Raw genomic sequence first — 68,871 nt, 5'->3', positions numbered from 1 at the left:
ACTATTACTCAGCTGTGGAGATTTAAATCAGAGGAGACAATATGGGAAAACTGAAAAATACATGTGTATGAATTGTGGAAATTCTTATCTCGCCTCTGGGGTCCACGGAGGCCACTTGTGTGGAAATACATGGGAGGGTGTGTGTTGGGCAACCGCTAACTGGGGCTAGGAATATCATTGTCACCATCTGAAGACCAAATTGGAAAAGATCAAGGCAAACTCAAGTTGTGGACTTTATAACTGTACTCTGGTCAATTGGACAATTATAGATCCCTTGTCTTGGAGAGTAACAAAAAAGGTAACAGATTTCGGAATCAAGATTTGGGCCTCTGGTTATGATCCAGGAGCCATAATCCGAATAATTTATCATCAAGAAGTAAGGCAAACCATACAACACCATTTGTTATTCAACTCATTTTATCATGAAATGGAAACAGGAGTCCAGTGTGAAATTCCCACAGTTGCTAAAAATCTGTTTGTGAACCTTGCTGAAAATATAGCAAAAGCACTAAAAGTAACTAATTGTTATGTGTGTGGAGGGACAAATCAGGGAGAACACTGGCCTTGGGAAGCCTTGGAGAGTAATATAACTGACCCTAAGATATGGAAGGTGAATAAACAGGATAGAAAACAACAGTGGATTTTACAAACTAATATAATAGGGAGAAGCTGTTTCCAACATTTAGCTAAGGAAGGGGAACCGGTGGGAAATTTAATTTGTGAAGGAGGCTATATATGGAATAGAACAAGAAAGGATTGGGATAAATAGGGAAATCCAATGGCAATAAATCCACAAGTGGCCAACTGGACCAGTGGTAAAAAAATACCTAATGGTTGGCCTGCACCAGAGGGACACTATTGGATTTGTGGAAAATTAGCCTTCGCATCTTTACCAAAGAATTGGGTTGGGTCATGTATAGTAGGTACCATAAGACCTAGCTTCTTCTTGTTGCCCATAGGTAAAGGAGAACGATTGGGGGTTCCTGTATGTACAGATTCTGATCAATTGAGAGGATACAAGAGAGATTTACAAATTGGGAATTGGAAAGATAATGATTGGCCTCCAGAGAGAATAATAGCCTATTATGATCCTGCAACATGGGCAGAGGATGGATCTTGGGGCTACCGAACTCCGATATATATATGTTAAACAGGATGATACGGCTACAAGCAGTAGTTGAAACAGTAGTGACCAAAACCGGAGATGCATTAAGCCTACTTGCAAAACAAAATACAAAAATGAGAACTGCAATATGCCAAAATCGTTTAGCATTGGACTACCTGTTGGCACAAGAAGGGGGAGTTTGTGGGAAATTTAACCTCACCAATTGTTGTATACAAATAGATGACGAAGGAAGGGCTATAGATGAACTGGTTAGAGAAATTAAGAAAGTAGCCCATGTCCCAGTGCAAACGTGGAATGGATTTGACGTTGGGAATTTGGGATCATGGAGGTCATTCTTTAATGGCGATTGGTTTACTAAAGTGGGTATTGTACTCCTAGGAATATTTGGAGGGTTGTTAATTATCCCTTGTATAATTCCATGTTTTATTCGATTGATACAATCAGTGGTGCAGAGTATGCAATTGGAGATGAAAGGTGACAAAATGCCATTAATGATGCTGGAAACTAAAACAACCCCAAATTTGACAGCAGCACGGAAAGCTGTTATCGAATTGGAAACCAAGACACGAATCAATGAAATGGACAAAAGCAGAGGGGGGAGTTGTGGGAAACATAGGCATGATTCGTGTCAAGAGAGAGTGTGGTGTGATAAGTGTAATTGTTGTAGCCTGTGTGGATCTGGGGTGAGCTGTGATCAGTATGACATGTATAGCAGTTGTAGTGAATGTTGGAATCAAACTGAGAACGTGTGAGACCAAGAAGAAAATGTACCTTTAACCTGAAACACTGTAAGCACTGCTGCCTTTTAGAAACACTCCTTAACACCCCCCCTAGAGCTGAGACAGCAGCCGTTTAGAAAAAGCCTGCCGAAAGCTGAGACCCTGGGACTTTTAAAGGACCCGATGAGAAGAAAGCACGCCAAGAGGTGGAAACCTTCAAACTTCCAAAAGATCCCCTGGGAGGAGGACACTACCCCAGCGCTTCAAAGGACCCCATGGAAGAAGAGCAGGACGACTGTGATGTGACGGAAAGAGTCTAAGAGACACTGCTTTTAGAACTCGGGGTGCGTCGTGGCAGAGCTGAGGCTCTCCGCGCCCCCAGCGCTGCTTTGCCTATTGCTTCTCACCCCGAATTGACCGAACCCAAATGAAATGATGTATTTTCATACAGACCGGCTTCACTCCTTCCTAAGGCCCGGACGGGGCGGCTCTCCTCCTCCTCGGGGGAAGGCCCCGGGCGCGGGGCTCAGCGCGGGCGCTGGCAGCGGGGCACAGCCCTGTCTCCGGCCGCGCCGCAGCCGGCAGCTCCCGCCACGCGGCTCCTCCCGCCCAGCGCTCGGCTGCAGCACGGGCAGAGCCGCGTTCCCAGGCAGCCTGGCCGACCGGCGCGAACCCCGCCTGCCTCGACCCTCCCTCCCTGAGCAGCCCGGGCCCCAGGAGAGCCCTTGGGGCCGGCCGAGCTGGGCGCGCAGCTCCCGCTGCGGGGAGCGCAGCCCCGGCTGACGCGGCCCGTCCCGCAGCCCGCCGCTCCGCAAGCGCCACGGCCCGGCCGGCCCCCGGGGCTGCTCTGCCCGGCAACAGCCGCGCCATTGGCCCCGGCCCGGCCAATCGGCGGAGCCGGAGGCGGCCTGTCAGTCTCAGCCGGCCGGGGCCGGGCCGGGGCCGGAGGGGGCGGAGCCCGCGGGGCCTGAGGGGAAGCGGGGGCGAGAGCGGCGGGGTGCGGAGTGAGGTCGGCACCGGGATCGGGACCGGGATCCGGGACTGGGATCGGGATCGGGATCGGGATCGGGATCGGGATCGGGGATCGGGTGCTGCGGGAGCAGGAGCGGGGTGAGGGGTGGGGCAGGAGCGGGAGCAGGTTCCTCCCAGTGCGGACGGGCCTGTGCGGGGGCACCTGGAGACCTCATCCCCCACGGGCCCTGCCACGGCCCAGCTCAGCAGCCCTGGCCCCGAGTGCTCAGCCCCAGGGACAGCCCCACAAGCAGGGGCCGAGCGGCTCCTGCTGCTGCCCCGAGGGTCGCCAGCCCCATCCCCTGACAGCGGGAGCTCGGTGTGTCATGGCCACAGGCCAGGGGAAAGTGGAGCGGCCTCCTCTCGTCCAGGAGGCTGCAGGCTCTGGAGCAGGCCTGCTCTGGGGGCACAGCCCGGGTGCCTTTGCTGTCCCCAGGCCTCCATGTGCGTCCTGTGCTTGTGGACAGCCCCAGCTCTGGCAGCCTGCACGAAAGGGGGATTTCCAGACACGGAGGTTGTTTCTCCCTCTTGGTGAGAGCACGCGCCGGGGCTGTGTTGCCAGAGAAGCAAGTGGGAAGCGCTCCTGCTTGGACGCAGCTGCCTTGGCAGATGCTTGTGCCCCTCTCTTGGCCCCGTGCTCTGATTCGTGCCTTTCCTCCCACCCCAGCAGTGCTGCTGGCTCCTGGGGAATGGGGGTACAGAGGGGGGATGGTTTTACCACAGCTGGGAAGCTCCAGTCCGCCTGTCAGGGACTTGAAGCTTCCTGGTTCTTGCAGTATCAGGGGACTTTCTTTTGGCTGTTTTTTAAATGTAATTTTTTCCAGGGAAAGTGCAGCGTTTCTCTCTGATTGCTCCCTGTGTGGATTGTATCTCTCCTCGGCCAGGTGCGCAGTAGCTTTTGGACGAGGAGTGGGATTATTCCAGGGTGACGTGAGCGGTTGGGATCATAAGGCTGTTTTGTTTCAGGCAGGCAGGTGGAAATGTGTGCTTAGATCTGCCTGTGCTGCCTACCCTTTTGATTGCAGTGCTCCCCTCTAGTTCTCCGTAATACTCACTTCTCCTACTTGGCTCCAGCAGGCTTCAGTTTCTGTAAATTGATGCTAGACTTTGCAACTGTTTATACTTGACTCATCACAAATTTGGAAATTCCCTGTTCAGGTCTCTCTACTTTCTTCCCCCCACCCTTGTCCTGCAGAACCGTGTTTGACTGCAGGGCCCGCAGAGGCTGTGTTTCCTCCCCGTGGTGCAGAAAATACGGACGTGAAAAAGCGGTAGATCGTGATTCCGAAAAGACCCCTTTCTTTGTGCTCATTACCACATTCGGTTGCCTGTTGTGGGTTCTTAAATGATGTGAGTTACTCTTAAATGGTCTTAAATGATGAGAGTTTCTTAAATGAGGTGAGCTTTCAATGATGTGAGCCATAGCGATCCCTTGTTGGCATTCCTGTGCTCAGGAGGTGCATCAGAAACTCTGTTGGCATTGCTTCTGCCAGACAAGTAACCGGTGTCAGCTGATGCTCTAGTCCCAGCCCAAATAAGCCATCTGGAAACTCAGGGGACTGGGAAGTTTGGCACGTTAACAGCCGGGAGGTCTGCAGAAGGCAGCGAAAAGCCAGTAGAGCCCCGTCAAGTTGTCAGTGCTTAAACCTCCCAAGGTTTCCTTTGCGCTGTGCTTCCCTGCAGAACAGCAGCAAATCTCATGCCACCTACCGCTGGGGCAAGCCTTGATGTTTTCATGATCATGCTGCCATCCATTTTCTGTAGTGGTCGCCAGAGCAGGGTTCCCAGGAGGGACAAGGATCGGGAGGACGTGGTCATCTTGCCGATTTCCTTGAAACGGGGGAGTTTTATAAGCAGTGGAGATCTGACCGAAGGCCCAAACCGGTGGCCGGAGATGAGGAAAGGGGCAATGCAGAGAGGGCAGAACAGGCGAGAGGAGCACAGCGTGCTGTGGGAGCATCTCTGTATCATCACCGACCGGAGATGCCAGAGTGGGTCCAGAATATGCTTCCCTGGGACTGTGTAGTGGCCTGTAGCAGAGTGGGCAGAAGGAGCCTGCTGGGGAAGAGCCTGAGAAGCCAGGGGATGTGCAATACTGCAGTCAGCCCCGTGGCAGGAGGGAGGTCGTTCAGTCCTTCGGGCTGGGCTGCACAATCTAAAGCCTGCAGTGTAACATCCTGTACTGGATTTTGGCAGTTAGCGTTGGTCACCCATCTGATCAAAACCAGACCTGTTCTCCAGAGGTTGGCAGCAGCTGGAAAAGAGAGGTTCAGAAGACCTTGCTTTTTAAAACCTAACCCAGAGCAGAAGGCTTGTCATGGAACCTGTGGTGCCTTTAAGTGCAGTTTTCACGTCTTTGAGGGAAGAGGCATTTGGCTGCCAGTTTGTAGTGCTGACTGTTTTGCAGACTAAGCGTACTTTGTAAGCACGGGAGAGAACTGGACAGGGGCAAGTAAACGCTTCGGGCAACTGCAAAGAAGGGACGGGGTCAGCCTGTAACATTTCTGTCAGGGTCAAAAGTTAAAGGGTGTTTCCATTCAAAGAGGCGAGTCTGTCGGGAGCTGCAGTCTCCAGAATTGCAAACCCTGTGTGTCCAACAGTGATGAACCCTTCTGTTTCTTTCTGCTGCTCTCTAACACAGTTTCTCTGGGCTTTTTCTTCGCTTGGTTTTTAATCTCTAGTAGGCGTACCAGCTCAGTTCCATCCAGCCACTTGCAAACCTGCCAGTTGCCCACCTTCTGCTGGGGCCAAGCCAAAGGGATGAAGCCTCGAGCTCTTGCCAAGCCTGCAGCAAGGTTAAAGCACCAAGAAGTTCCCCCAGCCAGCCATGAGCCAGAGCGCAGGTATCTTAGCTGCAGTGAGATGGAAGAAGAGCCTGGAAAACAATTGCTCGTCAGGAGGCGATGGGAGCAGGTAGAGTGTGTGTGTGTCACCTGGGATTAACTGCCACCCCCAGCCTCCTGTCGGGGTCAGTACTGTACTTGCACACGGACTGAGCCCCAGTTCAGAGCAGCAATTCTTGTTCCTACTCCTGGGGGCCAGAGGGCTGCTCCTGCTCTCTCCTCCCCGGCGCATTCATCTTTTGTGTATGTGCAGGGCCTCGGTACGTGTGTGACTGGCAGGTTTTCTGCATTTTTGTGATTGGTCTCTCTTGTGTCTCTTAAACAGAAAAACTCGAGAAGTACTCCAGAGGAAAGAAAGAAGTGCAAAGAACTGGTGAAGAAAGAGGTGCCAGTCAAGGAGGGCATGTAGGTGAGTTCTGGTTTTAAATTATCTGGACGGTGTTGCAGCCAAAAGCCTCGTCTTAAACAATTGAAAGGAGCTGAACTCCTGGGTATTTTCCATTCTCGCACAGTTCTCTACTGCTCTGGACTTTACCGGCCACAGTCCTGGACTCTGGGCCTGTGCTGTAGTGAGGTCAGAGCAGGTATTCAGGAAAACAAAAGTGTGCTTTTCCAAAATGCTTACGAGACAGAAGGCAATAGCTGGCTGTAGACATGTGGGAATACACAGAAGTGGGCAGTGTCGCTCGGCATGAGAACAGTGATGTGGGTACAGCCATAGTGTGAGAGTTTTCACGGCCCGGAGCAGCACAGGAGGAATTTTCAGGCTGCAAGGGTGGCTGCCAGGGGTATGTGAACGCCTTCTCCCGAGTGTGGAGCTGGGCAGGGGAGAGGACAGTGCTGTTGCTGTTGGTGTGCAGCAGGTGACAGTGGGAAGCTACTCTCAGGACATGGAATTAGGAGCTGACGTCTTGGTACTACCAGAGGGTGATGATGCCCAGTGAGCAGAGCTGCCGGGCAGCGACCCCAGCTGCCAGCGTGTCATGGGCTGAAGGACTCCAGCTGCCGGCATGCCACAGGGATGGCCAAGCTCTGATCAAGCTGTCGGCTGGAAGAGTGCAAGCCTGCCCGAGGAGTCACGCCGTGCTTCATCTGCAGCCATCAATCTGCAGAGGAATGTGGGGAGGGGAATGCCAGGGCCAGGACCGGCAGGTGGGAATCGCTCTTCTCGGGAGCGGTTGGCTCAAGGTCCATAACCAGTACCCGTTGTTTTAATTCGAAGTCCGTAACGATTCCTGTAGTGATCAAGGCAAACATCACGCTAGTTACCTGTTCCTGAGGGCCTTAACATACCTTATATTCTCATAGCAGCTATAACTCCATATTAAAATCAAAATCATACTCTAAACTAAAATCAGAATGATCTTCTAGGATCCAAGCTATTTTATTAGGGTGTCTGTAACACAACTGGTGGAGTTGCTGGCTGGGTGTGAACAAGCTGCTGCCCGCCTGCCTGCCGCAAGCAGGGCTGCTCCCTGCGTGCTTTGAATGCAAACTGCATCTACGCCACGAAAACGGATTGCCTTTCCCCGGCACGTGAAGGGGGGCAGGGGCTTGGCACAAGCGCTGGCCGGGGAGACGCAGCCCGTTCCCATCTACCCTTCACACGGGGGGAGTCTTAGACAGCACAAACAGGATGGGTCCAGACCTTCCCTTTGCAGCAGGGTCAGTGTGGGGTGAAGGGTTTTGAAAGCGGATTGCCTTTCCCCGGCCCGTGACTACAGCAACCAGGCAAACACAGGCGGTACAGTCGGGGCAGCAGGTTTCTTGCCCTGCTGCAGGCTGCACAGGGCAGCAGGCACGGGGCTGCTGGACTGGGACCCCCCGGCGTCCCCGGCTCCTTTTCAGCTGCACCTCCTTGTCCCTCTTTCCCCCTGACGCTGTCCTTTCCAGTCTTTTGCCTGGTAGGTTTTCCCTTTCTGCTGTCACCAGTTTCACTCCGGGCCGACGAGTGTTCTCCTTTCGTGGTCTGCCATCTCCAACAGTTTCTTCCTTTCTAAAGTGGTTGTTTGCACCTCAAGCCAGGGTTGATGACCACAGAAGTCAGTGACAGCTTCCGTAGGTAATGAGAGGGCAGACACACCATCCGGAAGCGTCTATCCTCCCCACTGCCCACCTTGGAAATGGCAAGAAATCTCTATAAGGCCAAAAGAAGGAGCAGCCTGGAAGTTGTTCAAAGCAGTCGGCTGTGGTTTGGATCCCAGTGAGATCCGTGTGCTTAGAGAAGACTTTTCTGAAAGGCTCCTCACGTTCTGTGTCTCTTAGGCTGTAGAGGAGGACACGGATTAAAGATGTTAAAGCGGCAGTGGAGAGAAGAGAACATTTCTTTGGGGTTTCCTGTTCTGACAGCATCTGGTAAGTGATACTGGAACGGTCCCATCGACAGGCGCGTCCCCAGAGAGTGGAGGAGAGGAGCAGGCGTAAACCTCTTTTGCTTCCTGGTGCCGGGAGAGATTTTCAGCGTGGGAGAAAGGAGCTGACTGTGAGGTGCCAGAAGGTGCCGAGGCGCAAAGAGAGCACTCCACGGAGGGGGAGAAGCAGGGGTGTCCCAGATGGGTCCCGGGGCCGTGGCAGGCATGTGAACACGGGGCTCTGGGCTGAGCCGGAGGGTCCCGGAGCGTTCTGAGGGGGCCAGAAGGAGAGCTGGGGGCCTGGGGCACCCTGAGAGGAGGGCCTGTGGGCCAATGCTGAGCTGGGTGCCTACCCCCCGCGGTGCAGCCCCTGCCCCTCCCGGCCTGGGTGGCGGGTCACAATGGGCCCCTGTGACACCCCACGACACCATCTCGAGCCCGCGCGGCTGCAGCCCCGCAGTGTCTGACCAGACAGCGATGGGACAGGGCAGGAGCGCGGAGCTGGCGAGGCGCAGCCCAAGTCTTTCCCCGCCCCCGCCGGCAGTTTCCCTTAAGCTGCACCCCCCCTCCGCCCCCAGCCCCTTTCCTCCATTTTGCAGGACGGCGGAGGGACCCCCCCTCCACCCCAGGGTGGCCTGGGAGGAGGTGGGGGCTCCCCAGGAGAGCAGCTCTCTGCTGGAGCCCCACGAGGTGTCCATGGTGCAGCCGCTGCAGGCCGGTGAGTGAGGGGCCCCCGGGGCTGGGCAGGCTTGGGGCCAGTGAGCACCACCGGCTCAATGCCAGCATCCCATTGCCTCGGCACCTTGGCAGCTGGGGGGCCGCTGGTCCCAGGGGTGCGAGAGTGCCGGGGCTGCTCGGGGCTGGCAGCTGGCCCCAGCACAGCCTCCCCCCTCGGCTCTGCTGAATTCCGTGCTCTTTGCACTGCTTGGGAGGCTTCTTGGCAAAGATCCCTGCTGCCTCCCCAGCGACGACTCTTCTGTGTTTCCCAACCTCCGTGCAGGCGACCCATGGTCAGAGGAGCCTCCCCAGCCAGGACGGGATTCTGAGAGCACCTGGTCGCTGTCTTCGTTCGACAGCAGCGACATGACGACGGTGAGGAGCTCCCCCCTCGCTGGGACTCTTGTCCGTGTCATCGGCAGGAGCCTCGGCTTGTGTGAGCAAAGGGATGCGGAGCTGTTGGCACCACTCAGCCAAGCTGCACTGTCGGTGTGCTCGGCGTGACACGTCTTCCCTCCCTCCCTCCCTGCCTCCCTTCCTGGAGCAGGTGTTTGGAGAACACCTCCAGCCTTCGCAGATGACAGAAGTTCTCCTGGTGGCCATTGAGGCCTTGGCATCAGACGACGCCTCCGACAGGCAGATGGGCAGCAGCGTCGTGGACATGGCCGTGAGAGACCCTGCCGGCTGGCTGACGGATGTAAGTGCCCCGGGGCTGGATGGCCCTGCCCGTGAGCCCTGCCAGGCCTTGTTCTTCCCTCCTTCCCGAAGGCAGCTCTCGCGGGCCCCCTGAAGCCATTGGAAGGCATGCAGAGAGCGAGGCGAAGGGCAGCAGTTTCAGCAGCAGCCGGGGCGATGGCTGCACTCCAGCGGCAGCACCGCCTGCCCCTGTGTCCCCTCCAGGTGCCAAAGGTGACGAGGTCCATCCACAGAACCGTGGAGCGCATCCAGAGCGAGCCAGCCCGGCACAGCCTGGACTCGCTCCTTCTCCTGCTGATCAAGTGGTGCTCCGAAGAAGTGGTGGGGAGCCTGCTGAAGATCTCTCCGGCCTGTGACAGGTCCTGGTCTGGGCAGCCCGGGGTGGGGGGGCTTGTTTCCCCATGGGGAGAGGGGCCTGGGCAATGTGAGGACCCCCCCGAGGAGCAGGGCCCTCCATCCCCCTGCACTTCCCAGTGCCTGTGGGTCAGCCAGGCCTGCGGCAGGCCAAGCTGGCGAAGCGAGCTCGCTCCTCCCTGCCTCCTGGGGCAGCCCAGCTCAGCCCCCTGTGCCTGCCCGGGCAGGGCCCCCGGGCACCCCAAGGGAGGGGGGTGGGCAGGGCCGGGGCTGCAGCCCCGCCTGGCTCCGGAGGAGCTGGCTCGGGCACGGCGCAGTGGCCGAGGCAGCCCTGCTGAGCGAGCGCTCTGGGTCTGCAGCGCTGCCCTGGCCATGTGGGAGGTGATGCTCTCCGTGCCTTGGGCTTTGTGGAACGTCTTGATGGAGCTGCTCAACGTGCTCCAGGACCAGAAGCTGCGCAAGGTGTTCAGCTCTGCCACGGAGGATGCCTGCATCTACCCCTTGTTTGTGAGTGAGCGTGCACCCACCTCCCCTTCGGGGCTGTGCCTGCCACCCCCGGGAAACAGGCCCGGCCCCCTCCCGCTCTGCCTGCCTCCAAACGGCCCCTTCCTCCAGTCCAGACGGACACAGCCCCCGAGCCAGGGGCAGCAGGGACCTGCCCAGCACCCGCCAGAGCCCGGGCCAGAGCCCTGGGGCCACCCCGTGCTGCTTTGGCCCTGCTGAAAACGCCCGAAGCCTGCCCCTGCCCGGGCGCTGCTCTGCTTCCCCCCTGCCTGCTCATCCCCCTGCCCGGCTCTGCAGCCTGGAGCTCTGGGGCAGGGGCAGAGAAAGGGGCACGAGCCAGAGCCAGGCCAGTTGCTGGGCCCGGGGCAGAGGCATGGGCCCTCTGCGGGGGCTTCGAGGGGAGAGGAGGCCCCCCCTGCGTGTCGTGCTCCTCTGTGCCAGCGTGGGGGAGGCAGCCCTGCAGGCTCTGCCGGGCTCTCACCGCTGTCTCCTTTGTAGCTGCTGGTCTGTCCTGGCGTTGACCCCGAGGAGTTTGCTGCCCTCTACAAAGCCCAGCGGTACCTGAGGCATCCGAGCCCGCTGATGCTCTCGCTGGTGCTCAGGGTCCTCCTGACGCTTTCCGAGAGCCCGGAGATGGTGAGCCAGGGTGGAGTCAAGCGGAGCCGTGTTGTAGCAGCTGGGGCCTGGGGCAGTGGGCAACGGGGCGGCTTGGCCTTGCAAGGCTGGGAGTCAGAATGTGGGCTGCCAGCTCCGAGCACCCTCCCTGCCTGCTCTGGAGGAGGGGCCTGGTGGGTGCCCGGGGAGCCCTCCAGGCCCAGGGGGTTCCCGATCCCTCTGGCTCTTCGGGCCGGTGGGAAAAAGGGGTGGCTGAGCAGGGGCTGCTGCTCTCCCGCCCTTCCTCGTGCTTGCTCTGCATCCTCGTCAGTGGCCACTGCCTGCCAGGAGGCTGCTGCGGTGGCTCCCGTGGTACCTGCTGGGGAGTCGGCTGGGAGCCTGGTGCTCAGCGACCGGTGAATTTTGGCCAGGGCAGGCTTTCGCCGTGTCACGGTAAGGAAACTGGTGTGTTTCGCCCAGGCCAGAAGAATGCCCGTGCTGGTGCCAGACCTCGTGGAGACCCTGCAGGACGCCAGTGCTGACGTCCAGACGAAGGCCCTGCTGTTCTTCAGGAACGTGCTGGTCCACCTGAAGCAGGAGGAGGCCAGCCTCATCGCTCTGCAGCTGGCGGAGAAGCTCCTGCCCCTCTTCGATGACGTAAGGCTGCCGTGGGAGCCTCAGCTCTCCAGATGGGCCCTCGGCAAAGACAGCTGCCCTTCAGCCCGAGCCAGCATCCTCAGGGCTCCTCAGCCCCGGTCCTCACTCCCCTGGCACAGCCTCTCGGGGCTCTGGGGCCGTGGAGCCTGCAGATCTGGCCCGCAGCTCCTGTGTTGAGGATCCGACCCCAGAGCATCTCCCCTCCCGTCAGCCACGCTAACGGCCCTGCTCGCTGCGGGCAGGGAGCGGCTGGTGCTGAAGGCCCTCTGTCCTCCTCCCTGCCAGGAGTGCAGCCAGCTGCGGGAGCTCTCCATCAGCCTCTTCCGAGAGGTGGTGAAGGCTGTGGCGAAGCAGGGGAGAAACAAGAAGAAGATGGTGCTGCAAGTGCGGAGGGTGCTGCTCCCGCTGCTGCTCCACGTGGCCGACCGGAGCGAGAGCGTGGCCCAGGTGCAGTGAGCAGTGTCTCGGGGAAGGAGGTGCCGGCACCGCGGGGGTGTCTGGGGCCTGAGGGGCAAGGGCTGCTGGATGTCAGAGCCTGGGAACGTGTGTCACCTCGGGGTGCCACCTGCTCCCCTCCTTCCCTGCACGGGTCCCCCCACTGCCCGCCGTCTCCTCCCGCGCTGCTGCCTGCTGCAGAGGTGGATGGGGAGGTGGGGTTCCCCGCCAGCCCTGCTCTCCCCATTCAGCCCTCCTCCAGCACATCCCAGAGGGAGGGTCCCTGCAGCCCCAGCCCCAGCAGGGCCGGAGAGCCCCGCATAGACATTTCCCCAAATGCCCTGCCCTGCCCTGCCTGCTCCTCTCCTCCCGAGGGGCTGGGAACGGCCCGCAGCCTGGCCGCGAGGAGGAGGAGGCGGCGGAGGAGGAGGAGGCCGCCGGGTCTCCTTCCGCAGGCTGTGGTGCCATCTGGCAGCCTCTGCTTCTCTGCAGGCCTCCAGGGACACCCTCGCAAGCTGTGCAGAGTTCCTGGGGTGGACGAGGCTCAGCTCCCTGGCCGAGACATGTGAGACACGCCTGATTGGGGAGTGCTTGGTGAGGACGACCCCCAAATCCCCGGGCCTGGGCTGGACGAGGGCTGCCTGCCGCGCCTGGGGTGCAGGCTGCGCAGCTCTGCCCCGCCTGCCCTGCTCCAGCCCGCAGCCCAGAGCCGGGAGCTGCCCCCTCCTCCCCTTCCCTCCAGCACGGAGGCCCCAGGGGCTCTCCTCCAGGCCCCTCTCGCCTCCCAGCCCTGGGCGCTGAAGGAGAGCCCGGCCCCTCTGGGCCCTGGCAGCAGGACGGAGAGGGTCTCCCCAGCCCTGGGCCCCCTCTGCCCTGCGGCTCTCCCTGAAGCTCAGCCCCCCCCCGGGCTCTGGATGGCAGCTGGGAATCGCCGGGGGGAGGAGGGACTGGTCTGGCTGGCCGGGGAGGGGCTGCAGCATCCCCCGCACCCTTTTGCTCTCTCCAGTTAGCGCACAACAGGAGCAGGGCGGAAGAATATCTGCGCCAGAGCCTGCCGTACCTGAAGGACAGTCAGGCCAGCTTGCGAGAGGCGGCCGCCAGCTTCCTCGGTGAGCCAGCGCCCCTGGGGACCCTCTTGTGGCAGCCCGGCCCCAGCCCCCGCCGCTGCGCTGGCAGCGAGGGGCAGCCCTGGGGCTGCCAGAGCCCCAGCTGCCCCGAGGACGGCCCCGCACGCAGGTGGGCTCGCTGGGAGCCTCAGCCTCAGCTCCCTCGGGTCCTGTCCTGCCCTGGGGACAGCCCTGCGGAGGGGGAGGAGGGCGTGCAGCCGAGCGAGGGCCGGGGGCCGTGCTGCGGGGAGTGGGCTGGGGAGCAGAGGTCTGAGGGGAGCTCTGTGCCTAGGGCTGGCTGCACAGCGCCTGCGGAACCTCAGCCAGGAGAAGCGCTGGGAGATCTGTAACGGTGAGGAAGGGCAGTGCTGTGCTGGCTGGGGCTGCTGGGGCAGGGGCCAGAGCCCGGGCAGGCTGCTGCCGTGCCTGGCCGCGCTGCAGGGAGAGCTTTGCTCCGGGGGCAGAGGAACGAGTCAGGGGCCCTCGGAGCGGTCTGAGCAGCAGCTGCCAGCTCGGCTGTTTGGCTGTTTGTCTCGCCTGCTCCTCCTGGCCAGGGGCAGGGGATGCCTGGCTCTGGCACGCTCTGGAGGGGGCTCCTGGAGGGGGGGCGGGGGATTGACGTCTGCTCTGCTTCCTTCCCTGGCAGCCCTCCTGCCCTTGGCGAAAGACCCCGAACTCTCGGTCAGGTCCTGTGGCAGCTCACACCGTCTCAGTCCTGACCCGGACAGAGTGGAGCCCAACATGGAGATGGCGCCTGCGGTCGCTGGGCTGCTGGCTCTGCTGAGCACTGCAGGGATGAAACTCTTCGGAACGCGGCCCTGCCGACTTCTTTTCCACCAAGGCTGGAGCAACAAGCCCAGTCCCGCGGGGTCCTTCCCGTGGGGACCGCCCTGGGTGTGCTGAGCAGTGTCATTCCTGGGCGCTGCCTGGAGGACAGCACGCTGGGAGCCAGGGTGTCCTTGTGACGCAGCCCCAGCTGCCCCGCCAGAGCCCAAAGCGCGGAGGGGAGGAGGAGAGAGGCTTTAGCCCAGGCTGCCCCTCCCGAGACAGCTGGGGGCGTGAAAAGGCCCCTGCGCTCTGCCCAGCTGGCGCGTTGTTTGTCCCAGCACCCAAATCCTGGCTTGTGCTGGGGAGCCGTGCTGGTTGGGACGGGGTTATGCTGTTCCATAGCGTAGGATGTCCCACTCAGCAGGGAAACTGGGCGGGTGGTTGGCAGGGGGCCGCTGCTCGGGGGGGGACTGGCTCGGCATCGGTCAGTTGGTGCTGAGCAGTTGTTTTCATTTGCATCACTTGTCTGTCCTGGGTTCTATTTCCCTGTCTTTGTCATTCTCCTTTTCGTTGCAATTTGATATTGGTTTATTTCAGTTATTAAACTGTTCTTACCTCAACCCTGTGACTTTTCTCACTTTCACCCTTCCTGCTGTGGCGGGAGTGAGCGAGCAGCTGCGCGGTGCTCACTTGCCGGCTGGGGTTAAACCACGACACTGAATGGCAATTTTGCCTTCTCGGGGGGGAAAAGAAAAAGAAAAAAAAAAAAATTAAAAAAATCGCCTTAGGTACCTGCTGTAGCGTTGCCTTGTCGGGTGCCCTCGGTGCATCTTTTGCCACGTGCAGAGGCTTTGCCAGCAGGGTGTGTGCAATTTCAGCAGGAAAGCTGCTGTACACCAAAGCTGGCACAGGGCAGCAAGGCAGGCGGGGGGGGTTGGCGTGCTCCCTGCAGGTGAGGACACTGCAGAACCTTTGCTGGCCAGGCAGGCTTCAGCCGGGGCGGGGAAGGCTGGGGGTCCGCTGCTCCGTGACGGGGCTGATCTAGTCTCGCTGCGTCACTCTCTTCCAGCTCACTGATTTTTTTCCATTCAGATTTTTACATCTTTTGTTGTTGGTTTTCTGCTCTTGAAGTCTTGAGTTCCTCACTCTGCAGGTTCCAACCATCCGCCCTCTCTGCAGCTTCCCTTTCCCACCAGGCAAGGTTTGTCTCTGTTCTTTCTCCCAGCTCTGCAAATTCCCAGGAAGCTTGAGCACAGGTTGTGCAGCTTTCCTGTGTCAGAGCTTGGCCTTGGATGACAGACAGCCCGACCCGCTGAGTAGAGGGGAGGTGAGAAGAGCATGGAACAGGAGGAAGAAGAGGAGGAGCAAGACAGCACTAGAGAACGAACAGAATCAGAATCATCTAGGCTGGAAAAGATCATCAAGTCTAAACTGTAAATCAAACACTTCCATGTCCACCACTAAAACATTTCCCTAAAACGCCTCCTGGGAGCGCACTGATCCAGCCCAAATTCCCAATAAGCTTAGACTAAAAGTATTGCTGCGGGCCTAATGAGAACCCCAGGAGACTGGGGCGAGGCTGGTACTTGGGCCATCTGGCTGTGCCGCCTCCTCTGCAGGCCCTGATCCCTCCGGGGGATCTGTGCTTTTCGTGGCACACAGAGCCACCCACTTCCACTGAGCTCTTGGACAAAACCAGGGATTAGCTGGATCACTGCACCTCATTGCCTGAAGATGCACCAACCGTGACGTGGGCATTTATTGCAGTGCCCTGGTTTTGGCTGGGAGAGAGTTAATTTTCCTCCTTCACAGCTAGAGTAGTGCTGGGGTTTGGGTACGGTATGGGATTTGGTAGCAGAAGGACGCTGATAATACACTGATGTTTTCAGCTGTTGCTGAGATATCAAGGACTCTCCACCTCCCCGTGTCCTGCCCGTGCGCAGGTGCACAAGAAGCGGGGAGGGAGCACGGCCAGAGCACAGGAGCCAAACTGGCCCAGGAAATATTTCATAACATGGAACGTCATGCTGGGTACATAGAGGAGCTTTGGCTGGGAAGGAGGGGGTTCTCTCTCGCTCCTGGGATTGTGGTTTTGGGATCTTGGCTTTTCCGGGATCACGAGCCAGGACTAGTCTAGGCCTCGGTCAGCAGGTGGTGAGCAATCACATGGTCCATTACCCGTTTATTCCCTGAGAAGGAGACTCGTAGTTATTCCTGTTTTCTTTTCTTTCCGTCATTCAACTGTTCTTATCTCAACTTATGCATCTCCCTTTGCCCCTCCAGTTCTCTCCCCCGTCCTCTGGGCAGGGGAGGGTGAGCGAGCGGCTGCGTGGTGTTGGGCTGCTGGCTGGCTTTAAACCACGACACAGCAGAAAACCAGGACACATGCTCCGTGCTGTCCCCAACTCCATGCCCAGTGAGGTCCCCACCTCTGTTCTTGGTGCCACCCCTGTCACATGCTTGCCACAGGCCCCAGAGCCCACACCTTTCAGGGTCCCTGCTCCTTTGCTTGGTGCATCCTAGTCCCCATCTTCGTCACCCCACATCCCCATGCAGCTGGCCCCGTTCCCATTTCTGTGCTCATCACTTTAGGCGTGCCTCTGATCAACAAAGTCCCTCTCAACACAGGCAAGTCTGCCTTTCACAGAATCCCAGAACGGTTGAGGTTGGAGGGCACCTGTGGCAGGTTCACCCGCCCGATGAAAATCGGGCTGCCTGGCGGTTGAACCTCTCCTGTGCCCTTGTTCTCAGGGCTTTGTGGTATTTGGGGCCCTCGGCCAGAACGGGCTGGTACTGACCCCAGGTCACATTCGGCTCGGGTAGAAATGGAGTCCCTGGGGAGCCAGTTTGAGCTCGTCCCACCCGGAGCAGCGTGCTGCAGGTAAGGACTCTGCCCTTGGGCTGGGACACTGCCCAAAGCTGTTCCTCGAGGTTGAGAGCCCTTATCATTCATTAGGTGACTGATTGAGCATTTGGGGTTTTCCGTTAAAAACCTGGTTAGAGTTTTGTGTGTTCGTTAACCCCCTAGAGATCGTTTTGTGTTGTCTCTAAACTTCTAGAGATTGTTTTGGGTTGCCAGTTAAACCCCTGGTTACCATTTCGGCTTGTCAGTAAACCCCTGGAGGGCCTTTTCGGTTGCCAGTGAAACCCCTGGTCACCATTTCGGGCTGTCGTTAGGCCCCCAGAGAAGTTTCTCTGGTGACGGCTTGTTCTCCTCTCACGGACACTGGAACCTGCTGGCTGTGTGGTTGCGGAGCGTTGGTTCATTGTCTATCCCAATCCCTGCTGTTTTTCCTGGTTTCTGTGTTTCTCCGGGGGTTCCCGCCACAGCCCCTCTGGACACCCCCCAGTGCAAGCGCCTGCTGAAGCGGCGGCCCCTGGAGCAGGCTGCCCAGGCCCGTACCCGGCCGGGTTGGGCCTGCCTCCAAGGCTGGACACTCCGCAGCCCCAAGAAAGGAACCCCGGCCCTTTCCCCAGCCCGGGGACAAATGCCTGCTCCCAGCAGCTCCGCAGAGGCTTCAGCACCAGCAAAAGCCTTGTGCGCCAGGCAGATCTGTGGGGTGTGAGCCGGCAGTGCCCACAGCCTGTGCCCTGCCTGGAGGTGTGGGGCTGGCCGCACCGGCCCTCAGCCTGCTGCTGAGGGGGCTTCTGCGCTTTCGCTTCGTCTGCAGGGAGATGGGGGCTGCCATCCCCTGCTGGGAGAGGGGCTGTGGCCGCAGCTTCCATCTCCCCTGCGTCTCAGAGGGTGAAGGTGTCACCCAGTTCTTGGGGCTGTACAGGGGAGAGCTGCTGGCCCCCGGGCAGGAGCCGCCTCATCTTCTGGCCCCCTTCCCAGCAGCCTGCCACGGCCGCAGCCGGGCAGGGTCTGAGGCGCCTTCCCAGCTCCTCTGCCCTCCTGGCCAGCGCCGGGGAAGGACTCGGCACCTCTCAGAATCCTGTCGTCCTCTCATAACAACACAGTTGCTCAGGCAAGATTCGATTCGGGAGTTAACACATCATCCTCTCCGCCTTTACAGTTTGTTTCAGCTTCTCATTTCTCTAACAGATCACGTCCCACTAAAGGCTTCCGAGCTCCGGGGAAAGAGAAAAATGGCTCTGTCACCCACTCTTTTCCAATTCTGAATGTTAGAGGCCTAAAGAATGGTCTGGTTTCCAGCTTGACCAGTCTCACCAACAGCTCCAGCTAATTTCTTGCTAGATTCAACATCTCTTTCGTTTAAAACTGAAGAAGCAGCTCCAGTACCTACTAACAATTCTACTTCTGTTTGATCTTCCCCCAGCCTTATTTTAACCAGAGCTTCTGCTGGGGAAGTCTCCTCCAGGTCCCCTTCATTCCGCGGTGCCAACTGCGTTCATTGCTGGCAGAGAAGAAGCCGGCCCCTCCAGTGTCACACTTTGCTTTCCAGTGTCCTTCTTTCTTACAGTAAGCAAATTGATTTTTCAACTTGCCAATTGTAAAGACAACTGCAGTTGTCAATCCAGCAGCCCTTCTGTCATCTCGGCAACCTGAGACAAAGAGAACAAAACCTACGCATGACTGCCTGCAGACTATCGAGGAAGTATGTTCCAGTCGACCTCATTTAAAGGGCATCTCCTTGGAAAGCCAGAGCGGGAGTTACATTCTGGCAGGAGTAGCTTTGTAAAAGAAGGAATCCGGCTGTCAGGACATGCAGTAATTACTGAAGATGCAGTTGTGGAAGCAAAAGCTCTGCCCTCAAACACCTCAGCTTAAAAAGCAGAACTCAGTGGGTTAACAGGAGCCTTGAAGCTGAGCGAGGGAAAGCGAGTAAACACATGGACTGATTCTAAATATGCATTTGGAGTATTACATGCACATGGACCCATCTGGGAAGAAAAGAGGACTGTTGTCATCTCAGGGAACCAGAATTAAACACGCAGGACGAATTTTGAAACTGACTGAAAGTGCGCAAAGACCAAAAGAAATTGCTGTTATGCATTGTAAAGCCCATCAAACCGGACGAAACCCACAGGAAAGAGGCAATAGATCAGCTGATCTAACGGCTCAAAAGGTTGCAGAAAAAGGTAAAGAAGTATTGGCAATAATACCTGAGAAAAAGAGAGAAGTGAAAGATTCTCCTACCTATAGTAAGCAGGATAAGAATTAATCGAAACCTTGAGAGCTGAGATACAGGGAAAATGGGTGGGCTGTCACCCCCACACACAGGACAAGTCATCCTCACTCCACTCCTCACGCACGAACTAGTAAAGAAAGAACGTAATAGTGTTCACTGGGGAACTGAGACTGTATTAAAACATTTACAGAAATCAGTAATAAGTCGCAACACGGTAGACAGTATAAGATCTGTAACTGAAAAATGTGAAATCTGTCTTAAAAACAATCCAAAACCGCAGAATAGAGTCCAGTTCGGAGCCACAAAACCAGGAAATACCTCAGGTGAACACTGGCAAATAGATTTCACGGAGCTGCCAAGACAGAAAAGGAGGGATGGCATATCTATTAGTGTTGGTAGATACTTTTAAGATTTTGCATCAGGTAACCAAGGATGATACCTTGTGGGGTTTTGAGGAATTATGGAATAAACTGACGTCGTGGCTACCAAATTGGACATGGCTAAAGAACCTATTCCTGATGGTAATTCTAGTAGTCTGTCTGTGTATCCTGGCGTGCATCACGACTCAGTGCTGTCATTGCTGTACTAACTCTGAGAAGCAACGGTAGAAGTTTGCTTCCGCTAAAAGTAATCCAACACTTACTTTTATTGAGCTAGGCCTAAAGCCGTTATTAAATTAGTGTTGCTAGCGTAGTGTTGCTAAAGTTATAACAGTTAAGCAGGCCTTTTTTTTGGATTATGAGTTTGGCATACGGTTGGGCATTGTGGGGAGTTGGGCAAGCAAGGGATGGGGGGGTGTCTGTGGTTAGGTATCATGTAAAGAGGAATGGAAGCCAGCAGAAAAGGGTTAAGCGAAGAACTCCTGGTGAAGAGGAACCTGGACTTAGCCCCCACCAACCCCCCCCAGAGGACCACCGAGACCAACTGGAAACACCAAAGTAGAAGGAGGGGGAAGGAAAGCGAGTGGGCTTGTTACTCGGCTTAGTTGTATTGCATTGTTCTTTGTTTGGTTTCATGTTTAAAGCAAATGGTTACATATAACATTGTGGTTGCCTCCCCTGCTCCGCAGCTGCCTGTTTTGTCATAAAAAGTAGTGAAGCAGTGGAAAAGTACAGAGAGAGGGACAGCCTCGAAGAAACCACGGAAAAGGAACTGTGCAGGTGCAAAAAGGAGGACTGGAACCCTAAAGAGAAAGGGGCGCCATTGAGCCCAGCCGCTGTATTCTTTGCTCCACTGACTCTGTCCCCAATAAAACATTTTTTTTATCTACGTCAGCTTGTTTCTCACAACTGGGGGCTCGTCTGGGATACAGAAGCCTCGCCGCCGTGGGGCCAGAGGGCCCTGAAGGGAAGGCGCGCCCCGCTGAGTTCAGCGGTCTCTTTGGTTCCCTCCGGCGCCATCGAGGGTGGCGGTGACGATCCCGGCGGGGGACTCGTGGGCCAAAGAGCGGGTAGGGCTCCCTGGAGACCGCGTCAGCCGTTACATCTTGTGCACAAGACCCGGGCGGGGAAAAACAAAGAACTGGAAGTGCTGTTCGGGTGGTGGGCTAGGGGGAGGACGGAAAGGTGTGTGTGTGTGAGACGTGAGGTGCCAGGTTGCACTGGCAAAGCGGTTGTGGAGTCTCTCTAACCGCGGGTCCGTGCTCCCGCGAGGGGGACGGCCGGTGAAGAGACGAAGTGAGGGAAAAGGAGTGAACGGCTCCCCCGGGAGGAAAGGGGAAACAAGACACTTCAGTTAGTCTAGTTGGGTGAACAAGAAACTAGGAGCTAGGCAGTTGAGTTCCCCAGGAAAGGGGAAACAAGACACTTCGGTCATCTAGTTGAGCGAACAAGACACTAGGAGATAGACAGTTGAGTTCTCAGGGTAATAGGGAGCCAAGGATTGCCATTTCCCACACAGTCCATTAGGGAAAGGCTGAAAAATGGGACAGGGGATGGGGAAAACATGGCTCGGTGGGAAAAAAAAAAAAAAAAGGGAACAAGAAATTACCAGGTGATATTGCATCTGACAGTCCATTAGGAATGAAATGATCAAATTGGGATTAGAGCTCATGTACCAGAGGAAAGAGTAAGATCAAGATGGTGAATTACTGTATGTTTGAATGGACTAAAGGACCTATCAGGCAAGATTCGGTGTATTGGCCAAAATATGGATCAGATGAGGATTGGATTTGTCAAGCTCTCAATATTTACGTTAATTCAAAGGAACCATTTAATCAAGAAGAGAGTGAATATGCCTCGTGTGGGAGGGGGTCGTGGAGATTTGGGATTTTGTAAGTTGAAGCAGGAGGAGCAGGTTGAAGAAGGTGAAAGAGAAAGGAAGGAAGGGAGATGGGACCCTTTAAATAACCTACCCCCACCATATAACCCGGCACAGCCAGAAAATCAAGGGGTGCAGCAGGAAGATGCGGGTGAGGAGGCCCCTGTTGTTAAGATCAGACCTGAAACCCGGCAGCAACGAAGGGGGGGGAATCGGTTAAGGGCTCCAGAAAGGGAGCCGGGGGAGGCTCGGGTTTATCCTTTGCGAGAGGTTGCAATGTCGGGAATTCAAGGGCGGGGGGTAGGATTTGTGAATGTGCTGCTCACTAATGTAGAAGTGAGGGCGTATAAGAAAGAAATGAAGGAGTTATTAGAGGATCCTGTGGGGCTGTCGGGAGAGGTTGGGAGGAGATGCAGTCGATTATGGGAATCCTTTTTTCCCTGAAGAGAGATATGGGAGAGAGAAAATCAGCAGGGGATACCCAGGGAACAGAAGCTCCCTGTAACCCCTCCGCAGTGGAATCAGAAGGAACAAGAGGGGAAAAGGGCTTCAGAGTGTCTAAAAAGAAGCTACAATTTGTTCCAAAAGAGGTTAAATATTTGGGACATTTGATAAGCGAGGGGAAGCGTAAAATAAGCCCTGATAGGATTATGCGAGTAGTTTCTTTGCCACTGCCTAAGACAAAGACAGAAATTAGAAAATTGCTAGCACTCTTGGGTTATTGTAGGTTGTGGATTGAAGGATATACACAAGCTGTTATATTTTTATGTGAAAAACTGTTAGAAGAAGGGCCGGTCTGTTGGGCAAAGACAGAAAAGAAGCAATTAGAGGAGCTGAAAAATAAGTTAATTACAGCTGCGGTATTGGAGCTTCCATCTTTACACAAACCATTTTACTTGTTTGTAAATGCGGAGGATGGAGTGGCTCATGAGTGTTGGTTCAGGACTGGGGAGGGCAAAAGAAAGCAGTGGCTTCTCTCTCAAAACTGTTAGATCCTGTGAGTGGAGGGTGGCCGACCTATGTACAGGCGGTAGCTGCCACCGTGATTTTGGTAGAGGAAAGTAGAAAATTAATATTTGGAGGTACTGTCATTGTGCACACTCCACACTCAGTGAGGAGCGTGTTGAGTCAGAAAGCTGGAAGGTGCTTAACAGACTCAAGGATGTTGAAATGTGAAGCAATACTGATGGATCAGATAGATCTCACGTTAGTGACAAAGCAAAACATTAATTCCTCACAATTTCTATACGGGGAGGATGTTCAGGAACCAGAACATGACTGTTTGGATGTTATTAACTATCAAACAAAAATAAGAGAAAATTTGTTAGATGAACCTTTGGCCTATGGGGAAAAAACTATTTATTGATGGGTCCCCTCGATGCCTAGAAGGGAAAAGGATACCAGGTTATGCAATTATCGATGGGCAGAAAATGGTAGTGTTAGAAAAAAGGGAAATTACCTGCTGGGTGGTCAGCGCAAGTCTGTGAACTCTATTCCCTGATAAGGAAGGGACAGTGTACACAGACTCAAAGTGTGCATTTGGAGGGGTCCACACATTTGGAAAAATATGGGAAGAAAGAGGGTTTCTAAATACGAAAGGGAAGGAGCTGGTACACAAGCAGCTGATCAGAGAGTTTTAGAAGCCCTGAATCTCCCTACAGAAATTGCAATTGTGCATGTGAGAGGACGTCAGAGGGGAGCATCAACGGAAATAAGGGGGGATAATTTAGCAGATCAAGCAGCCAGAGAAGCAGCTACAGAGTCATCAGCAGTAGTTTTATTGGTAGTAACGCCGGGGGATGATGAGAATTTAGTCCCAAATTTCACAGAACAAGAGGAGAAGGATATACTTGAAATAGGGGGTGAAAAAGGTCCAGAAGGAAAATGGACTTCACCAGATGGAAGGCAGATGTTAAACAAAAAATTATCACAAGAAATTCTGTCATTAATACATCAGAAAACACACTGGGGAACGCAAGCACTTTGTGATCATTTTCTTAGACAATACGGGTGTATAGGAATATACACGGTGGCTAAACAACTGGTTGATCAATGTCAGATTTGTCAAAAAGTGAACAAAATGTAAGGAGAGGAAAGGTGGCTGGGGGACGGGAGCTAGCCATACGGCCTTTTCAAAGTCTCCAGGTAGACTTCACAGAGCTACCTCCAATACAAAGGTGGAGGGATCTGTTGGTATTAGTGGATCCCTGAACTCATTGGGTGGAAGGAATCCCCACGCCAAGGGCAAAGGCAAGCATGGTGTCCAAGGTGTTATTGGAAAACACGATCCCCAGCTATGGATTAATAGAAAGAATAGACTTGGTCAGAGGAACACATTTCACTTCAAAGATCACACAGCAGCTCCCTGAAGCCTTAGGGATCGCCTGGACGTGGCATGGTTCATGGATCAGTCATGAACTCCCGAGTGGGAAGGTCCATTTCAGGTGCTGCTGACCACCAAGACAGCGATCCGAACAAAAGAAAAGGGGTGGACTCATGCCTCCTGAGGAAAAGGACCGGTGGAAAAGCCTCGGGAGTGGACTGTGGTACCACCAACTGATCAACTACGAGTCACCCTCAAAAGGACTAAGTAACTTTGTCGGGAGGGGACTGAATGACTCTTAACCAACATTTTGGACTGAGTTCAGAGGTGACACTGTGAAAATTTACTTACTCGCTGTATGGGGAACCACAAGAAAGGGATCAGGGAAAAAGCTGGTGTTTACCGAGCGTTGACTGGCAGACAAGTGTCAGAGTGGCTTTTTGGAATAGATTATGAGCATTTTGGGTTAGATCAGGCGTTGCCAGAAAACCAACCTAATAGGGTTGTCGCCTTGTCTCGAGTGCCTACACGAATTTCACGAAGCGTGGGTTTTGTGTGAGTGTGAAATGTGTAACCAGGGGTGGTATTGTATCTCTCGCAAACAGAGAAAATCATGTTATAACTGTAACAGGGACTGTGAGTATAGGGAAGGGGCACGAATTGTAACCTTGATTTGTGGGACAAAGAGGTTAGTCCGCGAAATTTGGGATGTCCCTGAGAGTCGGTGGAAGGACACTGTCAGAAAGTGCCAAAAAAGGTTGGCTTTGCTTAGAAACAAAGGGAGTGGCTATAAAGGAGCTGCACTTGAATTGACTAACGGTTAAAACACGGATTTGCTACATTTCAAAATAGTAGAGGGCAAGACCGGGTTAACCTCTGTGCTCGCCACCAAGAAGCCCCTTTTCCCAGCTGTGGGCTGCAACCCCATAGGCATGAGAGGTGGGAGTATATGTTATACCGGACCTCTGTTAATCTTCCTGATAGGGTTCACTTTCACAGCGGCAAATCCGTGCAACAAGTGCTTTAAACAACATCGTTAAATGGAAAAAGAAGGAAAGAATGAGACTGAGTGTTGGTAAGCTCAAGCAAAATATGGTATTAAAAAGAAAAGGGGTGGTTTGTGAGAAGTAACAGAAGAATTTTGCTTTTGCTAAAAGTAATTAAACAATTACTGTGACTGAGATAGGCTAAAGCTGTTATTAAATTAGCGTTGTTAAAATTATAACAGTTAAGCAAGCCTTTTTTGATCACAAATTAGGGATATGATTGGGCATCGAGGGAAGATGAGCAAGCAAGGGACGGGGGGGTCTGTGGTTAGGTGTCATGTAAAGGGGAACTTGGATGGGGGGTGCTGGGGAGGAATGGAAACCAGCAGAAAAGGGTTAAGCCAAGAACTCCTGATGAAGAGGAACCTGGACTTCGCCCCCCCCCCCGCTCCCCAAGAGCCTCCCCAGAGGGCAGAGGAAAAGTACAGAGACAAACCTCCTCGGAGAAACCAAGCAAAAGGAGCTGCGCAGGTGCAAAGAGGAGGACTGGAACTATAAGAAGAAACCCGCCATTTCGCTCCACTTGTGAAATCTCCTGGTTCCTCGATAAAAAGAAGCGGCTGCTAGGGCACGTTGCGTGCCATCGCGCCCAGCGCTGTATCCTCTGCTCCCCCGACTTTGTCCCCAATAAAACATTTTTTAACGCACGTGAGCTTGCTTCTCACGGCGGGCAGCAGGAACCTGCGTCTGCAGAAGCGGCAGCCGCGCCCCTGTTGCAGTTACCTTAACAAAATAGCTCGAATCCTAGAATATTGTTTTGATTTTAGTTTAAAATATGGCTTTGATTTAAAACGAAGCTATAGTAGCTATGAGAACATATGGTATGTTAAGATCTTAGGAGCAACTAGCATTGTGTTTGCCTCGATTACTATGGAAATCGTTATGGACTCTGAAACAAAACAATGGGTGGAGCTATCCCCCGTGTTCCCCAGCGCTGGAATAAAGAAGTGCCGGCTTATCTGCTGTGTGTAGATCAGCTCTATTCGCGATTGCGACCGCTAACACCCCGGCTGCGGAGATGCCCGAAGCTGCCGGAGCCCCTGGCACCCCGGCGGCCCCGAAGCCCGGCGGGCCAGAGGAGAAAGGAAGAGAAAACAGACAGGGGATTTACTAGCCCTCTCCAGAGTGGCTTAAACCACAGCTGGGTTCACCCTAATCGAGGAACCCAAAGCCAACACCTCCAGCCCTTCCTCAGCCACAGCCACTCAACACCAGCACCCAAGGGCCCCACCAGCTCAGCACACAGCTCCAGGAGCTCACATAAAGCCGAGAGACCATTGTACCTCTGGGGAAACCAGTCCGATGGTGCAGCCCAGAACCCCCCCATGCGACTGCCCCGGCTACAGGCACTTACCAGCAGCCACCAAGGAGAGGGAGAGAGCTGCCACAGCACAGCGGGGCATCGCCCAGCCTCCTCTCCTCACCCTGCGGCACAATGCAGCGGGACAGCACTGCCTGATGGGCCGGGCCAGGCTCCCGGCTCACATCAGAGAGCTGTGGGAACAAGGTCCATGTTAGAGAAAGTCACGTCAGTGCTGAGAGGGACTGAAACCAAACGGTGCTCTCCGCTCTCCTCTCCCTGGGGGCTCTGGGCACGGGACCCACAGCCAAAACCCAGCCCACCCCACGATGGCCCCGGGTGCACACAGAGGCTTGCAGCACCCTGGGAGCTGAGGATGAGCAGTGTTGAAAGGCAGTCCTTAGGGTGCCGACGCTCCGGAGTCCTCCTGTGGCTTGGCCAAGAGGGAAGTTGCTGTGGGAATGGGGCTGCCCCTCGGGCCCGTTCCAAACAGCCAGGGTCAGTCCTCCTGCAGCCCTAAGGATCACAAATCCTGGCGTGCTCCTGGACTGCAGGAAGGTCCCGGCGGAGGGACGCCCTGCCCTGCCCCGCCCTGCCCCGCCCTTCCCTGCCCTGCCCCGCCCTGCCCTGCCCCACCCTGCCCCGCCCTGCCCTGCCCTGCCCTGCCCTGCCCTGCCTTGCCAGCCGGCAGCTCTTTCCCCTCCACGGCAATGACACGTGTGGGCCCCAGGCCGGCGGCAGGACGCAGGCTCCCCTTACCTGGCGGTGCACAGCAGTGCTGATGGCAAGAGCCATGCCCCGTGGGACTGGGGTCTGAACTCCCTCCAGCACCTCCAGGACAGACCTGGGGATTCTACAACAGAATGGGGGACGAAGAGGAGGCTAAAGCCACCTAAAGGCACTTGGCAAAGGAGAAACCCAGCACCACTGGGATAAAAGGGGAGACCCTAACACCAGGTCCCAGGGAAAACCCCACACCCCCCAGCACGGGGCTTCTTGTTTGCCCTCCCCTCAGAGCAGCACCAGGAGGGGCTCTTGCCTCTGAACAGAGCCCGGTGTTGACAACTCTGTTTCCTGGCACTTCCCACTCAGCAGACCTCGCCCCTCACTGGACAGCACTGGACATGGCCCTGGGCATGAGGGCAAAGCTCTTCCTGCACAGAGCCCCAGGGAGGTGGCAGTGCCTCCCTTTCTGAGAAGATGAGCTCTAGGGACTCTTGCCTCCCTCCTGCCCCCCACCCCGGGTTTTTCTTTTCGTGCCCAAAGAGCCTCAGGCCTCCTCTGCTCTCCCCGATCCTTCCCTAAGGGCTTCTCAGCTCCTCCTGGCACCGCACAGCTCCCCAGCGCCTCGTGGCACGGGCACAGACCCGCTCCAGCAGCCACGCCGGGCCCTGCGCAACACCTCACCTTGCTGACCCGGGGAGTGTCTCGCACCTCCTGATCTTGGTGCAAGAGCCAGAGGAGCTGCTCCCAGGCACGCTCGCGGTGCTGCTCCTCACGCAGAAGGACCCCCGTCCTGGCGGCCACCGCCCCAAGGACAGCCTGCTTGTCCTGAAGAGGGAAGGAGAGGCTCTGCTTGGAGGGCTGAAGGTCTGCCTAGTGCTCAGCATCCCCTACACGCTGGCCTGCCCTTCCCGCTGGCAGGGGTTTCCCTTTCCCTTCTGCCCCACAGGAGAAGGGCTCACTCCGGAGGAGAGAGAGCTTTTCCCCATGCTGGTGGCCCAGCCCTCCCTGCAGAAAGGCCCCAGGACTCGGCTACTTCCCGTCAGGGAGCCCTCCTCCCCTCACCCCTCTGCTCACACCCCACTGGGCACAGACAGACCCCCCCACTGCGGCCCCAGGCATGGAAAGCAGCACTTCCCACCTCTTCCTCCTTGCAGTCCATCAAGGATTTCCTTGCAGAGGAAATCAGGGGAACAGGAGCCATGGGAAGGGACCCAGGAGTTTCTCCATGCAGAACCACTATGTCCTGCCCCCAGAAACCCCAGAAACTCCCCGAGCTTCCCTGGCTCCTACACACGCAGCAGTTTGGGATCACCAAGGCCTGACCACGCTGCGGGCTGACACCCACCATGTTCCCTCTGAGATCACATGGAGGCATCCAACGCCACCCCAGCCCCTCTTCTGAATAACTGAGGAACATCTCTGCGCCACTCTGTATTTCCCCCAAAACCGGGGGCAGAGGCAGGCTGCTTTGGTGGCCTTGGAAGAGAACCAGCTCCCCTGGGCTGCTCCCTGTGTTATAGGTAGATTAAGGCAAATCACATCCAAATATGGATTAATGAATCTTTATTTAGGTAAGAGAGCAAATACAGCACTGGGGTGGCCGAGGAGTTACAGCTCCGTCCAGGCTCACCAAATTGTTTAAGTTTCAAACCCCCTTTTATCCACACAGCTGCTGGTTTCAACACCTTTGGCACGCCTTCTGTCTTCTTCTACAATCTTTTCTTCTTCTTTCTTCAGTCCTGTGGTCACTTACACCTTGTCCTTCAAGTCTGGGCCAATTTGCAGCTCCTTTGTCTTTTATGGCTCAGTGGTTTCATTTCCTCTCTTATCTCAAGGACAAGGGATACCAGAGATGGCCTATTCTGTTCTTTCTCATTCCATTGCAAAGAAGTTACCACCCTTTGATATGGACCATTTGGTGAGCATCACAAGGAGGGGGGGCTGTTGGGTTGGTGTTTCCTCAAATCAATTCCCCCCTTTTCTTTTTCCAGTAGTAAAGTCTTTTACTTTTCTTAAAATTTGGATCATTGTACTAATAATAGCTTTAGCCTAAGAAGAAATTGTTTAATTACTTTTAGCAAAAGCAAAATTCTTCTATTATTTATCACACCTGGGATGCCGCTGCTCCCTTTTTACTTGGCAGCAAATGACAGCACCCCAGCCCCGCTCAGGCACCACTCGCCCAAGAGAAGAGTCTGGGGCGGCTACCTGGGAGCTCAGGTTGCTCCAAAGGCAGCAAACGGACTGCGGTAGCTGCCTGCCAGGAGTCCTGAGCAGCTCTCGGGCATGGACACGCCTCCGACGTCAGCAGAACATTTCGGGTAGGTGCCTTCGAGGACGCTGGGCCTGTGGCGTGATGCTCGTGCCCTGGGACAGGAGGTCTGTGAGCCAGCCCAAGCAGAGAAATGCACTGTGGCACCGAAGGGGCTGGGCTCTGGGGCAGTCTGACAGCTTTGGTGGGACTGCTGGGCTGACACTGGCGTGTTCACCAGGACCTCAGCTCACCGCTCTTGTGTCTTCCCTAAGCACAGCTGTCAGCGCTTTGCTGCCGAGGATTGCCTGTGCGCAGCCTGCTGGGAGCAGGAAATCCAGGCTGTTACCCATTTTTCTGCAGCGCAGAGTCTCGCCAAGGCTGGCCTGAGCCCTGGGCCCAGTCTGGAGGACCAGGTGGAAGGACTGAACATCACCATGCGCGGAGAGGTGGCGGCAGCAGGAGCCGAGGTGCTGAAGGGCCTTTTGGAAGGCCTTGGCTCAGCTGGCAGGGGCCGGGCACAGAGCGTCTCTCCTGGCTCCGAGGGGACTCCTGCCCGCAGCTTTCTGCCTTGTTCAGGACCCTCGGCTTGGAGGGAGCTCCTGTTGTTTGCTGGGAGTGTGGGAAGAGCCATTCGAGTAGGAGCAGCTCCTGGAGCCCCGGAGCCCCCCCGCCCGCTGTGTGCCCCCGCCCTGGGCGTGGCCCCCCCGCGCATCACAAGGGGCACCAGTGGTGTCACGGACACCAGTGTCTCCCGGTGCGGCACTGTGCTGGCGCGGGCAGTGCTGGGGAGAGACGGGCTCTGGCAGGAGCACCCTGGCACGGGGACATCGCTGCCCAGCCTCGGAAGGCCTTGCGGGGCCTTGCTCTTCCCCGTGCTGAGCGCTTCCACAGCCCAAGTGTCTGCCTGGCCGCAGCACGATGGGCCAGCTGCCCTCCTGCTTCTCCCGGTGCGTGCCTGCTCTGTCCCTCTGGCACCGGGCACGGCCTGTTCCCGGCAGAGCCGCGTGCCTCACGCTCGCAACCGTGTCCTTTGCAGGGGCGGCTCTGGTGGCAGCCAGCTGGGTGCCCTCGTGTCCCGACGGCATCCCGAGCTCCTCCGCTGCGACTGTGTGGAGGTGACCTGGCGTGGGAGGAAGAGGAGGAGAGACCTCCTGCTTTTCCAAGGCGCCCTTGCTTTTGCCAAGCGCAGGTAAGAAGAGAGGATGGCAGTACTCTCTCTTCCCACCTCCTGACTCCAATACCAGCCGTCAGGAGGCATCTCGCAAAGCCCTCTCGGGCTGGCCATTGCTCCAATGGCCCAGAAAGTCCCAGGGAGGCTCTCTGGGGAGGGTCGGCCGCTCAGCAACCAGGGCTACAAGAGTCAGGGGGTGTCCCCGGCAAAGATGTTGCCGATTTGGGTGAGCTGTGAAGCTGGGCAGCCCTTCCCAGGGCTCTGTCAGCTGCAGTGGCTCTCCCAAGGAGGATTTCCATGGGTGCCCCCCCAGAAGGCAAGCTCACCATCAGCCCCTGCTCTTCCTGGCTGCAGATGTGGCACCAGGTTCTGGCTGCAGCACAGGGTGCGTCTCAGCGAGCTGTGGGTGCTGTGCCAGGAGGAGGAGGCGTGCGCGTGTGCACAAGAAGATGCAGCGTTGGGCCTGGACTGCAGCTGTACCCTCATCCTCGTCTGGCCCACCAGCCTCTGCGGGGTCACTTTCGGGTGAGTCGCGGTGACGTGTCACCCAGGCGTTGGGCTGTCTGGCCCAGTGCTCGCCTTCAGAGCCCAGCTGGCTCCTCAGGTTCACGGCACGGGGCGGGGAGGGAAAGCAGAGGCACCGCTTTGCTTGGGCAGCGTTTTGCAGCTCGGCTTCTCTTCTGAGCTGAGCCTCTCCCCTCTGGAAACAGCCCGTGCACAAGGTGTGCGCTGTCAAAGGGGTGAGGCAAGGCGTGGGCTGAGGCGGGGGCTGTGTGCAGACAGGCGGTCCCGTTTGCTCCCAGGAAAACCCAGGTGCAGTTCTGGCAGAGCTGGGCTGTCGCTCCCCGCTCTGGAGAAGCCCCGTGTCTGCGACAGCGCTCCTCAGCTCAGGGGCATCCCAAAGGCTGCAGAGTTGCAGCATCAAAAGGGACTCCTGGAGAGACGAGGCTGCGTCATGAGCAGACCCTCCTTGGCTTTGACTTTGTTCTCCGGAGGGAAAACTGCACAACACCTAGCTGGTGGCAGTGGGGTGTGACACTGGTTCTCCTGTCTCCTGCAGCTCGCAAGAGGTGAAAGAACTCTGGCTGGACGCCATCCTCAGGTAAGCCCTGCTGGAGTAGCAAACCTCTGGTGCCACCGTGGCAGTTGGTGGGATGCTCCAGCTGCAGCTGCAAGGCAGCTCGAGGGTTGGGGCAGAGGTACCCGCACTGCTGGGGCAGCTGCGGGGCAGCACTGCCCGAGCTGCTCAGCCTTGCCTTGGGAAAGTAACAGCAAGTCAAGATCCAGCTGTCGCCACTTGCCCCTTTTGCGCCTGGACTTCTTCTTTGGCTGTTTGGATGCAAATGGTGCTGGACGGGCTGTCAGGGGAGAGGGCTAAGCCAGGCTCAGTGACACAGAGCTCTCCCTTTGTCCATTCCCTGTGCACAGGCAAAGCAGCACAGCCCAGGGAACGAGAGTGACCACACTGCCCTCGCTTAATCTCCTTGTATCGGTCTTGGGCCTCTGCAGAACTGTAAGTGTCTAAGTTGTTCCAGCTGGCTCAAGGGAGTGACGCTGCTTTCTAGCACAGACCGTCAGAGGAGCGTCTCCCACTTGGCCTTTGTTCTCTTGTCTAGCCGGTGACGATGACTGCCCAGATCATCGAGACTCTGGTTCAGTGCCAGGCAAAAGTAAGCAGTGGCTACCTTTCTCCACCTTGGCATCGTGTATGGGTGGGAGAGGCCTCAGGAGAGGAAGGGCAGCTTTTCTGGGATGGGAAGCCATCAAGACAGAGGCCTCTTTCTCCCTGGTGGGGTTTGGGCAGAAATCTCCAGTGCCGGGGCGGAGAGCACAGACGGGCAGCCCGTGTCCCCTGTGCTCCACACCAGTGACTGGTGCCCGGCTGTGGCTTTTCTGGACCACACAGCAGCCGAGAAGGGTGCTGGGGCAGTGCCCTGTGGGCAGGTCCCGAGGAGCTGGGTGCAGCCCCAGCCTTGGGAGCAAACACCCCCGTGGGGCACAGAGACCGTGACTCCCCCCTCCTCGGGCTCGTGGCCCTGAACTGCAAGTCTGTGGGGCCAAAGGCCTTCGCCTTCATTTCCCCGTGGGGAGAAGGATTACCACTTCCACACGGAAAGTAATCTGGGACGGATTCTTTTTCCTGCTGCCTGCCCAGAGTATCCCACATTGCTGTCCTCAGGCTCAAAGGCACCGAGAAGACTGCAGTAGAGCCCTGGCCAAGCAGCAAGAGAGCCCAAGCAGCAAGAGAACCCAGATGCAGCTGGAGCCCAAAGTGCCTGAGCCTGAGGACAGCAGCGAGCACGCTGATGTGCAGACAGGTAGAATGCTGTAAAGCTTTGAATTTCAGGTCCAACTCAAAGCACGTGGATCCAGATGAACCTGGAAAAGGCAATTCATGGGGCATTTGGGAGCGTCCCCTTGGGTTGCGGTTCTCTCACCGTTGCCCTGGTAACATCCTGGAATTCACCGCTTTGAACGTTAACACACGGGGCGAATTAGGGTGACCTTTCCCAGAGGTTAGATGACCTTTCTTCAGGTTTCAGTGCACCTCCTGGCACACAGGCCAGGGCTTCTTGCTTTGGTCTTTCCAGATGCTCCTCAGACGTGGCCTGAGGTTTGTGAACAGTGCCACTGCCGGCGCCCTGCCAAGCCTGCTGCACTGCTGCCCGGCGGCCCCCAGGCTTTTCTCCATTGGCATTGGGTTTCTCCCAGAACGAGGTGGTCTGCGCTGAAAGTTTTGGTCTCTTACGGCCTGACTGATGCAGGTTGTCTCGTGGCCTCTGTAGCCCTTCTTTTCTGAGCAAGGTCTCTCAGCTCTCCCGTAGGAGACAGGTCCAGTTCAGACCAAGTGCCCACATTTCAGATGTGCTCTCACCTCCAGGGCTCTTCTGGCCAAGGTAGGAAGGGAACGTGCATGTTCTTCACGGTGAGAGCCGGCGCTCTGGACTGTGATGACCGACATCTGCTGAGTGACAATGCTGCCGGGACCCTTCCCGAGGGGGGCAGCAGATGGCATCAGAGGGTCGCTCCTCACTTGGGGTGCAGGGTTTTGCCAGTTTCCTTCAGAGGAATCATTTTGCAGCACATTCTTGGCATGTAATTTGGCCTGCGGAATCAACAGGCAGAGTCGTGGCTGTTAAAGCTCATCTGACCCCAACACGTGTCATTCCTTATGCCTTTGCTTTCCAGAGCTGTGTTCAGATGAGCCTGAGGACCACGGAATAGAGGCGGGCGTGGTAGGTCAGGCAGACGTGCCCCTTGAGCGACCACCCTCGTTGCTCTGCAGCCTGGCAGAGGGCAGAGGAGCCATGGCCAGGGCAGCCGACGAAGGAGAGGTATGAGGCAAAGCTGGGCTCACAAACCCTGTAGCAAAACAGCCCCTATCTGCAGTCAGTTTCTGTGGCAGAACCGAGGCAGCAGACTGCTTTCTTGGAAGCAGTCATGCTCTGGTGACTTTGCCTCGTTAGATGGCTCATCAGGAAGGCAAGCCTGAGAGCATTTTTTTTCTGTACCTCGTACAGTTCTGAGTCAAGCGCTTAGCTTAGCTGTGTTTCTGATGATAACGCCCTAAACGAATACTCGCAAGGCTCTGAAATTCCAAAAAGTATCCTTCTACCTTAAAACCTAAGTAGTAGCGCACCTGCACCCGTGATTTCCAAGCTCTCAGTATGAGTAATTCCCAATCAGGAGTAAGCAGAAAAGGAAAGCCTTTATTATTCATTCTTACTCAACTTTACACATGTGGTTTCTCAGTCTTGCCTTCTAAGGATATAGTCAGATTTCCCGTTTGTTATAACAAACAGGGTAGGGAAACACCCAGGAATGCTGGAAAGTGCAGAAAATCCTGGACCACCTTCCACTTGCCCCACGGCTAACTGTCATCTCTGTTTGCCACGCCAGTAAAGCCACGTGTCTGGAGATCAGGGCACACTAAAGCAGCAGGAAAGGCTTAGTCTGGCCACTCACCAGACGCTTGCCAGGCTTACCAAAAATAAAACCAGTACATCAAGGAAGAAGTTCCCCTCTAGCCCACAGGGGTTTTCCTACTGCACAGGTGCCATGCGAGCCTGCTTTCCAGCACTTTCTCCTGTGAATGCTTTTTGCGGAAATAGAGGTTGGAGGGACCAGGTGCTGCATATACTGATGTCCTCAGTCGTTCTGTTGTTTGCCGAGTCGTTCCTCCAGATCAGAGAAGTGACAGCTAAAGCCTGAATGTTTCACAGGCGGCGTTGTCTCGGCAGGAACCTCGCGAACGCCAGCAGACACAACCGCTGCAGGCACGGGAGGAGACCCCCGAGAAGTCGGCAGCTCGGGCGTTTGCTCAGCAGGTCTTTGCTGAGCTTGACCTGGTCTTGAAAAACCTTTGTGAGAGCAAGCGTTCTAATGACCCCATTGAGAGAGGTTTGTATTATTTTTTTTTTCTCTTTTTCACATGTGAGTGTAGCAATGTAACAGGCAGAATAGCCATAAAACAGACTTGCCAGTCCTGTTCTGCAGTGTTATGTGTGACAAGGAGAAAGTGTTGGTTGCAGGTCTTGGGTAGGGTCTTCTGATGAAAGTGGGAGCTGTGGGGAACTCAGGCCTGTTTGGATTCCAGCACGTAGCAGGAGGTAATGAAGACAGGCAGGCATCCTACCTCCTGCAGAGGGCCATGAGAAGCTGAGAGGATGGGAACCCCGTCTCCTCGTCCGGTCCTTACTGCTGGATGCTGTGCGTGTCCCAGGTGGTGTGATGGGGAGGGGATGTGCAGCCTCCTCCCAGTTCAAAGCTAAATGTGGCCCTGCAAATCCCAGCTGGATCCTTTCCCCAGTCAAGCAGGCAGCAGAAGGGAGCTTTCCTCAGCCTGCTCCTGTGTGGACCCTGCTATCTTTGGTGCGGTGTGAAACACCCACCCTGGTCTTAGAGAGGAGCCAGGCACCGAGCTGTTGGGAGCTTTTCAAGCCGACCTGCTTCTCGGCATGCCCAGGCACATCCTCAGCTTCTTCCACTGACTTTAGACCTCATGGTCGTGGAGAGAATGAGACAGGGGCAGAGGGAGAATACAAAAACAACCTCGCAGGAGCAACCTCATATTAAATAGAATAGAAGCAGCATTAGTGCTTCCTGGAAACACACTGCTTATGCTGTTAAAGACGGGAAGTAGAGACGTAGCTGTGAGTTAAAGGTTTCTAGGATAAATTAATCTCAGTCTCTTAAACATGCAGGTCCTTCCAACAGTGAGCATTACAACTGAATTCTCTCCACTTTTCCAGCTGCTTCTAATGACTTTACTGGACGTTTTTACACAGTCAGGCCCTCTCTCAAAGGGAGGGCACAAAGGGAGAATGCTTGTGATTTGCTGTTATTTTGAAAACAGTCTTTGTGTTCTACTTTCCATCATGTTTCCAGTCTTCCCTTTTCCTTTCCAGGGAGTGAAGCCAATTTAATCTCTTCAAGCAGCACAGGCACTATTTCAGCGCATCAAGTCCCCATGTCTGCTGCTGGAAGCAAAAGATCTTCTTTTTCTCTCGAGTAAGCACAGCAGTTTTTTCCGGGATAGTGCAAGTGTTGCTAGTGCAGAGGTAGACGACTAGGTCTGGTCTTGCAGCTAATGCGTACAGTATCAGTATTGTGAGTGTTAAAACAATTTGGGGAACACTATGCTCTCAGGCAACACTAACACAGATGAGAACTGTGATACAAGAAAGAAACAAAAAAAGAGCTGTATTTGGAGGAAAAAAAAAAAAAGAAGGTTTTTTAGTTCTAAAAAGTTTTTGTTGTAAAAGTATTTTAAAGTTAAATGTCACATTTGATGGCATGGCACTGAAACCAAGGACAGCAGATAGTAAACTCTGCACGACAGCCACAAACCAGCTGTTTCCTCAGGGATGTTGATTTGCCAGAGGAGCCACTTGTGAGGACACTGGGGAGCCCCAAATGAGTCAAGCTTTGTATCAGTCTATGGGAAGTCTTTCTTTTTGGCAGGACTGAAGACCTCTAGGAGTGATGTTCTGTGACGGTTTGGGTTTCTTCCCTTTCCAGGCAATCAGGGATATACATTTCTTGTGGTGACAACCACGGCATTGAGCCACAAAACCGAGAGCAGTACTTGAGTCATCTGCAGCAGAAAGAAGTTACAGTACAGCATTTGAAAACAAAGCTGAAGGAGTCTGAGAGCAAACTTCAAGAAAGGTATATTTCACTTCGGAAAACAGAGTTAGAATGATTTACTCAGGAGCGTTTTGGGGTGGGAATCCAGGACCTTTTTTCTCATTTTCTAACCATGTAAAGACTTCATGAAGAAATCTGAAATAGGATCAGACTGATTAGTTGTTTCAGGTTTCATCGTGATGCTCAGTGCATACGTACCATGCGGCTTAGTTAAGAATACGGCTGTCTGTCTCTTTTCCCTATTTTTGAACTTGCCCAATAGAATATTTTTAAAGGGTAGTTTTTTACCAGTCTGATTTAGCACTGAGACCTTTTCTACATCAAGCGGTTTTTACCTGCAAGCATGTATTTGCTCCATCTCTTGTTCCACCTCGCTCAGAGACAGATGGCTACCAACGTCCCCCTTCTCCCCTAGCGAAAGAAAAGCTCTTACACACACCAGCGTGCCCACTGGTGGTTTTGCCCCTTGGGGACTGAATGGTTCACAACAGCCCTTTGTATGGACGCGAAGCGAAGCAGTGACACACAACCCAGGCGGGCACAGAGCGGGCTCTGCACGGAGCCCCAGGGCCAGAGGCCCAGGGAGCGCTTGGTCCCGCTCGCATCGCCCGACCTCCGCATCTGCGCGGGCTGGATCTCACGTGGGGGCCCCCTCTCCCCACTCCTCGCAGGCCAAGGCAGCAGCCCCTGGCCCCACGCGGGGCTGGGTGGGTGCAAAGCAAGGCGGGGGGCTGCAGCCCCGAGCCGTCCTGTGCCCGAGGCCCGTGTTGGCTCTGGCTGCAGGTGCCGAGCTGCTGGCAGGCACGGGGGACGCATCCGGGCAGCCGCTTCCCATCGCCTCCAGGGCGAGGCAGGAGGCCAGACGGCAAGCGCTGCACTCTTTCACTGACCGTCCACAGCACTGCCACTGCATTTTGCTTTTGCTGCAGGGAAACAGAAATAGAAGAGCTCAAGGCTCAGCTGGCACAGATGAAGGAAGACTGGGTTGAGGAAGAGTGTAAGCATGTGGAGCTGGAGCTGCACTTCTGGGAAGCGAGAAGGGAAAGGCACAAACTCCAGCAGGCTGTTGAAAGCATGAGAAACAGCTTGGCTGAGAAAGAGAAAAAATTTCAGAAATACTTCATAGACATAAGCATTGAAAACAGGAAACTGGAAGCTTTGCTGCAGGGCATGGGGATGGCTCAGAAGAGCTCTGTGAGAGATGAGCAGTGCCTGGAGTCCACGTGGGACTCAGAGGGGAAGCCGTTAGCGTTGTGTGCCACGATGCCAGGCAGCCTCACCACGGAGGACCAAGCTCTGGAGGAGGTGGCAGGCAGTGGGCTGCTTCTTAATGAGGACACCGCTAACGGGACTGACTCATTTGAAGAGTATTTGACCGCCACAACTTCTGGGTCGAGCGATCCAGCTCCCTCCAGTTCCTCTGAGTGTCAAGAGATGCTTGAAAATGTTCTGGATGAAAAATCAACTTCTTCTCAGGAGGAGGAGAAAATCAGCAAGGTGATGGTGGAACAGGCCATCCCAACTGACCTGGTGCCATAAAGCCTAGATGTGGAGTAGCTCATTCAGAACATCTTCAGAGCTCGAGATGCCTGCCCTCTAATCCCACCTGCTTCACTGAAGGAATTGGGTGAAATTTCTCTCGGAAGCGTCCGTGATTCTGCTACACTAGTGGACTTAACTCGGAGTGATCCAAACTCTGCCGTCCTCTTGTCTCCTAGGGAGTCTCCATGCAGGAAGGTGGAGCACAGAGTTAATAAAAACTGTTTTGTGAAAGAACTTGATTTTGCAGAACCTCATCATGCTGAAGCTTTTGGCTATGTCAATACCCTCTCTCGGACAGCTTGAGTATTTCACTAGTCTTGTGCGTATACAGGGACTGTAACCGAAAATGTACATTGTTGGGAGCCTTGAAACATCTTACAATGATAAGTACAGACGTGGATACGCTCTGAATATTAAGACCTGCCTCATCCTTGTGATGCCAGGTTCTTAATTACTTGGGCTGGCCACAAAGATCCAGGACGGTTCCTTAAGCATTGTATTAAGGAAGGGAAGGGAAATCTAACAGACAAGTTGTCTCTGTCTCTCTCTCTTTCTCTCTTCTCCTTTCTTTAATGAATTGGAACTAGCTCCAAGTAAGCATGGGACTTGTCTGCCTAGTTAAGAAGTTGCCATTGAGTATTTGTATCTAACCACTTGCCATGTCTTTTGTATTAATAAATTGTTAAGTGGGTTGGCTGGTGGTGTTTCACCTCAGTTCAGTACAAGGGTATCTCAAACTTGGTCGTAGGTCCCAAGGGGAGGGAGGCTGTTTTGAACAGCTTCTTTTGGGCTGCAGCATTTCTAAATTGTCGTCACGGACAGGATGCCCTTGTGACACTGAACCAACCAGAAGGGATCAGGGCCCTTAGCATGGCCCCTTCTTTAAGGAAGTGCCTGACAGGAGAGAGGACAGTGGATCTTCTTGGAAAGATCCACACTGGGTCCGTAAATGCACACTAGGCCGAATACTTTAGAGTAACCCTTTCGTATTGTGTAACAGTTGTTGTCGGGATCGATTTGGGGATCCAACAATAGCAGAGAAGCCCCTCCTTGAGAAATCGAAGGGCTATAAATCCCTGTCCTCTCCTCTTGGCATGGCTTGGGCCCAAAAGAATTGGCAGGCATTGGTGGATAGGATCACGCTTTTGGCAAAGGAATGAAAACTGGGATTGGGGAAAGGAAAAGCAACCATCTGTGCTGTTCTAGGGGCTGCGTTAATTGCGGCTGGAAAGGAAAAACAAGCAGAGAAAGAGACAATTGAGTGCTTGCAAGAGCAGATAAGAAACTTGCAAAGTCATCTCACTGCTGAACGTAACACTCCTCAGAGGCTTCATGCAATTTTGCCAAATTCACTAGACTGAGAGAAAATCTTACGGTATGAATCGCAAGAAAACAGGCAGGTGTTTGATGAGAGGTTAGATCCGGGCTCCGATCAGGATAGTGAACTGGGATTTTTGGGTTTGGCCAAAATACAGGGAAAATACTCTCAGGGCCCCTGACAAACTCAAACAGAGTAGGTCTGGAGAGTCTCCCTCACCAGGAGAGATCATATTCTGTCGAGTTAAGATGAAGCTAGAGGATACTGGGGACCTGGAGTTTTATTAACTACCAGTGATAACCATGAACCCTGGTCCTTGACCCAGAGGGTGGTTTATTGGGCAGGAGGATTAGACCCAATGGAAAGAGGGGACCCTTTTTGTATTAAAACACCCATGTCAGGTCACATTTTGGAAAACGTGCAGAAAACTGCTTGCCTCCAATTAGTGCATGACCACTTGCTGTGCCCACGACAGCCCTCCCCCATGCAGTGTGTGGCAGACCTTGAGAGGTTTCGTTTCATCCTTTAATCAGCAGAGGACTTCCTAATGTTTTAATAGCCAATAGTAAACTCTGCACGACAGCCACAAACCAGCTGTGTCCTCAGGGACGTTGGTTTGCCAGAGGAGTCACTTCTGAAGACACTGAGGAGCCCCAAATGAGTCAAGCTTTGTATTTGTCTATGGGATCGCTAGCCGGGAGCGGGCAGGGTGTCAGTCGACAGGCGGTGAGCAATTGCATTGCACATTACCCATTTATACTGTCACCGTATTATTTTATTACTGTTATTAAACTGCCTTTATCTCAACCCTTGAGTCTTCCTTTGCCCCTCTGATTCCCTCCCCATTCCCAAGTGGCGGAGGGTGGGCAAGCAGCTGCATTGTGTTTGGCTGCCGACCAGGCTCAAACCATGACACCTAGCAAGCCAGATTGTTCAGCCGTACTGGCTATCTCTCAAATGCCTAGATTCAGATCAGGGAGAGAAGGGGCTGCTCCAGAAAAATCCCAACCCAGGCTGTAACACAGACACTGCCCAGATGCCCTCCAAACAGAGAACATACAGCTCCTGGCTCTCAATGCCCTAAGGCACAGCTTAAGAGCAGTACTTGACCTAAGGTCACAAGTAGTGATACAGGGAAATAACTGCTTTGCAATTTCGGAAAAATTTTGTTTGCCTTGAATGTTATTTTGACGCCTTGAGTGTTCTTTTGAAACTTGTTTATTAGAGACTGGTGCCTAAGCTTATCAGGGACTGGTATTCGCTAAGGACTGTGTGTTAGACGCAGGGGGGGATAACAAGAATAACGGTGTCAGCTTGACCAAAAAACTGGTTAAAAGGCTGCTGAGATCACCAAGTACAAATAGAGCATGCGTGAATGGCTAAAGTTCATCTAAAGGACAAAAGAGGAAGAGGAAGATAAGACCCCTGAAGAAGTAAATGACCACCAGAGACAGATCTGAGTCTGTGCAAACTAAGCCCACCTTGCTCATATATACGTATGTTTGTGTTGCGTAATCCCATGAATATGTATATCTGCATTGCATAAATTTTTGGCAAAGTGTGCTGTTGGTGTGCAAGCTAGGAAGAGCGATCCCCCTTGCACCCAGCGCTGCAATAAACATACCTGCTTTATGACTCTTTGTGAGTTGCAGAGTTTGTTTCCGCGCTTCAATTTGGCGACCCCAGTGGGACCCTCTCTGCCCGGCCGCAGGACTGGCTGAGAGGGGGACGTCCTAGGCGCGCCCCGAGGCTTCTCAGAGGACCTCCCTCGCTCATTCGATCACTGCGGGGGCAGACAGGGACCCTCGGGGGACCAGGGATGTGGATTTAGGAGGGGATATCTGTAAGCCCTGAGGAGACGTCCTACGCGAGGTAAAGAGCATTGGTGCTCACCCCGGGGAGGCTGGGGTTTGAGTCCCCAAAAGGTGGTGGCAGGGTAAGTAGTACACCCTGACCAACGGTAGCTTGGGTTCTCCTGGCCACGGTGGCAGGAGCAGGGGGTTGCAACCATTGTTGTTGTAATCTGTTGTAAAAATCTGGTACCGTACATCATGTGTTGAGGTTTATGTTGTGATCACTGGGGCCTCTTTGTGTGACTGTGTGACTGTTGTATGAACGAGACGCAGTCTGACTGCGAAGCAAGTGTGGAGTTCCGATCTGCAATTCCATGTTCTCTGCGAGGAGAGCGGCAGGAGATGAACGAAGCGCATGTTTTTAATGGGGAAGAGAAGTCTCGGTAAAGCTTGGAAATGATTTTTAGTGTAATAAATGTCAAGGGAATTGGTCTGACTGGGACAGAATTGAGCACTCAGGTCAGCTTAAAAGAGCGTATTGTGGGAACCTGGGAAACATACTAATGTTGGTTTTGAGGAGAGAGGGAAAGTGGGATGAAGTCTCATACACGGACATGTTCTTTACCCTCCAAAATCTCCCCGAGTACCAAACAGCCTGTGGACTGATGAGCCCACAGGATCCAATGGTTTTGGCTTTAGAGAAAGAAAATATGAAGGAAGGAAAAGGAAAGTTCAAGAGGTGTTGTTCAGCATGCAGTATAAGTGAGAGATGTACAAGATTGGGGAAAATAAGGGATCCTGAAACAGGAGACCTGCTGGAACATTACAAACCTCTGGTAAAAATACAACAAGAGAAAAGTGAGGACTGATAGGGGAACCCTTCGGTAGTCCAGTCTCCTCTCACACCCAGAGTAAAAAAGAAAAAGTAGTGGTACAAGCACCTCTGAGGGAAGCAGTGGGACAAAGCAGAGAGCCTGTCTTAATAAAGGTTCCCTTCTCCTCATTTGATCTTGAAACATGGAAAAATGGGGCAAAAAACTATCGAAGTGATTCTGTGGGGGTGACTAAACATTTCCAGTTTCTGATAAAACAGCATAATCCTGACTGGGATGCTATTCAATTGTTATTAGACCATATGACAGAAATGGAGAAACAGCTGATACTGAAAACAGTCCAAGATCTGGCTAGTGACTTTCTTAAGGATACAGGGGAGGATATAAAAGAATATTTCCCCTTACAAGACCCACGTTGGAACCCTAACAGAGGGGCACACGTAAGATTGCTGAATACATACAGAGATTGGGTTGGAAGAGGAATGGAGCGGGCTACCCTGAAAACAATTAATTGGTCAGCTTTATATGCCACTTGGCAAGGTCCAAGGGATACCCCCTCTGAATTTTTAGATAAATTACAGGATACTATGAGGCGGCATACTCCTCTAGACCCAGGGTCAGAAATAGGGATTCAGCGGTCAGGGTCTCTGTTCATCGGACAATCAGCAAGCGACATCCGGAGGAAGTTGCAGAAATTGAAGCCTGCAGAAAGCAGGAACCTGGAGACTTTACTAGATGAGGCACGGAGGGTGTTTAGCAACAGGGAAGAGGATAGCCAAAAAAGAGACCGGCGGGTGTTGGTAATGGTGTTACAAGAAAGAAAAGAATTCAAGAGCGTGGGACCTAAAAGGCCCTTAGGAAGAGACCAGTGTGCATGGTGTAAAGAATGTGGACATTGGAAAAATGAATGACCAGAGACAGAAAGAGGAAGGAAGGATACAGGCCCACATTAAAGAAGATCGACGGGGACCTGGGGGGGCCTACCCGGATCCACTGTTACATTAAAGCTGGGGACATGACAACGGAGTAGAGAATTTCTAGTAGATACAGGGGCAACATTTTCAGTTTTGGATCAAGCTTAACAACTATGGATGATAATTTTGTAACGGTAAGGGGAGCTACTGGCTAAAGTGAAAAGGCATACTTTTTAAAATCTCTTAAATTTAAATTGGGAAAACGGTTGGGAATACACAAATTCTTATATATGCCTAATTCGCTGAAACCTTTATTAGGCAGAGACCTATTGCAACAATTAAAAGCAAAAAATAACATTTGAGAGAGGAAAAATGGAACTTTGAGTAGGAGATGACCAACTAGATTGAACTTTTGAGTCTGGCCCTTATAGATACTCCTGTTATCTCAGGAATACCCGAGGAAGTTCAGAACCAGGTATATCCGGGGGTATGGGCCTTGGAGATACTCGGGAGAGCGAAAAATGCCTCCCCAATACTAGTTAGGCTTAAACCAGGGGTGCAGCCCATAAGAATTAGGCAATACGTCCATATGGAGAAGACAGGGAAGGAATGTGACCGATCATCGACTGATTCATTCAATTTGGGCTGTTAACAGAGTGTGAATCAGAGTACAACACTCCCATTCTACCAATCAAAAAGTCAGATGGGAGTTATTGAAGAGTACAGGATCTCACAGCTATTAATAAGACTGTTGAAGATCGTCGTGGCAAACCCATACGCATTATTAACTAAACTGGCATTTGAATTGATCTGGTTTATCATACTGGACCTGAAAGACACCTTCTTTTGCTTACCCTTGAGCCCAGAAAGTCAGTTGCTATTTGCATTTGAATGGGAAAACCCTGACTCTAGGAGAAAGGCCCAACTAACATGGACTGTGTTGCCACAGGGGTTTAAAAATAGCCCCACTCTTTTCGGAAACCAATTATCCAAAGACTAGGAGCAGTGGGAGTGACCACATGGAGTTGGAGTCATACTACAATATGTGGATGGTTTATTGACAGCCAGATAAATGAGAGAACTATGTACAGTATGGACAGTCAGTGTGCTAAATCTCCTCAGACTTAATGGCTATCGAGTCTCTCCACAGAAAGCCCAAGTGGCTCAGCAGCAGGTGACTTACCTCGGATACGAGATAACTGCTGGTCAGAGGTCTCTAGGCACAGCAAGAAAGGCGGCTATCTGTCAGACCCCACGACCACAGAGAGCTAAAGAACTCCCCACGTTCCTAGGAATGACAGGATGGTGTCACCTATACAGCTACGGACTCCTGGTAAGGCCACTCTATGAACTGCTGAAATCTAGTCAGAAAGACCTCACCTGGAACAGGGGAGCAGAAAGAGCATTCCAACAACTGAAAAGGAAGCTCATGGAGGCCCCTGCCTTGGGGCTACCAGATACTACTGAGCTATTCTGGCTGTTCTCCCATGAGAAACAGGGAACAGCCCTGGGAATCCTAGCCCAGAACATAGGACCATACAGAAGGGCAGTGGTGTACATCTCCAAACAGTAGCCTAACCACTGAAGAAAACGCACAAACACACTTACTGTTTCCCACAACCGGCTGCATAGTACCACGAGGACTACAACAAAAGTTACAGTTATTATGACATTGCTTATATTTCTTATGTTTATTACACATTCACACGAACAATATAGGTATTTCACAGGAGGAAGGGAAATTACTTTCCCCATTTTGTTGTTGTGGGTTTTGGTTGGTTGTTTTTGTTTTGGTTTGGTTTGGTTTTTTTTAATATAGATAGTTCAACAGCCACAACAGAATTTGGCAACAGAAAATCATTTCCAGCCTTATTTAGCAAGGAGTTATCAAGTAAACCCAAGGAAATGAAGACCTAAGGAATTCTTGGACATGAGCTGGCCACATACCACAGATCAATCAAGGTGTCTCTGGCACTTGCCAAATACACAGATAATCACACATTCAATTCAAAGTGGCTTGATACAGTAATTACAAACAAACCACAAAATGTAATACATGTTGCTGCTCTGCAGGCTTCACAGCAGATGCTAAGCCTCTAACAAGCAGTTGATCCTTCCCACAGCCTTACCTGGCGCTTTGAAACAGGTCTTCATTTATGTGCCTCACAGATACCCCTTCCTTGTATTACATAGCAAATACAAGGAGAATTCTCTGATAAAAGGTGGAGCGCTCATTTCCTCAGCATTTATAGTCACTACTGTTACAAGGCAAAGTTAGGCAGGTAGGGTTTTATGACACAGAATGTATTTTTTTAAGTGAACTGGCACAGGAAAAAAAAAAAAAAAAAAAAGACACCACCCTCTCAGGCTTAAGCTATGGTGAAAAGCATGCCTTTTCCCTGCTCTCAAATACCAGCATATTGGTAAATGGTATATTGTTTCCAACGACAGCTGATGCATCATCCTGTGTTGCCAGTCATTTGAAAAATCTGGAAAAAAGGAGAAAGACAGAGAGAGATACAGACAGACAGAGCACAAGATTCTTCTGCTCAGCTGAGAGAAGACACACCAAGCTCTAAAACTAGCTCTCCACTCTGCTTTCAGCTGTGCACTCTTCAGCAATCAGAGCCTGAGGCAAGGAGCTGTGCAGGCAGGAGCTGGTGCTGTGCCCACTGCAGTGCTGGGAAGCAGCACAGCCTTGGCTACGTGCGGCCAGGACAGCGGAGGGGAGGATCAAGAGGATTTCTGGGGGTGCTGTGACAGCCTGATGGGAAAAGCCGACAAGTGGGGACCGGGGCACAGCAGGAGTGCAAAGGGAACACTACACAAGGCACCTGGCCCCTCCCCAGCGAAAGCAAGCACAGCCCCATGCTTCGTGACACCACACAAACTCCTCCGAGGAAGGAGGGCCGCGGCCTCTGGGAGGCCACAAGTCTTTGGCCTCTGCCAGAGCCACTTGGCCGCCCTGTGAGCACAGCCCTGAGGCTCGCCAGGCCCGTCCTGCCCCAGCTGGAGCTGGGTGGCCTCAGGGGATGTTCAGCCCTCCTCTCCCCTCAGCCCTCCTCTCCCCACCAGCCCCAGTTTTTCCCCTGGGCTTTCCCCCCTCTCTTCAGTGAGCACTGAAGCAGTCTAGAGGCCCAGGGCATGCCCTCCTCTTTCTGCCACTTTTAGCAGCTGACACTGCTCTCTGCGCTAGGCAAAAGGCACCAATGACCATTTCCTAACCAAGACAAAAATGCAGACTCTAACAAGCCCCACGAGTCTGCAGAGCCCCACGAAGAAACAGTGAGGAAGGAGCCACTTCCTATCGGCACCCCGTGGGTGGCTAAAACACTTGTCATGCAGGTGGTGGGCAAATAAGAATATGAATACAGCTAGGGAAAGAAAGAAGAAAATTCATTAAAGAGAAACATGCTGAGCACACTGACCGTGTAAAGGAGAAAACCAAACCGATGCCGTTATTCAGAACTGCACACTACAATACCAGTGTGTATTTAAGAGCTTCTGAAAAGTTAATACTCCTTCTAAAATACTGACTAAATGGTAGATGATTTTTCACAAAGATTGTTTTGCAGCTAAGGGTCACATTCCTCACCTCAAAATCTATACTCAGTTCTGGATGGGACTCAATGAGAATTGATCCGGAATGCTGAAATTGTGAGCCAAGCCAGGGACATCACTAACACAGGAGAGCAAGTCTCCTACCCAGCTAACAGCTCCCACTAAATCCCTTCTGGGCTCTCCAGTTTTAAAGACATACAGGAAACATTATTAAACTATGCTGCAGGGGGGGCTGGCAGCCACTTCTGTAGCAAGGATGCTGAAGACATTTGATTTGCAGGAGGTTCATGTAAACTCAAGGACTTCGAATAGCAGGTAGTATCACGGACACCAAACTGCACCGGGACCCAGCTGGCTGTAGTTAAATACCATTCCTCCCAAGCAGCACCTCCTCGCCACTGACCAGGAGTTGGACTCACACTGGAAACACTGTTGGCCTGTGGGCTGCTGACTTCTGAGCTGAAGTGCACGCCCCCCAGCACCACAGGGAAGAGAAAGGCCCTCCGTCTTCATCTCCTTGCTATTCCATAAAGCCTATCGGTGGGAAGAGTGGCAACAGCCCAACTGTCCAGGCGTTTAGAAGAGTTTAAGAAGTTAAAGGTCTCTGCTGTCCCCTGGGATTAGAGAAGATATGTCGGAAAATTGGATAGGCAAAATTATCAGTGGAATGGGATTGAGTCTGAGTTCATGAATAAAGTCACCAATTGAAACTTTACTCACTTTGACACTGGTGTTCATAGTGCTTGGTTTAACTTATCATTGTTTAAAACGAGAACTAACCCGGAAAACAGAGTTTAATCAAATGATTATACAAGCAGAAGCAAGACAACGAGATAAGTCATTGAAAGATCCACCATCATATGACAATTTGGTATTCAATGAGACTACAATTTGAGTATGTGAAAGTATTGAGTATGATTATCAATACTTTCAAAGGGGGGAAATGTTGCAAATACCTTAATAAAACAGAATATTCTTTTGATTTTAGTTTAAAAGTATGATTTTGATTTAACATGAAGCTACAGTAGTTATGAGAATATAAAGTACACTAAGGCCCTTAGGAGTAAGCAACTAGTATGCTGTGTGCCTTGAACACTATAAGAATTGTTATGGACTCTGAATTAACACAATAGCTACTGGTTATGGATCCTGACTTGAAACAATAGGTATCAGAAGAAACTGGTTTGGTTGGGAAGATCGGCCAAGGGAAAGGTGAGCATTAGCCAAAGATGGAGTGAGCATGTGCAAGGATGGAGTTCAATCAGCCGACACAGTGAGGAAGACTATCGACGAGCACCAGAGGACCCCCGTCCAGTATAACCACGCATGCGTTAGGGACATTGGCATATGATAATAATTCCCAGGAAATAACATGAATATGCTAATCATTGCCCTCCCCCCATTCTATTGAAACCAATGAGTAAAGATGACCAATGATTTCTGTAGAATAGGAAGAGAGGTAAGGTGAGGTAACTGAAAGCCAATCATTATAAAGGTCAACTTAAGCTTTATGAATTTTGTTGATCCTATGTAACTACGACTCTGCTGAAAAAGTGTATAAATATGTGGTGCTTTGTACCTGTCGATGAACACGTCTTTGGCGGAGTTATCCCCCGTGTTCCCCAGTGCTGGAATAAAGAAGTGCCAGCTTATCTGCTTTGGGTAGGTAAGTTCTATTCGCGATTGCGACCGCTAACAGTATTCTGACTCACATTCTATCAGTAACCCATACTTCAGAAATTTATTAATTGGACCCTCCATTCCTTTGCGGTCCTTTAGTCTCAAAGGCTACTGCCTCCTCTGTACTGGTCCCTTTCCTTCTTTAAGTTTTATTACTATAGGGGGTACGTTCTTGGCTTTCCCTGGCATCCCAGTAGCCCACACTCCTAGATAGGCCTGATCAATAATTTCTTGAACTTCCGGTGCCAATTTATGTGTCTTTTCTGGATTCATCAGAGGCAGACTAAGCACCTCTATCAACCTTTGATCCCTCACCTTAGACTCCATTTTCCCTTTCCGCTTAAAAGTAATTTTTGCTCCCAATTGTTCTAATAAATCTTGCCCTAATAAGGATTGAGGGGAATTTGGCAAATAGAGAAACTGATGTATTCCATTCTATTTTCCCAATTTATAGGTAAGGGGGTTTGAAAAGAATGCCTTTTCCTGTTGGCCGGTGGCTCCCACTACATTTACAAAATTGTTGCTTATGGGTGCTAATTCTTGATTAAGGACAGAAAAGGAGGTACCTGTGTCGATTAGAAACTCTACCTCCTTTTCCTTCCCCCCTAGCTTAATGTTAACCAGGGGATCTGCTAAGGTAGATACCCCAGGTCCCTGTCAATCCGATGTACCCGTTCCTGCTACTAAAGCTGGTGGGGCAGAGGAACATTTAAGGCATTCGTTTTTCCAATGTCCTTCTTCCCAACAATGAGCACACCGATATCTTCCCAAAATCCATCCCCCACCTCATTCTCCCCGCATACCAAAGCCTCCATTTCCAAACTGCATTCCTCTTCCATCTCCTTTAAATCCCTCGTTAAATACTCCTCTTTGCTCTAAAGCTGCAATAGTAGCCTTAGCCATAACCTTAGTTAGTGTTCCCTTTTCTTTATCCTCCCGGTTCCTGAAAACCCTCCACGCTTCCTCTAAATTTTTTTCTAAGTCCCTTATGTTAGGTTCCTTTACTTCTGGAGCTTTTTCTTATATCAGTAGCTGATTGTCCCAAAACCAGAGACCAGCTGCTGTCGCCCCACATCAGATGAAGGGTCCAGAGTGGTACATTTTCTCATGGCTGTCCTTAACTGGTCCAAAAATTCTGTCGGAGTTTCTTTTGACCCTTGTTTGGCAGTGTAAAGTGCTGACTGTGGGGCAGGGTTTGGCTGCTCTCAGCAAAACCCCCAGCACTGCACAACTGGTAGAAGGAGAGGTCCTGGAACTTGTCGGCCACAGGCATTGGGAGGGATAAGAGAAGAACTTTGTTTAGAAGAAACAGAGTGCTGGCTCGATGTTTACACAAGAGTCATGGGTGGGTGAGGCTGTAAAAAACAATCACCCCGTAAAAGAGGAACTATTGTCTCTGTCCAAGATAGATTGTTGTAGATTAAGTGGGTGCTTAGAAAAATGCCTTTGGCATTAGCCAGTCTGTGAATGCATACTGTGGAATATAAACCGATCAGTCTTTGGCATGTTCTGAAGAAACCAAATAGTTTGTAACACCTCATCTAGGAACTAGTATAAATGTGAAGGATCATAATATGACTGACATTCTGCTTGCATCAAGCTGCTGTCCCGTCTCTCAGTCGCGGCAGCTGACCACTGAACAGCTTTTGGGATTGTATTGTCTGGCCCCAATTTAATCCAAACTCTCTATCTCCGTAACATTCTATAGTCATTTCTGTCATTTGGATCCCAGTGCAGGTCACCTACATTCCCTTGCAATGTTCCACCAGTAGTCTGAGCTTGCACATGGGTTCGAGCCGTTTTTAAAACTTTCTCTGTCTCAGTCATTTCTCCCAACATCAAATCCACATCTGACCAGTAAGAGTCTTGATTCTTGATTAGTATCTCCTTCCTACTCTCGCAGGATCATCTCAGTACCCTTTAACTATTCCTCTCCAGTTTTCTAAATCATTCGGGGAGGATGGGACCGTTACCTTTGCTGACCAATTTGCACCCATTACTTCCCTTAAGGCAGCAAGGAGTTGTGCCTCCTTTGGGGTTTTACTCCGGATGCGTGTCATAACTGGAGTGGGGGCAGAGGCACTAGTTCCCCCTTTTTCCTCCTCTCCACTGCTACTACCCCTGCCATTCTGGGTCAACAGGGATGATACTGGAGATAGTGGAGGAAAAGCAGGGGGAGGCAGGAAAGGCTGTACTAAATCCTCCTGTCAATCCTCCACCTCCCCCGGCTCGTCTGACAACTTTCAGCCATCACTGCCCAGTACTACATGCCGAACATCACCTCCTTAGCTTTGCTTGTTCCTGTGTCTCAGGTTTTTGTGCCTTTTCCAAGGACAAAACAAGAGAGTCCTGAGGTGCAATATTAATTCCACAATCCTTCTGCCACTCTGGGTGGCTTCACAGAGTGAAAAACATATCAGCATGCATCACTTCATCCCATTTCTTCTCCCTTCATAAGAACAACATTAATTGCAGGAGGGTATTATAATTTAAATTATAAATTAAAAGGCCATTTTTCCCAATCTTCCAGTTTATATAGGGGCCACCACTGATTACAATATTTAATTAGAGTTTTCTTATTTCCACTACCTCCCAGTGGTTCCTCTATTTCTTTCCCATGTGCCAGAATACACCCTAAGGGACTTTTCTTTAGAATGCTGCCGCTCTGATTTCTACCCATTTTATGAATCTAATGACCGATATAAATCGACTGGAAATAATAGTGGGGGGGATTTTAACACAAGCAGGGAGGATAGGATAAAGATTTAAAGCACTGGCACAAAACAACAAACAATTATATTTACTGTTATCTCCACCCGTTCCTAATTCAAGACACATGAAAGTTCGTATTACCAAACTTATAATCATTTCTCAGCTCACGTCCTTATATCCATATTCCAAATCCAAATACCAAAACCACAGCCAATACAGAATAAAACAACCACCAAATAACCAGAAGTGTATTCGGGTCTAGCTACCCGATACACCCAGCTCAGTGTGGGACATCTCCTCACAACTTATGGCTCTTTTGTCCAGAAGACTGGTCCCAATACCAGAAAACCAGAAAAAAAAAAAAAAAAAACAAAACAAACCACCAAACCTTATTGCTCAAGTAGTCCTTGTCTGCACCTGAAGCGATCTGGATGGGACGAGGAGTCCCTCCAAGAGAAATCTCCGGGGGTATCCCAGGGAGTCATCCTCTCAACGAGTCAAGCAGCCAGGCAGAGATTGTCCCATCTGGGTCGCCAAAATGAAGCCGAGAATTCAGTCTCAAAAGCCAAAATAGCTATTAAGCAGGTATTCTTTATTCCACTTGTCAGACGCCTAGGGGATCATTCCTCCTAATATGCGCACCACCGTAGTGGAGTTTATGATATTTATACACAATTCACTTACATGTTCATGTGATTTCTAAGAACTAATTACAATATCCATTACTTTTCCACACTGTCTTGACAGACAGGAATTTAGTCACCAAATGCGCACGCCAGTTAAAAATCATCACTTTCCATTATACAGATAAAGTTCCAAGAGAAGGACATAGAGGGTTACTGAGTCCTGGCTCACTTTCCTATGGGAGTGATCTTCTACAGGAACTCAAATAGTCAAGCTGCAGCTGCTTGCCTTACTACTGACACAGGGTAAAACAGGGAAATGAAACTAAGTCTTGGAAACAATGTGCAAGTTAAAGCCTCCCTAAGTTGGTTTTCTTCCCACCCCCCACCCCCCCACACAGAAAAATACACCATGGTGCAGCTGCAGCACATTTTGCTTGCGCATGTGATTTTCATTTTATTTTTTAATAATTAGTTAGCTGTTGGAGAATGGCTAAGGGAAAAGGGACATGGATCTAGAGATCCTCTTTGCGATGAGAGCCTCTTTTAAGTTAGCATGAGTAGGCCTCAGTCAGCAAGAGTGAACAACATGGGAAAGTACTGACTAAGGTCTTGAGATGAACATTCTCTATCTCGTCAAGGTTGGGAAACATTCCTTGTTCTTCTTTAATCAGTGGAGGATGGAGAAATGAGCATTCTTTGTTTCTCCTAAACTAACTTATCTGGGTTTTTCCCAGGGCTTGGGCCAACAAGCCCTGGCACGAGCTTGCTTGTATTTTATCCAATCAATGATTGACTAGTAGGCATAATTAGCAGAAGGATTATAAAAGGCTGTAATGAAAATCAATAAACTGAAGCACGCTTTATCACTCATACTGAGTCGGCTGCGTTCTTCCTCCTTAGCCTAGGTCCTCGGCTCGCCGTGCCCGGCAGTTAGCACATGATTAGAAGACACAAGTTTTTGATTACATTACTCGGAATGATCACTTTTAGTCTACTTCCTCTTTCCTACTAAAGCTCTCAAAACTTTATGCTACAAACTAGAACTCGAGGCATACTTACCCCTTTCTTTTGGATGGTGAAACTTTTACCAACGTTGTTATGCGCCAGTTCACTGTCCATCTCACTCATGTATGACTTGAGACTGCCTATAAGCTCATTAGGTGGCACCTTCTGGTCTTGCCTTTGATCTTCCACATCTAAGTCTTCATCACCCTCACTCGAGAAATCAAACTCTTCCTCTTCATCCAGATCATCAGAATCCAGCTCTTCTGAATCTGCCCCTACATATATATTATTTTGTGTCAGTACAGATAGCAAACAAATCAGCACAGCGACCATGGGTGACGGATGGATGACCCAGGAAAGCCAAATAACCATGAGATATTCTGACAAAAGAAACAAAGAAGCAAGCTCACCTAAAACTCTGTCTAACGCTTTTGTAAAAGAATCTACATCAAAGGTAACATGGGATTCAACAGGTGACCTGATATCTAAAAAAAAATTTAAATAAATAAAGCTTTTAGGCTTGCATAAGCTGACACAGACATAACCCATACGGCATACAGATTTCTCTCAAGCCTAGACTGAAGTTGGAACATTTGAACTGATGGTCTTGGAAGTGCTTAGAAGTCTGAGGACTGTATGAACTAGGAACGAAACAGCAACGGGAGGAGTTCCTGGCATGAAAGAGAAAATAAACCCAACAACTTTAACCATTTGTTGTGGTCAAATAAAAATTGCACCGAAGGGAACCAAAATAAACATGCCTGAATCTTTCTGGAACAAAGTGGTGGTGTTATATCTCATACAAAGATTTAAAAAGCTGAGAATCTTGGAGGTCTCCTGCCTAGAAAGAACACCGCAGGCTTCATTCTAGTCTCTTTTAAGGCTCAGCGGTTTGCCCTTTTTTTTGTTGTTTTTTTTTTTGTTCCTTTATTTTTTAAATAACTGAAAAAAGTCCACATTATAACTCAGACATTGACACTAACAGTAATTAAAAAGGATCAAACAATTAAGAGTATAAATTGAGTAGACCCTTATACGCTTGATACAGTCTACACAGCATTATTTTCTCAATATTAAAGCTATTAAAAAGAACTTGGACAATATGCTCCTACCTCACCCTTCGGTTTTTAAAATTAAAGGCCTGTCCACACCACAGTCACACACACTTTCTTAACTCCAGCACTTAATCTAGCGGCATTCTGCTGTTGCCTAACTAGTTAGGTATCTTCAGTTAGCACTCCCACTGTTGGGAACAATGACAGGGATCCACCGTGATTCGATTCTTTGCTCCTGCTTCTAGGTGTACAGTATGTGCTTTAGGTGTGGAAAAGCAGGCCTAGTATATTCAAAATACTAATCTACAGGAAATCTAAATTCAACTGTACCACAAAAATCAATAGTCTTAATTCACAGGTTGCCCCAACTTAAGTTTCATTTTTATTTCTTCACAGCTTCATCAGTAGAATCTTAGTCTGAACAGTCCTTCATGGCAGAAAAATTTCAGCACAAATGAACTTGAGATATGCATTTTAATAACAGTGCTAAGAGCTATCGTAATGAATAACACCAAGCCTTCAATTTAAAAGGGTTAAAAAAATTTTAAAAACCACAAAACCAAACTAAGTAAGAGTGCTGGAAAATAACACAGCTTCCAGCACTTTTACCTGCACCACTGACAGAGTGGTGACCAAACTGGTTTAAAAGCAACTACATATTCACTGGTAACAGGGGTTTGTTTCAGGCCTCTGCTACGCAGAACGCTTTCAAACGTTGATTCTGTGCATTACAGAATCAACCAAAGGGCTACAGCAGAATGAAAACACATTCTACACCACACACCAAACTTAAAAATACTACTACTGTGGCATTTCTGCTCCTTCATGTGGTGAGACTTTGGATACAAAAGCCTTCGTACTTTCAGCAACTGCTTCCAAGTCGTATTTCTGCTCTTCCTCATTTGAGGAAGGAAGGGACTCATTCCTTGCCTCCTTCAGCATCTGATCTAGATCACCTGCTGTAATCTCCAGCCAACTGTCATCTGAAAGAATATAGGACATATTTGTTATTCGGCACAAATCTGTCAGCCCACAATGGCCACAAAACCCAATCCAGATGGCTGAGAGTACTGCTAGCATTTTGTAGCTTGTTTTTGCACTGTTAAGTTTTCGTGCTGATACAAAATAACACAGGGTATAAGGCAGAGAGAGGCTGAGAAGAGTGTTCTGATTTCATTTGACTACTTTGTAAACTCTGCTTTACATGCAGCTTCAAACTAGCAGAAATTGTTGTAGCCACAGGTAAACCTTCTGCCACTAAATGAAGGAAGAAAAGGCTTACACTATAAAGGGAGACCATCCACTACAATCATTAATGCTGAATGTTGGATTTGCATGCTAAGGGATCATTCAGAAATACAGATGTGACCTGTGCTGCATGCTGGCAACAACTGCATTCCTGTGACATGAGTGAAAAGAACCTATTATATGAAGTTTATGCTGGTCTTGTATTGGCCATCAGAGTAGACCAGATAGTAATTAACTTTGTATTGCCAGTACTGGAACTGATTTATTATTATTCTTAAATGTTTAAATACCTCCTGTCTGGTCTCCAGTTGACACAGAGCACTTGATCTGGTATAAGTGTGCATGGTGTTATCAATCTAGTGGTATCAAACCAGAAACTGGACTGCGTATTTCGCCAATTCACAGCCCCGAGCTTATACAAACGAACTGGTTGCCTTAATCTTAAATGATGGCCCATGAATAACACCTCCAGCAGTCACATGATAGGAGACTAAATCAATAAAGAGACTGGTGCAGTGCTGTGAACATTCACCCTCTTCCCCAACAAATACTCATTTGTGATAGGAATAGTCCACCCCCCATCCGGCTCACCATCCTCTGGAGGAAGACAAGCTGCTTCTCTCTCAAATTCCTTCAAATCAACAGTTGTTGTCTGTAGCACTGTCAAGATTTCATCACCTGGGCTCACTTCAAAAGAGCTAGAAGAAAAAAATGCCATTTACTGAAATGGATTTTTACTAGCATTACAATACCAGTGGCATCACAGACACTACACGAAAGTTTTCACTCCAATTCCTCACGATTCCTTCTGTGCAAAGACATCAAAAAGGTAAGTGAATCTGGGGGAAGTACCAGAATACTACACCAATAGTATTAGCCAAACCATGACACAGTCAGTTACTGTTATTCCTTGTTGATGGCTCCAAAGCAAATTTCTCATGCTTCTTTTGTTATTTATATTTATTTTGTCTTGGTAAACATTACGACTGCCAGATCCCAAACAGCACAAGACTGGAAACTCAAGCAACTAACAGTCAAGATATTATGAGTTGGCAAACCCTCAGATATTTTTGTAATGATTTATTTTTTGGATTTGATCTTTTGGAGAAATCTACAGCCAGCTGCCTCTCGTAAGTAAAGGAGATAGATTAATCCATATTTCTTATTCACTAAGACTGATTTTCAATTAAGCTTTTAAACACTTTCTACAACCAACCAGCCAAATGATGCTTTTCAGTCACCTCTTAACCCACTTGGAATAGCTTAGCATTTTACAAAACCAAGATAAATAGTTACTCAAGCAGTAACTTCTACTAGTAGAGTATTCTAGAGGAATTAATACCCCTATGTCTTAGCCACAGCACCTATGTTAAGTGTACAGTGGAGAAAAGGGTTCAGGTTTTTTGTAACAAGTATTAAAAAAGGTAAATTGAAGTACTTGCAGGTACTGTGTATGGTTACTCATGAATTTCAAGGATCTCTTACCTTTCTGGCTTGGTAACAGACTGTTGGAAGTAATCTTCTGCCCTGTGCAGCACTTCCAAGTATTTAGCAGATCCTTCCATTTCTCCTTATTTAATGCAAGCCACAAGTATGAATCTAAAGAATTCTCCCTCCCCTTCCTTTCCACAGACATGCTTTGTAACAATGACTATTTGTCAGACAGAAATTTAGTTCTGAGAAAAATCCAAACAAGTAATACTGCTGTGCCACATATGCTTGGAACAGAATATAGGAAAGGGGCATAAGGTGTTTTCACTGTTAAATATGAGTTGAAGTCTTGTGCTACAATATCATATGGTGTACACTAAAAACAATCGAAGAAATTACTGATCCTTACAACACGGTGTATTTACCATGCCCAAGTTACAATTGTGCAAGGATTGTGAATGAATCTCTTGGTTTTGGGGAACTACCCATACGAGTGGCATTGCAGTACTGTAAGCATATTCCCCTTCTCTTATATTTACAAGATATTAACCTAAGCATTCCCAGTTGTCCGATTCTATAACCTTCAAATAAGTAGTCAATTTATGACCAATTTGTAAACTTTAAATAAGCAGTCAAAGGCATCTTTTAAAACAAAACAAAAAACCCCACACAAACAAAAAATACACTTACATGGCCCCAAATGTATCGATGGGTGTTAAGTATAGATCTTAAAGAATATTTAATTCTAAATGCATGCAAATGAAATCTAAAACAGTTAAAACAGTTATACTGACACACAGCCACACTGTGGTTTCCTTTATTCGAGTGTATTTCCACTTTCTTTAGATGAATCCTGCCTTTTCCTTTTTAATTTCCAAAAGAAATTAACTCATTTCAAAGGGGAACAAACTGCACAGATCTCCTGGAGAGACATCCATTAATTTCCCACAGACAGAAGCAACAGATTTCTTGCCCTGCTGTAACTACTTACACAAGTTCAAGAGCTACAACATGTTTTTCCTGGCATGTTTAAAAGACAAACACACACACACACAACTACACCTTGAAATAATTCTTTTCCTTCAGGTTGCTGAGGAATCTCGCCCACAGGGGACCGCTTAACACATTTCTCTTGGAATCAGGAGATACTTTACTGCACTTGGAGCACAAAATTTCAAAGCCATGGGCCGGTATAAGAGATGCAACAACATGAGACTCTCCAGATGTGCCAAATTTAAGTGCACCTTTAAATGACCGCGTAAAGAACTGACTGCCATCGAGCTCCTGATACTGCCACTTGAGAAGTAGATGCCAAACCCAATTATATATCAGGGAGCAGTATCTTGCTTTGGAAGTTGAAATCTGTCCTTCTGCAGCAATAATGGTTCATTCTGACTTCGCAAAGTTTCTCTACATGGGAAAAGCAACCTAGAAGACAGGTCTGTAGTGCACAAGCTACTCCTCATACAAGCATGAAGGCTTGACCTGTACTTGTAAGCTATATAAGTACAAGAGTGCTCTAGCCTGTAAAAGAAAGCTCCCACAATAATGTACTTCCAGAAAAATGGTAACTGAATTTGCTCGCATTATTCTGTACAAGCAGGCAACTTACAAGCAGAGTAATTTCTTGGACATAGGTAAACAAGCAAACTAAAGACTAAGTACAAAATGCATAAAAAGTAATTACCAGCTTCATGCCCAGTTCATAGGCTTTGTATTGAGGGTGAGATGGGAGGGGCAGCGTGTATCCACTGCATCTATCCAGAACAAACTTCTGCTGCACCAACTGTGCATATAAACACACTGTGAAGTAACCTGAAAAAGCCCCAGCAAAAGAAAATAACTTACTGCAGTGTGACTGTGCTGTGTACAGGCATCAACTTTCCACCAGCTTTCTCTGAATTTTGTTTTAAATCACCCATATACCTGAGATTGTAATCAAAATACATCTTCGATACGTTTGCTTAAGATATGTTGCTTTTCAGATCTAATGAAGTATATTCCAAGTTGACATCTCTAAATAAACACGAACTTCATTCACTTTAAAGACATTTGAAAAGATCCTCAGTATTCAGGCCAACGTGGTATATTTTCAAAAATGTAAGGGCTCTTTTCAATTAACAAAACCAAAGCCGAGATTTCAAAAACAGTCAAGAAATCTACAATTTGACTCCCAAATTTATTTTCAGGAGCCTAGCGGTATAACTCTGTTATGCAAACATATCCAATACAACACTGCTTGGACAAGGAACATAAACCACTTCCTAAAGTAGCTTTCACAGAGCTGCGTAAGCATGGCTGAGAAGGGGAAAAGCCTTGGAATGAACACCTAGGGGTAGTTAGGAGCAACTCCTGGTGTTGGCTGGCAGTGCTGTCAGACTGCTCTGATCACGGAACTGGATGAATTTCCTTAGCGAGCATTCCAGCAGAGGAGCTACTAACAGTAACCTCTGATTTCAGAAGCACTTCTGATTAGCCATTTGAAAGCCTAGCTATGCCAATCTGAAGGCAGAAAAGCTATTTAACATAAAGAACGGGAAATGCATGTCTAGTGTCAAAATTAAAAAATAAATCAGAAAACATTCTATTTTAACAATTAAATCCACATAGTTGTATCACTTGACCACAGAACCTTCGTCACTTACAGAACCTAATTCAGTGACAAGTTTCATCAGAAGGATCACTTACTATGGTCACCACACGCTCGTCTGGAGGGAAAGTCTGAAAAGAGCCACACGCTCGTAAATCCACAGGCTCTCGCAGGTGAAAGGCCTGGCCTGCTGCAGCCACCAACGAAGGGCACTGCCTCAGCACTGCCACAATGCCTGCTGGAAGGTAGCAGTGGGCTCGGTGAAATGAGGCCTGAATTTTCTCAGGATACCTGCATTGTACAATAACAACATAGTGTAGTAAGTGCATCGCAAGCTGAAACCACTCTTTAAGCTAATATTCCCATTTTCACTTTAATACTAATCTGTATTATGGGCCAAATGCCAGATGATTATTCTAAACTAAAGTTAAAACTCCGCTAATCTAACACCTGGCATGTCTGTTTATACAGAACTATACATGGCTAATAAAAATTTCATCCCCACATTGGTAAAATGAATCACTGTGAACTTGACTAACATGTCCTACTACACAGCATCCTTCACTGCACCGGGTGTAGAAGTCATCTGGCTCGTGCTGTCAAATCCTTGCAAAAAATAACTTGTGGTGCTGAATAGACCTGTGGGAAGCTATCGCTCTGAAAAGCGTGATGGTTCTACGCTTTAGTTTGCAATCCTTTTTCTCCCTCCTCAAAGGGCTCCTAAAGGCCCACAGAACTTCCAGACTTTTCAGTACAAGAAGGATGTGAAGGCAGAATAACTTGTCCTTGTCAGGTGTGGCATCACAGCAGTGAACCAGTTCCAGAGCCCCCAGATCACAGCACAGCCCACAGGGCACTGGTCCCCCTCTTCAGAAGAAGACCACAGAAAAAACACTAGTTTCTGAAAAGGAAGCCACTTTATCACACCTAACAGGAAAACGACTGGATACAAGAAAGCACCCCAGACAGCCCAGAATCAAAACTCACTGTTGCACAAGACCAAAGTGAAACACCCACATACCCACTGATGCGCTTCTACACTGCTGTTGGGATGGGCTCTGCAGCCAGGAACTCCTCTGAACAGGTGGACAACAGCGTCACCGCCTGCGAGACTGTCAGAGTGGTGGCAGATAGGTCACATTCCTGCTCCTGGGTCTCTGACAGCGGGATGAGGTGCAGCTCTCCTTTGTAAAAGAACACCTGGCAGGTAGCAACACTCTCATCAGACAGGATCAGAACAGTCACACACTAGGCAGCCGAAAATTTAATTTAATATACAAATGCACATGTTTAAACATAGAGAATACCGAACAACAAATAGAGAAATAATACAGAAAACAGCACATTTTTTTTTTAAATGGGAGATGAGGTAAATACAGATGCCACAGACCATGATCCAACCAGTAAATAAAAAACCTCCCTATTTTAACTGCAACACGTTTGGTCCAATGTATTTGGTTTTCTTAATAACACTAATAGCAAACATTTCTCTTCAACTAGAGATTTGCTTCAGGAGAATCAGCATAATTTAACTGCTGAAGAACAGGACAGGAACTGAAAAGCATTGTTTCAGGTGCTACACATGACCTCTGGTGGTTCCCCATCCTAAGAACTGAATGTAACACTATCGACTTCCTCACTCCATCTGTTCCCTCAATTGGAAGGAAAATACAGCCCTGATAGTCAAGATACAGGTTTGCAATTAATTCCTGTGTTGTGTTACACCCCTTTTCTTTTAAGAGCCTTGTGGGGAAAAAAAAAAAAATAAACAAATCTTTGGTAATGAACAAGTAAGTTCCTTTCATTTAAATCCATTGCCAAGAAACTCTGGGACTAGCAATCACCCACAGCAAGCTGATGTGGCTGCAGAATGAAAGTCTACTGCAGACAAGACTAGTTGCACACGTGTACACCAGTGTTACAGTCAACCAATGAACCTTACTTCTTTCAACTTTACCAGCAGAGATTTAGGTTTTTTACCTCATGGCACACACAAGCTCTAGTCTAGTCAGGTGAAAGGGAGTTTGTTCAGAGACTACAGGAGAGAAAAAGTTAACTTTTGTGCCCCGGAACAGCTTTTTTTTTAAGCACTCCCTGTTAACTTAACTTTGTTTTGATGCCAAGTATCACCTCCACCTGGAAAGGGTGGCACAGAGAGCAGGGGTTAGGTGCACGTTCTGAAAACTAGCTCCGTCAAGACAAATGACGCTGGATTCATTTCATCGCAGTGGTTTGGGACTCCTTGTAGAGTTGTCAGCATTCCCCACATAAAAATACACTAACAAGATAGGAGTGAAGCTGCAAAAGTTAATGGAAGCTGCAAGGGTTAAGGTAGCAAGTACCTGGGTGACTGTCAGAGGACAGGAGGGGTCTTTTAGCTTGTTGAGTAGCTGAGCGGCCTCCTACCACTTACAAGTGGTACAAGAGGCAACTGAAAGGCACTAAACTGAAGTAACTGGTTTTTAAGCAAGACAGGAATGGTTCCTACTGAAACCTGCTCCCTCCCCCACCCCCAAAAATCCAACCCCAGTATCTTTAAATGCAAGCTGAGTTTTGACTGATGTATTAACAAAAAAAATATTGAATTCAGCAGAAGAACTTCGTAGACTTGAACACTTCATGAAATATCAAGGAATACAGTAGTTGCCTGCAATGCAGCAACTGTGAAAGCATAAAATTTGTCCCTTTTGGATGGCCAGGCACTTGTCTCAAACTTGCCGAAGTCATACGTAACACAGTTGTTATTAGAATAAAAAAAAAAAAAAACACCAACAAAGAAAAGCATTTTAGTTTTAAGCTAAAGGAGATGTATTTGGTACTTAGTTTTAATACCTTTCAAAAGTCCTGAAGTTGTACATGATCTCTGTTTATTAGGTCTTCAGCTGCATGGTTCTCTGAAAGCCCACAGTCGAGGTGGATCAGTCACAAAAAGCAAACAGGGGTTCTAAACGTGCCATGAAGAAGTGTCCATCCATGGCCAGAGTCATGCACCAGCTCTCATTCTCAGCAATGTCAACATTGTTTACAGCAGAGTCTTCAAACACCCATCCTTATGAATAGTTATGTTTTTATCAATCTAAGAAGCAGTTGCCAAAGACTAGAAGGGGTATATTTAAAACATTCCATTTGCCACCAGTAGAAGTAGTTATACTCCAGTGGAAGGGTAAATGCACTCCAGTGGGCAGTAAAGCCTAACTCCTACAAAATCCAAACAACACACTCTGCCACTGTTGTTTTCCCATTACTGGCTTATGACCTGTTCATCTTGTTACAGGCAAGTACTGCAGAATCTGCCAATTTTTCTGTTAGCTCTACAGAAGATGAAAGATTTTCTGTAACAGCAGTAATTTCAATGTTAAAAGCTGTATTTATATGTTTAAAGCAACATTATACTATCAAAAGCAAGCACTACACGTCGCTGCTTCTACAACTCAACTTAGACAAGTTATGAATCCTGTAATAACTGCAGCAGATATCAACGCAGTTGTATAAAAATAAGGTAGCAAGCCAGCTGAGCAGAACTGATGACTTTAAGGGTAGCACACTAGTGACTCTTCCTGTGTTACATACTTAGACCTCTTCCTCACTGACTGAAGGTGGAAGAGGCAGAAGGGACTCTTACTGCAAGTAGTTCCAGACAGTATTCAAAGAAAGTACATTGTCTTCCTGGCGGGATATTTCATGGTAATTTTGCAAAATAGGTCAGTCTCCCTTTCTAAAAATGCCTGCAATTACCCAAGATTTCTGCACTCTGCCATGAGGCTCCAAACCCACAGATGCAACGACGTTGTTAGTAGATGGGTTCTGCACTGGGACAGATGTATCAGTGGTATTTGCTGCAGTTGTCCTTGTGGCTCCAAATTAGACAAAAACATGAAATACATGCTTCTAAGTGATTAGCTGAAGGTCTTACTCCCAAACAGTAAACTCCAGATGACAAATAAGCGTACAGACGAGGTGAGGATAACCACTTAATATATTTCAACAAAATTAGGACGCTGCATGAAAACAGTTTTTCCTTTAAAAAGTTGTCCAATTAAAAAGCACTTTCTTTTTAAATTTCCCTTATTAATGTTTTCTAAATTACAATTCATAATGAAAAAAACTACTCAGTATTCTTTAGAAAGTAGCTCCTACTATCCCACTCTGTTATGTAAGCTATCAGATGTTAGTGGTACCTACAGAACAGCTAATAATTTTTAATCAATATTGAAGTTATTGAGTCCGGTTGATCCAAGCATGCTTTACTCAAAAAGAAGGGAAAAGAAAGCAAAGCAGAACTGGGCAAATGTAACAAAGTTAGCTTTCCTTTGCATTTCTAGAGGGGTGAAAAAAAAAAAAAAAAAAGCTCTGGTCTCAGTTGAAATATCTTGGGTTTGCATAGAGGCAAATTGATGCTAAAGAGAGGCCTCTGTTCACTAAACCCTTTCAAAATACAATTTCTTTTAACAGCTGACACTACTGGAACATTGTACAGTGTGGCATTTAGTTACATCAAGCTCACTGGAGATAAGCATCCCCTTTATATCGGTGCCATTCCTCAGGGAGCAAGTTAGTTTTCTGTAGCCCTAGTGCACAAGAGTTACAAAAATATATAAATAAACTTGAACAGACTTCTAGTAATATAATGTAGTATTTTATAGCTAAGAGGAGTCAGTGTGTTAAAAAAGTGAAAGCAGTCTCATCATAAGGTAATTTTTGGTTTCTGTACAAATGGTTGACACGAGACTTCTGGGCTGGTAGGTATCTATTTTGTACAGTAAAAGTAACGTTCAGGTCCATGTGTTGTGCAACATAGAGATATGCTGTACTCTCAGAATCAGGATAATTTTTGAAAGAAGCCGCGTAAAGGAATAGTTACCATCTACCTCTAGCTTCCCCCTGGGAAGCTCTATTAAATAGCCAGCTCCTGAATGCTATCACTGAAGCAGTGAGGACTTTCAGCTCAAATGGAAGTGTTCCCCTTGTCGCTCATAAGCCTCTGAAAAATGATCCACAAAATAAAGCCAGCCTCATCCCTTTGAGACAGAGTTGAAAACTAGTTAATTACCCTTCAAATTCATACCCCCACACACTGTCAGGGGTTTTTTAAACCAGCTGAAGCATAAACCTTTCAAGTATTTGCAGATCCTACTTAAGGAATTCACTTCTGAAATAACAGAAGGGTTGACAAATATAGTGAAGTAGCTAATCGCTACCACCCTACAGCAGACTTGACTGTGATGCTATTGAAATAACAAGCAATGCATTTCTGAGCTTTGGAACTCCTTGTCACGGGACATCACAAACCCTAGAAATGCACAGAACTGACTCTCTCCTGTGGATTTTTCAGCTATTGCCTCACCTCAGTGTGTCAGAGGATTCCTACAGTGACATACATGCTGCAGTCTTCTTCCTAAGGCATCTGCCACAGGCAATCCAAGGCCAAACACGAGCTGGCCCTTTCATGGAACATGGCATCACCAGCACTGACATCGCAGTTAACAATGCAGCCATAGTTACAGCTGCTATACAAGTGTGCAGTATTTACTTGACTTAAATCAGTCAGAAGAGTTTTGAACAGCTACATAGAAAATGTAGAGAGGGCTGGGGAAGCAACTTAGCACAGAATTCTATGAAAACTTTTCCTCTATTAAATCTGCAATATTCCAAAGTATCTTCAGAAAACCACTGAAAATACCTGTTGAGCTGAAGTTCAAAGACTTTTAAAAAACAGCAGAAGGTTTGTTACGTAAGAAAAGTGTGACTAGCAAAAAGATAAGGTTTTCAACTCGGAAACCACAGGAATCGCCACTGAAGACTCTCAAAGGTGAGGGGTTACACCGTTTTACCATCAACTGTACCAATATCCATTCGGTGTTTGGAAGGAAGCTGCTTCCAAAGAAGTTTAATAAATGCACCATGGTCCCAAACCTCACACCGCTTCCTTACTGTAACAACTTTTACTCAGGAATCTGTTTGATCTTAACCGAAGAGCACCCAAAGGATTTTTAAAGAGCAGCACCAGAATGCTTTGTCTTGTTCATGATGCATTCTGTATCATACCTCCCAGTCACAGCAAACTGATGCATACACTCTGAAACAGTAGCCCAGAAAAACTCTGAAATTCTCCCAAATCCACGTGATCCCATACAAAATGATACCTGCTATCTCAGCCTACACAGTTCTTTATTTCTTTCCTTTCTTGGCTGCAGTCATCTTTTCTCCTTTTTTAGCATTTCTCCCGTATTTTGCTTACAGTTGGGCCAAAAAGTCATCCATTTCCTTTTTTCGATCTTTATTTCTGCTCTGGGGGAAAGGAAATTAAAAAAAAAAAACCCGACCCAAAACTTTTACTACTTCCTAGTACAGATTATTCTATTGAAGTTGATAGTATGACAGCTACATAAAATACTGGAATATATTAAACAGGGAATGCAAGCAATATAATACAATACAAATATAATACAATACAAAGTATAGTACTATCAAGCAAAATTCTACTTGTGTACTCTAGGCTCTATACCTAATTTCTCCTGAAGTATCGAGACGGACGTAAAGTGGCTATAAAAATTCCCAACATAAGCCTAGGAAAAGCAAAACAATTTCTAAGTTTAGACCCAAAACTCTTCTACAGTTTGGGGAATGATTAAGCACGAATGTTCTAGGAAGCCCACTGGATGATGAGAAACAGAAAACATTCCAAAAAGCAGAATGTAAACAGTATGTTTCTTTCCTTGGTCCTCAAGATACAAAACAGTAAGACCTATCAGCTTCTACATCCTGATGGAATCCCTCAGAGAAAGAATCATTAATACTCCCTGTATAACTAGCTAAAACTAGAAGTTAAATATTTTGATTGTGTATGCCATAAGGATATTTGAATAACTTTGTTAATTTTCAAAAGACGCAGGCAGTAAAATCCATACCACACTGACTATTAAGTAAAGTACATAGGTAGCTAACATTGAGGTCAGGTTTTAACCTCAGAACTCTCAAGTTGCAAGGATCCAAACTACAAAGAGGCTCAGGGAGAACAGAATTATAGGCCAGTATACTTCTCTTCAGCAGATAGAAAAAGCCTTACTTGAATCAGCGCTTTCAAATCATCTTCTCCATCAAGGCCCAGTTCAGCTTTAGTCTCTTCTGCCTCTCTAGCTTCTTTTTCTGCCTAAAATAGCAAACTAGTTTTTTAACAAGTAGTTTGCAAGTTATTTGACAAAGTCTTATAATAGTTATCAAACTTTTTTTTTTTTTTTTTTTTTTTTTTTTTAAATCTGTATACAACTAGCTGCAAGGAAACACAAATTGTTTCCAAATTTGGCCACAGATGACAAACTGGTGAAAGAAAGACCATTCTGGCTTTAGTAGAGCGGGACAGTTTTTTGTTGTTTCACAATGCTGAATGTGATGTCTCTGCCTATCCCTGTTCCCCCCACCCACACTTTTTTTGTCTTGGCAGCTATTACATTTTCTTTAACTTAGAGAACGGTTACTGCGATGTGCATGTAAGATCTACAAAGTGTTCAAAAAACCCCACGTTGAAGAAGAGGTCCATTTAGTCCAGCATGTTATTTCACACTCGCCAGAAGGCAAGCACAACATATTTCTACCACGTACACTGAACTCTAGCAACTGATAGCTGTGTAAATAAATGCAGGGACATGCTATACTGTAATAAGCCATTGTGTATAATAATAAAATAAAGAATTAATAATAAAACAAAGGAATAAAGATTGGCAGCAGCCTATCACAGCTCAAAAGCCTTTCACAACAATTTTTTTTGGGGGGGGAAGGGTGGAGAACACAGGTGCACAAATGTGAAAGTCAAAGACACAGAGCAAGATCTGTAACCCAGAAATCCTGTAGCAAACATTTGCCTCAAGAACAGTTCCATTTTATTTCTAACAAGGAAGATTAAAAGCTTAGCATAAAAAATATGCTTTCCTTTGGTCCCGGATTGATATAACCTACCCGCCTTTTTCTCACAATCATTTTCTGCTTCGACTCTCTTACAAAACCTTTGTAGAATGGGACTTCTCCAGAGGCAATCGCTTTTTCTACGATTATCCATGTTCTTGGTTCATCTGTATAGTCCACGCACAACACAGACTCCATTATTCTGTCCAGGTCACCCTCAAAATCCACGTACGCTGCTTTAATAACAGCTAGCTCTTTGTCCAAATCTTTCTAGCTCTTTTCAAAGTCTTCAATATCTTTCACTGGGATCTGAAGCAAAGAAGTGACACTTCTGGAGTTACATGATTTATTCACCAGATGGATTTCAGAGACAGCGTTAAAAAAAAAAAAAAAACAAACAAACCAAACCAAACCAAACCAAAAAGAGAAGCCACGTGCTTTACCCGCAGCTCGCCAGGGAGGCACGGCCACAGGCCCGAAGCAGGGAGCTCCCCACTTCCCGCAGGGCCTGCCCCTGCCCAGGCGAGCCCTGCGGGGCCCCGGCCCAGCTCTCACCTTCCTGAAGAGCAGCCGCCAGTACTCCCGCCAGTCCCGCTCGCCCCTCAGCACCTCGCCCTCCTCGCCCACCGTGCCCTGCTCACCGTACAGGGCGCGCTGCTCCGCCTCGCTGAGGGCGGCGTAGGCCTTGCCCAGGATCTGAGACAACTGAGCCTTTTTTGGCTAGCCTCAGCTGTATGGTGCTGCAGACATTTCACTCTTCCCATTATGCGGTGCAGCTTTTCAGTCCACAAACATTTTAATGCAAGAAGTTTTTAAGAACAGCCAAACCTCTTCAAGACTTTTCCTTCCTGACAAGAACATGCCCACGGTTTAGACCAATGAGCTTTGATAACACCACACACTATTTCTAGTGCCATATAAAATTATTCACCGCATTTCTGTTCTCTTGCACAGCCATCCTTTGCTATTCAGAAAAGATTCTGAACACTACGGAAGAAAGTCCCATTAAACCTTTATCATTTGAGGTGTTCAGTTACGATCGCCTAACAAAGGAGGAGTTACTTTTGCACATTGCCCGTTTCCCCCTTTATTCTTTAGTGAACTTAAACCTACACACAACGGCGCGTCCGTCTCTTCAGCGAGCATGGAATCACAACGTTCCCACCTGCCCGACGGAAAACCTGGCACAGCCCCGGCAGGTACGTATTCAATGCAGCCAGTGGAGGCAGGCGGCAGGCACAGACAGGCAAAGCCAGACTTCTGCTAATAAACGTGGGTTTTTTCCTTTTACAAAAGGCACTTCATTAAATACAGGCCACTCCTGCGGGAGCCCGGCAGCCGCACCGCTGCTCTTCCTTCCCCCAAAAGTTGCCCCCTTGGACGCGGGCGCACGGCCCTGCACAGGCACCTCCGGGGGAGCCCGGCACCTCTCCCCTTTTGGGGGGACACGGGGCACCTCTCCCGTTTTGGGGGGGGCTGAACACAGGGGCACCTCTCCCATTTTGGGGGGGGGATGAACACGGGGGCACCTCTCCCATTTGGGGGGAGGTGGATGAACACAGCACCTCCTCTCCCGTTTGGGGGGGGGGATGAACACGGCACCTCCTCTCCCGTTTGGGGGGGGGGATGAACACGGCACCTCCCCTCCCGTTTTGGGGAGGGAATGAACACAGTAGCTCCTCTCCCGTTTTTTTTATTTTTTTTTGGGGGGGGGGGTGGGGTGTGGGGATAAACACAGCACCTCCTCTCCCGTTTTGGGGGGGGGGATGAACACGGCACCTCCTCTCCCGTTTTTGGGGGGGGGGATGAACACAGCACCTCCTCTCCCGTTTTGGGGGGGGGGATGAACACGGCACCTCCCCTCCCGTTTTGGGGGGGATGAACACAGCACCTCCTCTCCCGTTTTGGGGGGGGGGATGAACACGGCACCTCCTCTCCCGTTTTGGGGGGGGGGGGATGAACACGGCACCTCCCCTCCCGTTTTTTTTTTGGGGGGGGGATGAACACGGCACCTCCTCTCCCGTTTGGGGGGGGGGATGCACATGGCACCTCCCCTCCCGTTTTGGGGGGGGAATGAACACAGTAGCTCCTCTCCCGTTTTTTTTTTTTTTTTTTTGGGGGGGGGGGGTGGGGTGTGGGGATAAACACAGCACCTCCTGTCCCGTTTTGGGGGGGATGCACACGGCACCCCCTCTCCCGTTTTTTTTTTGGGGGGGGGGGATGCACACGGCACCTCCTCTCCCGTTTTTGGGGGGGGGGGGATGAACACGGCACCTCCCCTCCCGTTTTGGGGGGGGGGATGAACACAGCACCTCCTCTCCCGTTTGGGGGGGGGGGGATGCACACGGCACCCCCTCTCCCGTTTTGGGGGGGATGAACACAGCACCTCCTCTCCCGTTTTAGGAGGGGGATGCACACGGCACCTCCTCTTCCGTTTGGGGGGAGGGATGAACACAGCACC

The 68,871-nt window shown here is 50.1% G+C and overlaps 4 protein-coding genes across 12 annotated transcripts; 3 read left to right on the top strand and 1 right to left on the bottom strand.

Moving 5' to 3' along the window:
• Positions 1–2,965: 2,965 nt before the first annotated feature.
• On the top strand, positions 2,966–16,607 carry LOC122154795. Its single transcript, XM_042806632.1, has 14 exons — positions 2,966–5,769; positions 6,025–6,108; positions 7,965–8,054; positions 9,051–9,142; positions 9,315–9,464; positions 9,668–9,822; positions 10,177–10,324; positions 10,820–10,957; positions 11,396–11,572; positions 11,858–12,019; positions 12,500–12,601; positions 13,014–13,116; positions 13,406–13,639; positions 16,405–16,607. Exons 1-14 carry the CDS (start codon positions 5,760–5,762, stop codon positions 16,605–16,607), a joined length of 1,848 nt encoding a protein of 615 aa, XP_042662566.1. The 5' UTR covers positions 2,966–5,759.
• Positions 16,608–28,663: 12,056 nt separating this feature from the next.
• LOC116960168 lies at positions 28,664–35,783 on the top strand. Of its 2 annotated transcripts, XM_042806820.1 has the most exons (7): positions 28,664–30,071; positions 30,408–30,578; positions 31,114–31,155; positions 31,482–31,566; positions 31,670–31,723; positions 32,233–33,388; positions 34,277–35,783. In XM_042806820.1, the coding sequence occupies exons 1-6, from the start codon at positions 29,317–29,319 to the stop codon at positions 32,383–32,385; spliced, it is 1,260 nt and encodes a 419-aa protein (XP_042662754.1). In that variant the 5' UTR covers positions 28,664–29,316; the 3' UTR covers positions 32,386–33,388; positions 34,277–35,783. The 2 variants fall into 2 exon arrangements, with proteins under 2 accessions (XP_042662754.1, XP_042662753.1); XM_042806819.1 differs by lacking the exon at positions 34,277–35,783 and having other exon boundaries at positions 31,670–32,274.
• On the top strand, positions 33,362–38,338 carry LOC122154794 (syntabulin-like). Its single transcript, XM_042806631.1, is given in 5 exon segments — positions 33,362–33,388; positions 34,295–34,454; positions 35,462–35,564; positions 36,075–36,224; positions 37,133–38,338. Coding segments are annotated over 5 exon segments (1,356 nt in total). The 3' UTR covers positions 38,049–38,338.
• Positions 35,557–67,498, bottom strand: LOC122154811 (protein ecdysoneless homolog). 8 transcript variants are annotated; one of them, XM_042806828.1, is made up of 12 exons: positions 66,465–67,498; positions 65,578–65,661; positions 64,655–64,799; positions 59,533–59,711; positions 58,610–58,802; positions 57,609–57,736; positions 55,976–56,061; positions 55,082–55,188; positions 54,103–54,225; positions 52,242–52,462; positions 50,945–51,081; positions 35,557–36,150 (listed from the first exon to the last, which is right to left on the bottom strand). In XM_042806828.1, the coding sequence occupies exons 6-11, from the start codon at positions 57,615–57,617 to the stop codon at positions 51,046–51,048; spliced, it is 582 nt and encodes a 193-aa protein (XP_042662762.1). In that variant the 5' UTR covers positions 57,618–57,736; positions 58,610–58,802; positions 59,533–59,711; positions 64,655–64,799; positions 65,578–65,661; positions 66,465–67,498; the 3' UTR covers positions 35,557–36,150; positions 50,945–51,045. The 8 variants fall into 8 exon arrangements, with proteins under 8 accessions (XP_042662762.1, XP_042662757.1, XP_042662756.1 ...); XM_042806823.1 differs by lacking the exons at positions 35,557–36,150; positions 50,945–51,081 and having other exon boundaries at positions 52,016–52,462; positions 66,465–67,258; positions 67,342–67,498; XM_042806822.1 differs by lacking the exons at positions 35,557–36,150; positions 50,945–51,081 and having other exon boundaries at positions 52,016–52,462; positions 66,465–66,719; positions 67,052–67,497.
• Between the last annotated feature and the right edge of the window lie 1,373 nt (positions 67,499–68,871).

Source organism: Tyto alba, unplaced genomic scaffold, assembly GCF_018691265.1.
Source record: "Tyto alba isolate M040663 unplaced genomic scaffold, T.alba_DEE_v4.0 Super-Scaffold_48, whole genome shotgun sequence".
NCBI classification, from domain to species: domain Eukaryota; kingdom Metazoa; phylum Chordata; class Aves; order Strigiformes; family Tytonidae; genus Tyto; species Tyto alba.
This window is presented reverse-complemented; position numbering and strand designations above follow the sequence as displayed.

Excerpts from the sequence above, each read along its gene's own strand:
- LOC122154795 (XM_042806632.1), top strand. Across the intron at positions 6,109-7,964 it reads CAGTCAAGGAGGGCATGTAG|GCTGTAGAGGAGGACACGGA; the intron begins GTGAGTTCTGGT and ends TGTGTCTCTTAG. Across the intron at positions 8,055-9,050 it reads TCCTGTTCTGACAGCATCTG|GCGACCCATGGTCAGAGGAG; the intron begins GTAAGTGATACT and ends ACCTCCGTGCAG.
- LOC116960168 (XM_042806819.1), top strand. The coding sequence starts at position 29,317 with ATGCGCGGAGAGGTGGCGGCAGCAGGAGCCGAGGTGCTGAAGGGCCTT. Across the intron at positions 31,156-31,481 it reads TGGCTGGACGCCATCCTCAG|GCAAAGCAGCACAGCCCAGG; the intron begins GTAAGCCCTGCT and ends CCCTGTGCACAG. Across the intron at positions 31,567-31,669 it reads TCTTGGGCCTCTGCAGAACT|CCGGTGACGATGACTGCCCA; the intron begins GTAAGTGTCTAA and ends TCTCTTGTCTAG.
- LOC122154811 (XM_042806821.1), bottom strand. Across the intron at positions 55,189-55,975 it reads TCTGTTACCAAGCCAGAAAG|CTCTTTTGAAGTGAGCCCAG; the intron begins GTAAGAGATCCT and ends TTTTTCTTCTAG. Across the intron at positions 54,226-55,081 it reads TTGTCTTCCTCCAGAGGATG|ATGACAGTTGGCTGGAGATT; the intron begins GTGAGCCGGATG and ends ATATTCTTTCAG.